This window comes from Vicia villosa, unplaced genomic scaffold (assembly GCF_029867415.1).
Source record: "Vicia villosa cultivar HV-30 ecotype Madison, WI unplaced genomic scaffold, Vvil1.0 ctg.001278F_1_1, whole genome shotgun sequence".
NCBI classification, from domain to species: Eukaryota; Viridiplantae; Streptophyta; class Magnoliopsida; order Fabales; family Fabaceae; genus Vicia; species Vicia villosa.
This window is the reverse complement of record NW_026705556.1, coordinates 198,357-270,445: the sequence shown is the minus strand read 5'-3', so window position 1 is coordinate 270,445 and position 72,089 is coordinate 198,357. Positions and strand designations below refer to the sequence as shown.

General features: G+C 33.2%; 6 protein-coding genes across 6 annotated transcripts; 4 read left to right on the top strand and 2 right to left on the bottom strand.

The window, feature by feature from the left end:
• Positions 1-12,996: 12,996 nt before the first annotated feature.
• LOC131634286 (triacylglycerol lipase 2-like) lies at positions 12,997-15,723 on the top strand. The gene is made up of 9 exons (XM_058904933.1): positions 12,997-13,170; positions 13,310-13,417; positions 13,473-13,640; positions 13,730-13,840; positions 13,922-14,065; positions 14,187-14,227; positions 14,361-14,440; positions 14,559-14,654; positions 15,407-15,723. Exons 1-9 carry the CDS (start codon positions 12,997-12,999, stop codon positions 15,721-15,723), a joined length of 1,239 nt encoding a protein of 412 aa, XP_058760916.1.
• A 2,880-nt stretch (positions 15,724-18,603) lies between these two features.
• On the bottom strand, positions 18,604-19,134 carry LOC131634285 (uncharacterized). The gene has a single exon (XM_058904932.1). It carries the CDS (start codon positions 19,132-19,134, stop codon positions 18,604-18,606), a length of 531 nt encoding a protein of 176 aa, XP_058760915.1.
• A 14,943-nt stretch (positions 19,135-34,077) lies between these two features.
• Positions 34,078-36,801, top strand: LOC131634284 (triacylglycerol lipase 2-like). Its single transcript, XM_058904930.1, has 9 exons — positions 34,078-34,251; positions 34,392-34,499; positions 34,555-34,722; positions 34,812-34,922; positions 35,004-35,147; positions 35,266-35,306; positions 35,440-35,519; positions 35,638-35,733; positions 36,488-36,801. The coding sequence occupies exons 1-9, from the start codon at positions 34,078-34,080 to the stop codon at positions 36,799-36,801; spliced, it is 1,236 nt and encodes a 411-aa protein (XP_058760913.1).
• Positions 36,802-40,723: 3,922 nt separating this feature from the next.
• Positions 40,724-43,016, bottom strand: LOC131634283 (uncharacterized). Its single transcript, XM_058904929.1, has 4 exons — positions 42,884-43,016; positions 42,255-42,488; positions 41,701-42,099; positions 40,724-40,866 (listed from the first exon to the last, which is right to left on the bottom strand). The coding sequence occupies exons 1-4, from the start codon at positions 43,014-43,016 to the stop codon at positions 40,724-40,726; spliced, it is 909 nt and encodes a 302-aa protein (XP_058760912.1).
• Positions 43,017-50,765: 7,749 nt separating this feature from the next.
• Positions 50,766-55,308, top strand: LOC131634271 (WAT1-related protein At4g08290-like). The gene is made up of 7 exons (XM_058904917.1): positions 50,766-51,014; positions 51,245-51,307; positions 53,212-53,328; positions 53,933-54,176; positions 54,280-54,444; positions 54,602-54,753; positions 54,968-55,308. The coding sequence occupies exons 1-7, from the start codon at positions 50,815-50,817 to the stop codon at positions 55,113-55,115; spliced, it is 1,089 nt and encodes a 362-aa protein (XP_058760900.1). The 5' UTR covers positions 50,766-50,814; the 3' UTR covers positions 55,116-55,308.
• Positions 55,309-61,508: 6,200 nt separating this feature from the next.
• On the top strand, positions 61,509-66,298 carry LOC131634276 (WAT1-related protein At4g08290-like). The gene is made up of 7 exons (XM_058904923.1): positions 61,509-61,774; positions 62,082-62,144; positions 63,905-64,021; positions 64,100-64,343; positions 64,450-64,614; positions 65,530-65,681; positions 65,945-66,298. Exons 1-7 carry the CDS (start codon positions 61,575-61,577, stop codon positions 66,102-66,104), a joined length of 1,101 nt encoding a protein of 366 aa, XP_058760906.1. The 5' UTR covers positions 61,509-61,574; the 3' UTR covers positions 66,105-66,298.
• The last annotated feature ends 5,791 nt before the right edge of the window (positions 66,299-72,089 follow it).

Sequence of the window (72,089 nt, the reverse complement as noted above, 5' to 3'; positions counted from 1 at the left end):
GAGAATCTCACTTAACTGCTATTAAGAGAATTCTTAGGTATCTGAAAGGTACTACTAATGTTGGTTTAGTCTATAGAAGATCTGAATAATACAACTTAGTAGGATACTGTGATGTTGATTATGCTGGAGATAGAGTTGAAAGGAAAAGTACTTCTGGAAGCTGTCAGTTTCTGGGAAGTAATTTGATCTCCTGGTACAGCAAGAAGCAAGCATCAATTGCATTATCTACCACAGAAGCAGAATACATAGCTGCTACTGGATGTAGTACACAGATGCTCTGGATGAAAAGTCATCAAGAAGACAATCAGATTTATGAGATTAACATTCCTATATTCTGTGATAATACTTCTGCTATTTGTTTATCTAAGAATCCTATTTTACATTTAAAGCTAAACATATAGAGATTAAACATCAATTTATTAGGGACTATGTTCAGAAGGGTGTTCTCTCTTAAAACTTTGTGGATACAGAACATCAGTGGGCTGATATCTTTACAAAACACCTTGCTGAAGATAGGTTTAAGTTCATTCTGAAGAACATCCGTATGGATTTATGCCCAGAATGTAGGTGTTGAAAAGATCTTATATATGGACTAGTTTGAAAATGTTGATTTATTTTCTTATCAGATGTTCTAGTTATGTATGATCATTTAGATACTCTGATTCTGTTATCTCTAACGTTTCATATGTCTAAGTATGATACAGAACTTCTATTAAAGCAAAACAGCTGTCACCAGCTATTCCAGATGATGACCACATGTTCATTCTGAAGGGACAAGCATGCGTGCAGTTGATGAGACGCCGCCCTAGGTAATTATGCACATCTTTTCAAATCTCAAGCTATCTCCACTAACGTCTATCAACATTAAATGTAAATGATTCAGTTTCTGTAACCATTGTATTCAGAATCTCATTGCATTTTGTTTTCACGTCCGTGTCTATATAAACACAAATCATATTCATTTTTACTCTTTTCACTCATTCTCCATCTATCTTTTATGCATTTCGGTCTTTTATTTTCTCTGTATAAAAACCCTAAAAGTAAGAAACTCAGAAATCTCAAGCAATCTTCAATGGCTTCTTCATCAAAATCTCTCAACCAGGTTTCATCTTCTCAGCAACATCAACAACAACAGCAACAACAATCTGTATTCTCTCCTTTGAAGACCTGTTTGATTCCTTCTGAAGACTTAGAAGTTCTCTGTGAACTTATGGTTGATTTTGAAAATCTTCAAGCACACCAGTTCGACATCAAGACAAATATGTTGGTTCAAGGATGGGCAAATTTCTTTGACCGTCTCATTGGACCGGTTTATCCTTTTTTGGTTAAGGAATTTTGGACTCATGCTACTCTAACCTCAAACACCATTATCTCCTTCGTGTTAGGGCAAGAGGTTGTTATTATTGAAAGTCTGACAAGGAAGTTATTTAATCTCCAAGATTTGGGTGGAATAACTGGTTCTCTCCCTGGAAGAACTAATTGGGAAAAAGTTTATCCAGAGATATTTACTTCTGGAAAAGGTTCACCTCACTCTAAAGATCTGAAGCCTTCTTACAGAGTTTGGGCAAAGATTATTCTGTGATCTCTCAACCACAGAAAATCAACTATTTCTGCTACCTATATCAGTTAAGATCAGCAGTTCCTTCTGTACTGCATTGGAAAGGGTATCAGAATTAACTTGCCTCAAGTTCTGTTCCATCATCTAAGGACTCACGTGAAAGAATCAAGAGAAGCAGAACGTATGAAATATCTCAAGATAAAGAAGAATACCATTCCTATGGGAAGGCTGATATCAGACATTCTGACTGAGAGTGGTCTGATTGATACTCTGGGAGCAGCTGGCTCCATTCAAGATCTGACTACTGTTTGTGGGAGTACTCTGACTGCCCACACTCTAAGGAGAATGCACTTGATTGGAAAGGTGATTTATACTCCAACAGTGATTCCTGATATTCTGACCAGAAGAAATCCAGTTGTTGATTTCCCTCTGATTTTCAAGGAAGAACTATCAGAATCTGTCCAACTCTATCTGGAGTCATGTGTACGAGATCAGTCAGAAGTTGATCCTGCTTGGATTCGTGGAAGAACTCTTCCATCTTTGAATGATTTAATCAAGAAGGATAAGAAGAAGAAAGAGAAGAAGAAGAAGAGAAAGGTTACTGATGAAGGTCCTGCTGCAAAGAAAGCTAAGAAGCAAAAGAAACCTTCAGGTATTGTTATCTCTGATTCTGTATCTATTAATAGTTCTGAACAAGTATCAACAGAATCCCCAAAATTCCAAGAACTTCTGAACAGTTTCAGAAGTTAATAGAAGACATTGATAATGTAGACACTTCTAGTTTACACTCTTCTTCTGACCTCCCCCCTCAGAAAATACCACCATCATCTGAAATTCCATCTTCTTCCACCACCACAAAAGGCAAACGCCCTCTTCATTCTGAACCTATTCTAAACCCCATACCACTAAATGTTATCTTCCCACCAATTCCATCAGAAAATATCTTCTCCACTAATCAACCAACCTTCTCTATTCCTAAACCAATCTCACCAATTGATGACCATTCATCACCATCCACATTTTCTGATCCACTTGTTGCAGTCATTGACTCCGACAAGGAAGTTGAATCCTATCTTCATCCATCCTCTTCAAACAATCATTCTTTGTTTGATAGAGTTTCTGAACCATATTTTGTTTCAAACCCCTTCAATTCAAAAACAATTCTCAGATCTAACCCTCCCAAACCTTCTGTTGATATACGTTTTGAGTTACTAAAATATAAGGTACGAACAGGGTTAGATTATCTGAAGGTTGCCCATGACTCCAAGCTGGATCATGTGGCTGCTGAAAAGCTTTGGAGAGCTTTTGTTGAAGATGTGCAGGCAGAGTTTCTGGACCTCCAGAAGGATTGTCTAGCTGCTGCTCCTGGTCCTGCTGGACTAAGCTTAGAGTACATTGCTGGCATCTACTCTCATCTAATATCTGACTGGAAGCCTCTGGAAGAAGCTTCCTTCATTGATGAAATGGAAGTGGAAAATCATTTGCCTCTGGTCGTCTGGACGCCTTACCCGTTCTCAGTTCTGACAGGGGATTTTAAGACTCTGTTTGACTGGTTCAGGGAGAACCCCCTGGAAGAGTATTCTGATTTGGTGTATCCTCAGATTGAGTATCCTCCAGAAGAAGAACCTGAAGAAGGGCAACAATCTGAACAACATCAAGCTGAAGAGATTCAAGCTCAAGAGATTCCTATTGAAGAGGAACCAATTGCTGAAAATCTGATGATTCCAGCTTCTCAGGTTCCCTCATCTTCTGCCGGTCCTTCTGCTTCAGTTTTGATGGAGACACTGAAGGAACTCCAAGTGAACCAAGCTTCAGTGTTTAGTTGCCTGGACAAGCAAGATGAGACTAATGAAGAATTCAGAACTTGGATGCATAGACAAGAAGAATCCTCCAAGAAGCAAGCTGAAGACAGTGCTGAGATTAAGAACCTTCTAGCAGCTTTAGCCTCTAAGCTTACCCAGTCATAGTCTGTGTCTTTGTGTCTTAGTTGTTTTTCTTTGTTTTTGCATCTGATTGTTTTGCATCTGCTTGTACTCCCTTCTGATTAATCAATGAAATATAGTTCCTTCTTTACTCTGTGTGTCTTTCATCTGAATCTTTTATACTTTTTGATGTTATGACAAAAAGGGGGAGAAGCGTGCTAATTGAATTGATTTATTATATCAGTTGTTGGGCTTAAGTCTCAACATTCCTAACAATTATATTGCAAGTTTTCTGTCTCTGATAGTTTTGCAGGAGTGTGATACTCTGAACAAGCTCAATATGGGGAGAAGCAAATATGAGGAGAAGTATATCTGAAGAAAATCTCTTAAAGAGTTGAAGCAATCAAGCTTAATGTTCCGATACATAAAGTTTCAAGCTCTGATACAAGATATGCTTTAAAATGCTCTGATACAGACCTTGCTCTGATACAAGAAGTTTCAAGATCAGAAAGAAGCTATGCTCTAATCCAAGAAGCTATGAAGCTCTGATTCAAGCAAGCCTTCTTAAAGCTCTGATAAAGCCAAAGTGATCTCAAAGAGAAATTCAAAGCTCTGAAGTTGTCCAATGCAAGCTCTGAAGTGAAGCTCTGAATTATCTTAAGTTTAAAGATCAACGTGAAAGTCTCAACTGAAATGGAAAAATACTCAGGGAAGTTTTTTTATTTATAAAATCTTCTAGTATTAATTTCAGGTGGAGATTGTTAATCTCAGGGGGAGACATATTCACACACTCTGATTAATATGCTATATGCTAAATTTGTGTATTGTCTTTTTCATCTGATATTCTGGATACAAATTCATATCAATTCTATATGTTTTAATTTTGTCATCATAAAAAGGGGGAGATTGTTAGAACAAGAAATGTTCTGATCAGTATTCTTAGTTTTGATGATAACATTATATATGAATTTTGTATAAGAGAATGTGGTACTCTAATTATTCATGTTTTCCATTTCAGGAAAAGTATATAAAAGAGTATGCAAAAAATTAGCTTTTAGAGGCTCTGACCCAGAAGTTCTGGAGTGCTTCATCAGAACATGGTCTGGCAGACATCAGAACATGGTCCTTTAGAAATAGAACATGATCTAGAAAGCATCAGAAGATGGCTGTCAGAAGGAAAGCTCTGAAGTTCTGATGGTATCACGCTTAAAGCACTTCCAAGTCTGAAGGCAGAAGTTGCATCAGCACCAAAGCTGAAGACTCTGATATTCAAATATCTATTCTACATTTTATGAGTTCAGAAGCAAGTACAAGATGAAAAGGCTATAACGTCAAATATCTGACTGACAAAAGGAACGTTAGAAGGTACAAAAGGCAAAGTCAGGAAAAGCAGTGAAAGCATGGCTCGAGGTAGTTGACAAAAGTGTGAAACATTAAATGTAGCAGTGTACTATTCACACAAATCATTAAATGCTCCCAACGGTCACATTTCCTCAACGCCCATATATAGAAGTTCTGATTCAGAAGCAGCAACTCTCTCTTGCGCAAAAGAAACAAAACGCTGTCAAACTCAAATCAAACAAAAGCAAAGAAGAACTTCATCTTCAACCTCACAACTTTTTAATATCTTAGTGAGAGTTAGATCTTAAACTTAAGAGAAAAATCACTTTGTGATTATAGCTTATTTAGAAGCATTCGAATCTCTTGTAAAATTTATTTTACATTGATTGTAAAAGGATTTCCTAGAGTGATCAAGGTGTGATCAAAATACTCTAGAAGACTTAGAGTGTTTCTAAGTGGAGAACCATTGTAATCAATTTGATTAGTAGATTAAATCCTCAGTTGAGGTAAATCACCTTGTCAGGGGTGGACTGAAGTAGTTTAGTTAACAACGAACCGGGATAAAAAATAATTGTGTTATTTATTTTTATCTATCATTTTTTGAGAAAGAACCCTTATTCAATCCCCCTTTTTAAGTGTTTCTCACTCCTTCACAATGAAGTATGAAATAATATAATTAGAGACTACTAGTGAAGAAGGAATTTTGTTGAGGTACTTGCTAACTGAGACTCCTTTATGGGTAAAACCTATGCCAACTGTGTTGATCAACTCGGATAGCATCGCGACCATTGAAAAATTAAGACCTGTTATTATAATGGTAAGAGATGTAAAATAAGAAGGAAACACAATGCTAATATATATTATATATCTAAATGAGTTGTAATAGAAAATTTAGCCGATCATCGGAAGAAAGAATTAGCTAAAGAGAAAGTCCGTGATACATCTAAGAAGAGCGAACTAATTCCTAAAGAGAAATAAGTTGCTCAAGATACAGGTGCGGGATTTCAGAGCAATTCTTGCAAGCAGCTGCATCGTTTATGTCGTGCAAAGTTGATAAGATCCCTTTTAATTTCTAGGGGTTAATTGTGGGAGGTAACCATAGAAGTGTAAAACGTAACTTGCTGTGGTATGATAAGGAGAACAAAAGAGGGGTTTTTTGGATTAGTTGGAATCTATTTGTAGTGAAAAGAGGCAGGAGGTTTGGGCATTAAAGATATCACATCTTTTAATAATGCCTTATTGAGTAAATGGGTCTCGCGAGTCTTAACAGAGAAAGATGCAATTTGGGAAGGGATTATTCACTTTAGATACAGATTGGAATGTAAAATGTTGTGGGGTAGGGAGGACCAAAAGGTGTGAAATGAGGACTCTTTGTGAGGGAGGGATATTGTGAAGGTTGTTGGGACTTTAGAGAAAGAAGGCATGGCTCAATGGGTAACTTTTAAACTGGGGAATGGGGAGGGAATTTCCTTCTGGCATGGGAAATGGTTGGGAGCAGTGTGTCTAGATGAACTATATCCTGAACTATTCATCGTGTGTGACCGGAAAGATGGGTTGTTGGCGAATTTCGGGCATTGGGTAAGAGGGGTCTGGACTTGGTAGGTAACTGAGACTATTGTTTCTTCTGATACTGTTGTGCATGTTCATTTGGATGAGCTTTTGTTGTTACTGGTGAAAGTGAACCTGGTTACGCATCAGGTGGATCGTGTTGTCTAGTCTATTGATCATGATTTTACGGTCGTTTCCTGTTACAAGAAATGGACAACGAGGGCAGGAAAAAGCTTGTTATATGTTGAGTGTTGTCAAGCTTTGAGTGGGAAGTGTTGGTTCCGATCAAAGTTAAGATCTTTGGATGGAGAATTTTTCAGGGTAGGTTGGCAACAAATACTCAGCTTGCTAATAGAGGTATACTTATTAACCTGGTGGAAATTGTGTGTATGTTCTGCCCTAGGTTGGATGAAGATAGTCTATATATATTGTTATGCTGTTCCGTGTTGAGGTCTGTTTAAAATAAACTTTACTCATGGATCAACGTAGAAATGTCGGTGGGTGTAGATTATTGTAGTCAATTTTTGTTGTGAAGAGAAAAGCTAAATAAATTGGTATGAAAAGAATAGGGCTAGATTGTTTTGGCTAGCAGTTTGTTGGTGTATCTGGAAGAGTCATAACAACATGATTTTCAATGGAGACTGTGGGGATGTTGAGGAAATTTTATTCAATGTTAAGGTATTTGCTGGGAAATGGTTGTCTTTAGGCTTAAAGGGGAAGGTGCTATGCAATTTATATGAATGGTGCCATAATTCCATAGATTGCATAAAGGTGTTGTGGTTGAATGACTACTTTGCATAATTTTGGATAGTGCAGCAAAACATCTTTAAAAGAGCAACCTATATGTGACTTGACCCAATAATTTCTTCAAAGACAATTTTTTAAAACCGTGAAATAACACCACATGTTGTTGGACTTGTTCACGAGAACATGTAACAAGCATATCTTGAAATGTATAACCTTCTCCTTTAGTGAAAACGTTTTAGAGAGAAGGAGCTCTCTCTCTCTCTCTCTAAGGTTTAGTGTGTCTCTCCCCCCCTTTCCCTTAGGGTTTTGTGGTGGTTTTTTCTCCAGATCATTCTAGCTTGTTCTCCCCCCTTTGTGTGGCGGTCTTTTTTTCCCATCCTCAATGTTTGAAGGCTACGGCGGAGAGTTTGTGCAGCTGACACCATGGCAATCTCCTCCCAACTCTCTCTTCCTTCAACCTCCATCAACCTCCTCACCTTGACAGATTCATCTCTGCCACTCGGTGGCCCAAGGTATCTCAGCCATGGAATGCGGCCTCCCCCAGAGCCTCCTCCACCAAAGGTTTTGGATCTCATGTGTTTATGTGTGTGTGTATTCCTGTTTTGTGTTCTTTTATTATTTTTGGTTTGTTGTGGTTGATGTGGTGTATTGTTTGGATAGTTCTTGTGTGTATTTGGTTCTTAGATTTAGGTTGCAGTAGGTTGGTGTTTGTAGCGGGGAAATTCTGAGATCAAAGCCATGGAATTGACTCGACTCAATATTTCGTTTGAAATCGCCACCGCGCTTTATTGTTTTCAAAGGAAAAGGGAAAAGAACGAAAAACCCAAAGTTTGTTTTTTTTTAAAACAAAAAGAGAACTCAGGTTAGGGTGTTGATTATACAAGGGGAAGGTTTTAAGCACCCCTTATATCTGTGGTATTCCACAGGAACCTTTTTGAAAATCTGTGTCGTGTGTGCTAGAAAAAGGGTTTGTTTTATTTTTAAAATAAGCTCGGCAAGACGTTAAGCCTTGTGCCTACATACCTCCTCGGTGCAATGGAGAAGTCAGAGCTAATGTAGTTCCGCATAAAAGGAAAACATTTTAAAAACGAATAAACACTTTATCGTTGTCGGAGAGAAGTACTCAGCCATTGATCTTGAGCATGAGAACAAACGAGTTCTTTGCATCGCAAATGAAAGAAGGGCTCCAACTCGGATAAAATCGACGAGTATGCCACTAGCTCTCTCACGCGGAAAATATCTCATTATATCAATCAATTTCAAAATCGTGGGGTATAACCACTCGTTTCGACAATTAACAGTGTCTAAACTTTGAAGAAAAAGCCCTAAGGGCAAAATATATTTTTAAAGAAAAGGTTTAAAAAGAGGTTTTACAGACATAAGAAGGTTTTTGAAAAAGGGAGAAGATTTTGAAAATTTAAGAATGGGAGGAGATGAAGAGGCTATCCTATTATGTAAAATAAAAGCTAAGGAAAGAAACGGTCTAACCGAAGAAGAAGCCAACACTTGACATTGTGAGTCAAGGTAGATTTCCCATCCTTTGGACTATTAATACCAACATATTACCACTTGGGGATCCAGATGAACTTATTATCTTAGCACCACTTTGCATTAAGCACATTAAAATTCTGACGAAAATCGGGCAGAGTAACGGCTGTTTTAGGGTAAAATCCTTATCTCAATGCCTTGGAATTAACCATCAAGGACTTTCAAGGAAATGCCTACATACACAAACAGACAACAATCCAATGCCAGACAGACAGAATAACAGCATAGTAACAACAGAATAGGGGTCCAGAGACACTAAGTCCATAAGTCCGAATCTCCAAAATGCTCGGGATAGTAACCAATAGTCCAAAAGAGAGCCTTAAGTGTTTTTTAGATTTTTGTTGTTTATTAGTGTTTTGGCATAAAAGTAAAGTATGGTCCAAGTGGACCAAAAGAAAATAGCGAAAACATAAACATAGCATCCAAATGGACAAAGAAAAAATAGCGAAATATAAACGTCCAAATGGACAAAGAGAAAATGGCGGAAACATAAACATGATGAAATGATAAAATAAAGCGATAAAGCGAGAAATATAAAGAGAAATATAATAAATTGCGGAAATTAAAGTTAGTTGTTAGATGTTAAAGATAACCATCTTGAAACTTGTCAAGTATGTTATCAAAGTTAGTAAGGAAGATCGATGGTAAGTGAAGGATGTTCTCGGATTTAAATTCAATGGACATTTATCAGAAGCTTGATAAAATCATAGCGACTACACGATAAACCTCCATAAGTCTTAAATCAACCGCATACAATTCTCTTCCATATTTGATATTTTTATCGAGTCGGGACAAATGTAGGAGGATTCTCCATGTATCAAAATCATCAATCAAAAGAAATAAGAAGAAGAAGAAGAAGAAATGATCTAGTCTTTATCAAGAACCCATAGAATTCTCAAGATGTCAAGACTTTCATCGATCAAAAGAAAATAACATGAAAATAAGAAATAAGAAGAAAAATAATGAAAAGATAACATGATCTAGTCTTCATCAAGAATCCATAGAATTCTCAAGATGTTAAGACCTTCATCGATCACAAGAAATAAAAGAGACCAATGAAAATTACACAAGCACATAATCAAGGAAGTATAGGAAGAAGAGATACCAAAACATGTTGAGAAAAAGGCAAAAAACCACATTCTACCAGCAGGAAATCGATTTCATGCAGGGGGAAATCGATTTCCATAGTGCAGTTTTCAAAAAAAAAAAACAAGTTACGTACAGCATGAAATCGATTTCAGCCTTAAGGAAATCGATTTCACCAGTGCAAATTTCAGTAAAAACATCATTTAAAGGCATGAAACTTGATTTGAACAAATATACAAACACCTTATGGTCACACATCAACTTGAGCACGAATTTTCCATCAATTCACCATCAAATATGACCAATATAGCATCAAAGATGCATTGAACACAAGCAACAAAGATCTACATCTTAGAATTTAGGAATTTACCAATTCTTGAAACAAATGTTGAAGTAACTTCAAGAACAAGCACAAAGTGTGTAGATCCTTCAAAATTGGAGATGAAAAAACAAAGAAAAGAGAGAAATGTAGAAGGTTTAGTTTAAAATTAGTAAGATTCAATGTGAATCTCACTAATTCTATGAGAATGAACTTTGGGTGAGGGTTTTAGAAAGGGTGAGAAATGAATTTGCAAGCAATTTTTTGGCTCTCCAAGCTTGAGAAATGAGAGAGTAGAGACCTCTATTTATAGGATGAGAGCAAGAGTAGTGGCAATTTGGTCATTTGCTCTTGGTTAATTAACTTGTGTTTAATTGGTATTTAAATGGTAAAAATGGTAAAATGGGGTTTAAGTGGGTTTAATGAAGGGATTAATTTTTGGTGAGGTGGAAAATTGGTAAAATGATCAAATAAAAAGGTGCCAAAATGATGTCAAGCTTCCCTCCTTATATTTTTTGAATTTTCGCCTCAGGGAAATCGATTCCTTCTTAGGTAAATCGATTTCCTTCTTCAAATTTTCAAAAATTTGCTTTCTTGCACTGTTTTGATTTTTACCCGATCTTTTACCTGTAAAATATAAACAAAAGAGACAAAACACATATTTTTTGATTTTGGGTTAGTATGAACAAATAAAAATCTAAAAATGCTTGATGATTCCCCTCAAAGACAATCACAATATCAAAGGTAGAGCTCCACAATGGTGCTCCTGATTATTGATTAATATGCAATTGATGTATGATTTTAAGGTCAAAAATTGGGGTATGACAGTGTTCAAGGTGTTTGTGGATTTGCCTCAAAGAAGCTTGGATGTTGAAGTTTTGCTTTTGAGGGGGGTTTTTACTTAGGAATGGTGCAAATCAACCTCGTCCTTTCGGTCAACAATTGACTCCGCCACAAATCGTGAGTTTGTTCAATCTTGGAAGCCCGTATAATCGATTTGCGCGTGGTAAAGTTAAAGATATGTTCCTTAATTGAAAAGATTTAAAGATTGTGGTTCCTCAACTCATTTGACTCTTGCGGAATATTTTTACTTGGCTGCTTGGATCTAAGGTTTGGATTGATACTTCTCCTTGGGTTTCTAATCTCTTTAAGGTGGTCGATATCCGTAGCTTATTTGGCTTAATCTTTTGTATTGTTGTTATCTTGTGGTTGGGGAATGTCTTAACTCTATTTCCTCATCCATGGTTGTATTCTCCCTTCTTTATCTATTGAATGAGATTTTCTTTCCAAAAAAAAAACCGTGTCTTTTATCACATTTACAAATTTTTTTGGAGCAGAACTTTACACACGTTTCCTATTAACCATTTGATCTCTACGTCTCAACTGCACGCTAGCACCATCCTCCATAGATCAAACTCTACTACTACTTCTCTCGAATTTAGGTGTGTTCACTCTAAATTTAAAACTCCTATGTCCATTTTTCTCAAGATAAACACATATCATTAATGAATCTTACTAATTTAATAAGTGGACACAAATAATATGTCTTCAAAATTTATAATTTGTATCTATCTCGAGGAATTTAGATGAGACCCATATAAAATGGGTGAAAAGTTCATATTGCCTTTCTTGCCTAATATATTAAACAATCATTTTTTTTGTATTGACTCACGTTTTTATTTATACATGTTTATGTTAATTATATTATGAAGAAATAATTTTATTGCTTCTTTGAAAAACAAAAGAATCCATAAATATGAATGATTTTGTGTGTTTTTCATATATTTATAAAAAATGTGTGGTCATGACGAGGTTTCTCTCATTTTTGTAAAAATATGTCGTATAAATTGATTTGTTTTTTTTTGCATTATTTACATAAAATGTAGTATGCATTCATTGTTTTCTTCTATATTTAAAAAAGATGTGGTATTTACATTTTGAACTTTATTATGCAGTTTTAAATTCTTATTTAATGTTTTTTTTTAGTGTAAAATTTTAGAATAATAAAATATTGAAGGATATTATTCATTTATTTAAATTTTGTAGAGATGTCAGATATACTTATAACAATGTATGTTAACATTGTATGTAGGTAGATTTCTTATCTATTTCAAATTACATAAATTATAAAGAAACAGACTAAATACATACTCCTCCAATCCAAGACCAATATTCCCGACAAATCCAAATTTAGAAAATAACTATAATTTATTTTCAATAAACTCACATTTGAAATTAACAATTATGTTTCATGAAAAATATTTCATTATTATTATTATTTTTTAAATTAATTCTCTTTACAATATAACTTTATCATTATAGTTTATTTTTGTTTATTTAATTACATCGATAACTATAAATAATAAGTATATTTTAATAAATCATATCAATTTTATAATTAAACTAATAAATTTAATCATATTCTTAAAAGTCAAACTTTCTTAAAAATTAATCGAGGGTCTTGACTAATTGATCCTAATTGCTTTTGAATGATCATGATTATGTATATTGATTGACTAAAATAGTTTAATTGATTTTGATGAGTTAAATATTATTTTATTAATTTACAATATGTTAAAAAGAACATAGCCATATGCAATTACTATAGTTATGATCATCCATAAATAATTACTATGCTCTCTGGCCCGGTAGCCTTATTTGTTTTCCTTTAACTAATTTTCTTGGGAGGTTTTTTTATTGGTTCGTATTTTTATCGGTTTTTGTTTTATTTCTTTGTTTTTTAGTTGATTGGTTGTCTTTAGTGTTTCTATTTTTTAGAATCTCTGGTGCCCCTTGTTTGATTAATGGGTTGTAGTTGTATTCAGTTTGAGTTTTCTCTACTCTTCTATGTATATATATATCTGCCATTAATGAAAAAGTTCAATATTCTCTTTTATATTTCTATATATTTATATTTACCATTCAAAATGGCCAACAATGTAGAAATTAGTCTTATCTCAATAATCTTGATTTGCATAACAGCAGCCGCACACGAAAGAAAGTCATTTTCCAATGATTTTTCAGCACTCTCCCAAGTTAATGGGGATGGCATCTGCAAGACTTTGGTAGAGACACAAGGTTACAAATGTGAAGAACATACGGTAACTAAATATTACAACTAGAAATTTTCATTCCACATGCCATTTCATTATCCACAAATTCGAAAAATGATCACTAACAATTGTTTAATTAATTAATAACACATACTTGATATCAATTTTTTTTGCGTTAATGACTTAGGTAATAACAAATGATGGTTACATCTTGAGCCTGCAAAGAATCTCGACTGGACGGTCCGGTAAGAAAGCCGACAAGCCACCTGTGCTACTACAACACGGTCTCTTATGTGTAAGTTTTATTTACCCAATAGACAGATAGATATACAATTTACAATCATGTATAGAAATTTAACTCCTATACAATATTTCAGGATGCTGTAGTATGGATGCTCAATTCTCCCGAAGAATCATTGGGATTTATTTTAGCAGACAATGGATTTGATGTGTGGCTTGTTAATGGTCGTGGCACAAAATATAGCACTGGACACACATCATTAACTCCTAATGACGCGGTTTTCACCTTATATACAATAATTTGAAATTTAGAATAATTGATCAATATAGAAATTTTAGTTTAATTCTTGAGTTAATTCATTATTAGGCTTATTGGGAATGGACATGGGATGAACTAGCTGGTTATGATCTTCCTGCATCAGTAGAATATGTGTTCAATCATACTGGTCAAAAAATGCATTATGCAGGTCATTCTCAGGTTAGTTAACCCTAATTCATTATTTATTTATAATATTTTCAATTAGTTTGTAAAAATAAATTAATGATTTAATAATTTCAGGGTACTTTAGTGGCTTTGGTTAATTTATCTCAAGGGAAACTTCTGAATATGTTGAGATCAGCTGCATTACTAAGTCCAATTGCTCATATGAATCATGTTGCTTCACAAGTAACAAAACTTGCTGCACAACTTTTTTTAGCTAATGTGAGTCACATGGAAAAAAAATAGATTAATTTTATGCAAGTATTTATTTTGAGGTATGTGTATAATAAAATCTAATCATGATCACACTTGTGAAAATAACACTTTTTTTTTTATATTACAGGATGTGTACTGGTTAGGTTTGCGTGAATTCATTCCTTATTCGTAAGAGGATAAATTACTCTTCCTTCTACTTTTACTGAATATTTGTTATAATTTTTCATTTGTGGAAAAAAAGTTAAACTAATAAAAACAACAATACAAATAATATACAATATGCTTTCTAATTAATGATCAGGAGGGAACTAACAAAACGTATGGATAGAATATGCTCCACTCTAAAGCTATCTTGCGGAGACATAATCTCATTGATCACTGGTAATTTGTTACTAATGGAATGGTGATAAAATTCCATTTTAACTATTATGTAAATATAAGGTATTATAACCATACTTAATGATATTCTTTTTGTATTACATAATTTTAAATTGTATAGGTCCGAATTGCTGCGTAAATGCTTCTAGAGTGCACTTATTTTTTCAACACGAACTACACCCAACATCGACAAAGAACATGATCCATCTATCTCAAAGTAAGTCTAATAATAAAAAAAAATTGAAATTTCTTTGTGCTTGTATTGATTATAAAGACTGGTCTGTTGAAGTTTTAAAAATAAAAATGATTTTTTGAATAAATAAATTTGTTAAGAAGTTTTCGAAATTTTATTTGGAGAAAAAATCATTCTTAGTTTTTTTATTTATTTTATAAAAAATAATTCTCAATATGGTAAACAAATATGTAATAGCTTCGATTTTTCTTGAAATCTTCTACAGTGATTTAGTACTCATTTAGTATGCAGGATATATAATAAATGAAGTAAGATAATTGTATCATATAAAAATTCAGTCATTATTTGGTGAAATTATAAGATATAATAAGTTAATATCAATATCTATCTTTAATGTTTTTTTTGTCAAGTTTGATCGAACATATATTGAGATAAATTTTTTTTTTTGTGTAAGCAAGGATTACGGTGAATTTTTTTATTATATTTTGGTCACATTAAATTTTAAAACTACTTATTTGAATCCTTTAATTGAATTTTTAAACTATTGATATGAAAATATATTTAAGTTTAATTTGTATACACAATTACTGTGCATATGTACTGCATACTATCACATTTATTTTAAATAAAGTATAATATTGTTCTCATGATATAATTGGCTTCGATATTCTACGTTTAAAAAAATGATAAATTAAAGTATATAAATTAGTCTCTATATCATTTGATTTTTATGCATCTGTAATTATGACTAACAGATTTTTGTTATGGAATTTTAGTGATCCGAACAGGACAGATAGCAAAGTATGATTACAAATTTCTAAATACACTACACTATAGACAAATGGTTCCTCCAACTTATGACATGACTAAGATCCCAAAAGACTTCCCTCTTTTTATTAGCTATGGAGGGAAAGATTATTTATCCGATGTACAAGATGTGAAAGTTTTGCTCAATGATCTCAGCATTAACCATGATGCTACCAAGCTTGTGGTATTGTATAAAGATGAATATGCACATCTTGATTTTGTTGCGGCTTTTGATGCTAAGCAAGTTGTTTATGATCCTATGATAGCTTTTTATAACAACTTATGATTTTAACACAGGGAGTATTACAACATTGTGCTCATGTATTTTCTCTTACTATCTTCAGAAATCTATCAACCACCTTAACTAAAAGTGGATTGAATGTTTATTCTGATTCCGAGGTTGAATTTAAGGATTTTGGTGCTCTCTTTTTAATGTTGTATTTTGTTCTCTTTTCTTGTTATCAGTATGACACATTATGTGTTCTTTTTAAATTATGATTGTTTTAAACCTCAATATTAATAATCAGTTTGCCATCAAAAAAAAAATAATTCTATGTTTGTAGTCTTTTCATTATTTTTTTTATAGTTAATTAGTGTTTTCATCTAGTTGAAACAAATATTGAATGTGTTATATTCTTTTCTATATTTAATCTCAAAAGTCGTGTCATGTTCTTCAAATTTAATAATAGTGTTGATTCTGGGAATAAATAACATTCTTCTTTGCAATTTTTTATTTAACAACTATTATTATGGAAAATTTTATAATTATAGTGATCATCAAGGACTCAACGGTTTAGTCTATGAAATTTCTTGCACATGATACCATCTTTATATCAATAGAATACCACTTTAATACAAAATTCTAAAATTGAATACATAGTATTTTCATTTTATTTCTTCTTCCATTTCTTATTACTCTTAACACTTGCATTGCCATTAATTAGTCAAATGAAAAATATTAATGATATCAAAATATATAACTCAAAAAATTAATGTTATTCAAAAAACATAACCATAACTTATTATCCGCAAATAACTAGTTTATTTTGTCTAAAAATCTGATATTAGCAAAGCTACTCATCATACTCTATTAAAAAAGTCTTTTTAGAGGGTCGGTGATTCTAGCAGAAGATGGGGTTATAATATTAGTGAGGATGCGAAAGACTTGACCTCAATAAGGTGTGTAATTTTTCTTTTTTTCGATTAGCTTTCTCGGAGTTTTTGTAATCGTGTAATTATCATTAATGAATCTTGCTTACAAAAAAAAAGGTTGAAAAATGTTTCAGAACAGAGCCAATTGGGCAGGACTTAATGAAGCATTAGTGCGGGAGGGAGACAATCTTGAGAAATGGTAAATAATATCTTCAGACTTAAGGAGGTGTACCATATATGCGAGAAATATTTTCTGATTTAGAGTTCTGTATTTTAGATGTCGAAATTCTTTTATTGTGATTGTTTTGGATAAAAAGGTCGGAGACATGTTTCAATTTAAGTTCTTGCTAGAATAATTCTTGCACTAATACTCTACCGTGTAGCTAAGCTTTTTGTTTATGTCTTCGTTTATTTTTTGTCTCTAGTGAACATATGTTTCAAAACTACTTTAAGCACATCTCACAGCAAAATTATTTGTGATAGAGACAGTTTTTATTGACAGAATTTTTATTTTCGTATCTAATTCCTTGGTCGCAAATATTAATGACAGATATTTTTTTATTCATTTAAATCTTTTAACCTCGTTTTATAAAAATCCAATTTATTTTGGTATTCTAAAAGGTATTTTGTAGTTCTTTTAATTTTAAATTTTTTTCTCAAATAATAATCTAGTCTATCATATGATATTTTTATTTTACTTCTTATTCGTTTAATTAAATCATTAAGTTCAATAATTCGTAATCTTTTGTTAACTATATTTATTTTCTAGGTTTTTCTTTATATAATTTTTTTTTTGTGTAAGCAAGATATTATATAAGGGAGAACAAAGGGTTCTCCAACCTGATTACACTGAGAAACGAGAAAACCCGACAAAAAGAGATTAGAAACCAATTAAAATTATGAAAGAAATAGTAAATGATCCTTGCTAAATTTTTAAAAAGAATAATCGGGTTGAGTCATTTCTCCACAAAAAGACCACTTCCACGCTAAGGTTTTAACATTCCATACCATATTGTCTAAATTCCATTCCTTATTCCGAAAACCAACCTCATTCCTTAGCATCCAAATTGTCCATGAAGTTGCGAGCCAAAATAACTACTAATTTGCTCTCTTTAATCTTTTGAACTTTACTAAACGAGTGTCAATCCATAAAATTCGACAAACACAACTCTTCCTCCTCCACCTCTGTTTTTCCTATCCAAAGAGCTATGTTCCTCCATATTTTCTTAACCACAAAGCATTTAAAAAAGGAAAGCTCCCAGTTTTCCAATTCTAAACCACAAAAAACACACTTTAAACTATCTAAAGGAAAAGAAATTCCTCTATACACAAAAAGGTCCTTAGTTGGGAGCCAATTAGCAAGAAGTCTTCAAAATGAATACGCGAACTAACCCCTTCCCCTCATCACTTCTATTAGGAGGACCAAAATGAATACGCGAACTAGCATAATGCGCATAACAAGAAGCTACCAAAAAACTTCCTCTCGGTTGAAATCCCACTCAACCAAATCTTTACTTCCGACAAACCCCCAAAAACCTCCAATCTAGCCTATAATGCTCCTAATTCGTCCAAGGTGTCTGAATTAGCTGACTTCGTCACAGATTAACCTACACCTCCAAATCTCTACTCTCCATCGATCCACCCTCCCATTCCTACCACCAAGATTCCCTTCAAACTAGAAGCCAAGTATAAATCCGGATACCCCTCCTTCAAAATATTACCCTCTAACTACTTTCCTTTTCAAAAAGGAGTGTTAAATCGGTAATGGATGGAAAATCTACTATTAAAAAAAATAAGATCATTACTAGAAATATTCCAAATCTTCAACATTTCCATCCACAAAGAAGATCGCGAAAAGGTGTCTTTCTTAGCAACTCCACCACCAAAAACTTGGATAGATAAATCTCTATAACGAGACTTTAATATACTGTACCAAAGGGAGTCGTGACCTTGAATAATCCTAACCTCCATTTGTTGAGAAGAGCTAAATTGAAAACCAAACTATTTTTAACTCCTAACCCCCCTTCTCAATAGGTAAGTTAATATCTTTATAACTAATCCAATTTATCTTCCTCTTTTCCTCCACTCCTCCCCAAAGAAAATTACTTTGAAGCCTCTTAAATTCTTTCACTGACTTCACCGGCATTTTGTAGAAAGACATAATGAAAATGGTTAATGAACTTAAAATAGACTTCAAAAGAGTTATCCTTCCTCCCAAGTTTAGAAAGTGATTTTTCCATCTGACCAAACGATTCTTCATCTTTTGCAAAAGATGCCTCCAAGTCTCTTTCTTTCTCAGATTGAACCCGATCGGAATATCGAGAAAATAGAATTTGATATCTTCCACCTTACAAGAAAGAACAATAGAAGCGGTCTCTAAGAAAGTATTGCTAGAGTTTGTACCAATCAACTTACTTTTATGATAATTAATGCCAAGACCCGAAACTAGTTCAAAAGCCCTCAAAGCCGCCTTTATTTCCGAAACATGTTTCCAAGTACCTTTTCCTACCAACAATGTATCATCCATAAATTGGAGAATATCCATACTACAATATCCTTTGATAGAAAAGCTTCCAGATTCCCTATACGAATAGACTTTATAACTAGCCCCGTTAGACCTTCTGCGACCAAAACATAAAGAAAAGGCAAGAGCGGATTACCTTGTCTCAATCCTCTTCTCCCTTCAAATTCCATGGTTGGACTCCCATTCACTATCGTCGAAATATTGCTTTTGAACACCAATAACTCCATCCACTTCATCCACTTCAACCCACATCCCATTCTCCTTAGCGCATAGCGCAAAAAATTCAAACTCACCTTCTCATAAGATTTTTCAAAATCCACTTTAAAATGTAAACAATTCCTCCCAACTTTTCTAGCATAGTATACCACTTCATTGGCCACTAACACCCCATCAAGCAATTGTCAACATGGAACGAAGTCACTTTGACAAGGAGAAATAATCAAACTCAAGTCCTGTTTCAATCTTCCCGCCAAAAGTTTAGCTACCACTTTGTACATACTCCCCATCAAACAAGTTGGTCTATAATCATCCAAGGATAAATGATTTTGAGCCTTGGGAACTAAAGCCAAAAAAGAAGAATTAATCGCCTTTAATAACACTCCTCCTTCATAGAAACACTTGAAATAAAGAACAAAATCTTCTTGAAGGAAAGCCCAACATTTCTTTATAAAGAGATCGATCACCCCCATCTATTCACCACATTTTCTGAAAGAAGAAATCGATCAATTCTACTCATAGACTTACCATTTCTGCTATACCACTAGGTTTTTTTCCTTTACAAGGTATGTCCACCAAGGATCTTTTGTTAATGAATTCCGCAAAGAGCTTCGCATTGTTATAACTCACTACCTCCGCCCTCCCCTTCCTTTCACTACTATTTTTTATAGCTTCGCTGTCCCCTCCCATTATCCATTATACATTCTCCATCCTTGAATTTCTCCTTCAATACTAACAATTTGTTCCATAATCTTTTCTTTTTTACTTAAGTCGCACGAAGAGTATATGTTAACCACGTAATAAATATTATTCTTCCACATTATTTTGATCCCTAAAAAGCCATCCCTTTAAAGCTATTCAACGCATCCATTTTACTAATCTTCCGTAGAGTTAAGAGACCTCCCGACATTCCCAAATAATTAGAATCAGAAAATCCAATATCCGAACAACTCTAAAAACTCTTGGCATAACTTTCTTGAAAGCTAGTCGATTAAGTTTCTTGAATCATAAAAATATCTGCCTTACCCTATTTAATTATGGAACTAACCATACTCCTCTTAAGCGCATTTCCACCCCCTGTTATGTTCATAGACCCGATAATCATTATGAACAATTTGAAGACTCCTTCCTACCTTACTTCCTTTTACCTCCACCATTATCCAATTTCTCGATTCTAATAACCAATTTGTTCCTTCCCTCCGAATCCACCACTCCCAACACTACAATCGGTGACCATAATTTATTACCCACATCTCTGTCCAAGAACTCCCATTGTCTTCCATTATTCCTACATGTGTCTGACTCCTCCTTTTGGTCACCATAACAAACCAATACACTCCTTCTATGTTGCCATACCAAATTAGATTGAGTAACAAAAAGATTAGAATCAACCGTCCTACCACCCTTTGAACTACATGAAGGAAAATAATTCACCTTACCCTTCAGACCTGCCTTCCCCTTTCTTTGAATGCCCATTCCATTTTGGAATGTACTTTACAGCTTGTACCTTCCATCTCCAACATGTTCCTAAACTTCACCCTTTTGGATCTTTTTCTGCCTCGAGAAGTCGTAATCGAGCAATGAACGAAAGTCTGGTTGTTCTCTGTAGAGACCAAATTATGAGAATCATCCCCATATGCTACTGCTTCTGGCTCTACACTTTTTGACCCTTGTATGTTAACTATGGTTGTTCGAATCTTGTTCCTCTATATTTATACTACAAAATGGAGAACACACCTCCTTCTCCCCTGTTACGTGCCTAACATCTTGCCCTCCGAACTACTTCTTTTTCCTTCCTGTTATCAAATCCGCTTCACCTGTTACCCCTTGAGCCGATATATCTTCAATACTATTTACCATTTCTACTATTTCATAATCTTCCTCCCCTTCGAACAAATTGTTCGACAACTCATCTTCCGATCCAGAAGACTCAGAAATAGTAATTTGAGTTTTAGAATTACTTGTGATGATTCGCATTAGACCATAAGAATCTTCCTTGAGAATAAAATCATACACCTTCTCGTCTATCAGACACAGATTTTATCTGAAATCCTGAACGATAGAGTCACCATCACCATGATTCTAGCTATGTCAAAATTAGAACCTTTTAACGTATAATCTTCCAAGCAAACAAATGAACCTAGTGAATCTTCCAGCTTCACGAAGAATTATGAATTCTAAACATGAGCCGAAACACCATACACTCTTATCCAAACAACCCTCCCCTCATCGACATGCATCTCATTCCACCTCCTGATATCCTGAAAACATTGTTTCCATCTTCAATAAACGTTGGTAGTTCACCTTCAATAAGAAGTTGGTGTTTTCTTCATCAGTTTACCTTCAGTAAAGGTTGATAACTCATGCCATCGATTATGACTTGGTGATGATTATCCTTTCCCTATGCAAGGTGTTTTCCCAGTGGAGTTTTCTTCCCCTAGTGGAATTTGTCTTTCCTAGTGGAGTCTTTTCTTTTCTCCCTAGCGGTTTTTATTTCTTTCTATTTGGTAACCATATCTAATACATTCATAAGCATCGCAAGGCATCTTAGGTCTAAAAATTGTGTATTTTGTATTTAAGTCCCTTCAATTACGTCGTGACGAAGATTTCAATCTTCATTTATCCGGATAGAAGGAACTTAAAAAGGGTCGTCTGTCATACCAAATTTTTTGACCCTAATATTCCCCAATCATTTACATCCTTACCACTGATCAAGATCACAATCTTGAGGTTCAACTTTAGCTTTGTGCCCACCTCACCTAAAGCTAGGGTTTTGAGGATTAACCCTCAATCAATTGATCATCCATGGAAGCAGTGGCGGATCCAGAATTTTTCTTTGCTGGGGGCTTAAAAAAAAGTCTATATTTTAACTATACAATTTATGAAATTTATAAAATACATAATAAAAATAAATAAATAATAGTTGAGTGAATCTACAAGTAGACACGAAATAATTAATATTAAATAAAAAATTTTAAATTTTAAATAGTAGAGAAGCAATAACAAGAAGAAGAGATCAAATAAAGGGTTGTTGATACTAAATTTGGAAGGAAAGTATGACTTAGAGTCAAAGAGAATAAAGTTAAGATTTGATTTGATAGAAAAATTAAATTGGAATAAGGAAGAGTTAAAAAGATAAAATGAAATTAATATGAAGGTGTGTGGTGAGTGGAATAAGTATAATTTGATGTCGCTAGTAAATAGATGGGGGCAAAAAAACAAAATAGAACAAAATATAACATTAATATAAAGAAAAATTTTGTTTTCTTGTGGGGGCTTGAGCCCCTTATCTGCTTCAAGTGCATCCGCCCCTGCATGGAAGCTAAATGACTTTAAACTTCGAAAGATATATTCTTATCATAAAATGTCATATTTTAAGCATCTCTCTACTTCATTTGATCAAGTTCATCTCAAGATTATGTGGCATGGTTCATCATGAAGCTCCAGAGGTTCATGTGTTTATTTCCATGCCTTCTTCAACAAGTTTCATCAAGCCACGAGCCTCACAATCAAGTGAGCTTAAGAATACCTTATTTCAAGGTCTTATGTACCTCCTCATGCTTTATCATGCAAGAAAATTTCAAGAGATTCAAAGTTTATTAATGCAAGGAGGTTTGGGCGTTAAAGATATCACATATTTTAATAATGCCTTATTGAGTAAATGGGTCTCGCGAGTCTTAACAGAGAAAGATGCAATTTGGGAAGGGATTATTCAGTTTAGATACAGGCTGGCATGTAAAAGGTTGTGGGGTAGGGAGGACCAAAAGGTGAGAAATGAGGACTCTTTCTGGGGGAGGGATATTGTGAAGGTTGTTGGGACTTTAGAGAAAGAAGGCATGGCTCAATGGGTAACTTTTAAACTGGGGAATGGGGAGGGAATTTCCTTCTGGCATGGGAAATGGTTTGGAGCAGTGTGTCTAGATGAACTATATCCTGAACTATTCATCGTGTCTGACTGGAAAGATGGGTTGGTGGCGGATTTCGGGCATTGGGTAGGAGGGGTCTGGACTTGGTAGGTAACTGAGACTATTGTTTCTTCTGATACTGTTGTGCATGTTCATTTGGATGAGCTTTTGTTGTTACTGGTGAAAGTGAACCTGGTTACGCATCAGGTGGATCGTGTTGTCTAGTCTCTTGATCATGATTTTACGGTCGGTTCCTGTTACAAGAAATGGACGACAAGGGCAGGAAAAAGCTTTTTCTCTGTTGAGTATTGTCAACCTTTGAGTGGGAAGTGTCGGTTCCGATAAAAGTTAAGATCTTTGGTTGGAGAATTTTTCAGGGTAGGTTGGCAACAAATACTCAGCTTGCTAATAGAGGTATACTTATTAACCTGGTGGAAATTGTGTGCATGTTCTGCTATAGGTTGGATGAAGATAGTCAATATATATTGTTATGCTGTTTCGTGTTGAGGTCTGTTTAGAATAAACTTTACTCATGGATCAACGTAGAAATGTCGGTGGGTGTAGATTATTGTAGTCAATTCTTGTTGTTAAGAGAAAAGCTAAATAAATTGGTATGAAAAAGAATAGGGCTAGATTGTTTTGGCTAGCAGTTTGTTGGTGTATCTGGAAGAGTCATAACAACATGATTTTCGATGGAGACTGTGGGGATATTGAGGAAATTTTATTCAATGTTAAGGTATTTGCTGGGAAGTGGTTGTCTTTAGGCTTAAAGGGGAAGGTGCTATGCAATTTATATGAATGGTGCCATAATTCCATAGATTGTATAAAATTCTAGTAATTGTCATTACTATCTTTTGTATTGAGGTTGTAGTGCCCCTAGTACTCACTATTTAATGCAATTGTTGATTATAAAAAAAGTGTGGTATTTATACCATATTCAAATAGTCATTATACCATCAGAGGGTGTATTTAAAGGTCAGTTATCTATCGCCCAAGAAGAATCGTAAGATATGGAAGTGGTTTATTTTATCATGGAGGTGTTGTGGTTGAATGACTACTTTGCATAATTTTTGATAGTGCAGCAAAACATCTTTAAAAGAGCAACCTATATGCGACTTGACCCAATAATTTCTTCAAAGACAATTTTTTAAAACCGTGAAATAACACCACATGTTGTTGGACCTGTTCACGAGAACATGTAACAAGCATATCTTGAAATGTATAACCTTTTCCTTTAGTGAAAAAGTTTTAGAGAAAAGGAGCTCTCTCTCTCTCTCTCTCTCTCTCTCTCTCTCTAAGGTTTAGCGTGTCACTCCCCCCCCCCTTTTCCCTTAGGGTTTTGTGGTGATTTTTTCTCCAGATCTTTCCGGCTGGTTCTCCCCCCCTTTGTGTGGCGATCTTTTTCTCCCATCCTCAGTGTTTGAAAGCTACAGCGGAGAGTTTGTACAGCTGACACCATGGCAATCTCCTCCCAACTCTCTCTTCCTTCAACCTCCATCAACCTCCTCACCTTGACAGATTCATATCGACCACTCGGTGGCCCAAGGTATCTCAGCCATGGAATGCGGCCTCCCCCAGAGACTCCTCCACCAAAGGTTTTGGATCTCATGTGTTTATGTGTGTGTATTCCTTTTTTGTGTTCTTTTATTATGTTTGGTTTGTTGTGGTTGCTGTGGTGTATTGTTTGGTTTGTTCTTGGGTGTATCTGGTTCTTAGATTTAGGTTGCAATAGGTTGGTGTTCAAGGTGTTTGTGGATTTGCCTCAAAGAAGCTTGGATGTTGAAGTTTTGCTTTTGAGGGGGTTTTTACTTAGGAATGGTGCAAATCAACCTCGTCCTTTCGGTCAACAATTAATTTCTCCATAAATCGTGAGTTTGTTCAATCTTGGAAGCCCGTATAATTAATTTGCGCGTGGTAAAGTTAAAGATATGTTCCTTAATTGGAAAGATTTAAAGATTGTGGTTCCGCAGCTCATTTGGCTCTTGCGGAAGATTTTTACTTGGCTGCTTGGATCTGAGGTTTGGATTGATTCTTCTCCTTGGGTTTCTAATCTCTTCAAGGTGGTCGATATCCATAGCTTATTTGGCTTAATCTTTTGTATTGTTGTTATCTTGTGTTTGGGGAATGTCTTAACTCTATTTCATCATCCATGGTTGTATTCTCCCTTCTGTATCTATTGAATGAGATTTTCTTTCCAAAAAAAAACCCTTGTCTTTTATCACATTTACAATTTTTTTTGGAGCAGAACTTTGCACACGTTTCCTCTTAACCATTTGAACTCTACGTCTCAACTGCATGCTAGCACCATCCTCCATAGATCAAACTCTACTAATACTTCTCTCGAATTTAGGTGTGTTCACTCTAAATTTAAAACTCCTATGTCCATTTTTCTCAAGATAAACACATATCATTAATGAATCTTACTAATTTAATAAGTGGACACAAATAATATGTCCTCATAATTTATAATTTGTATCTATCTCGAGGAATTTAGATGAGACCCATATAAAATGGGTGAAAAGTTCATATTGCCTTTCTTGCCTAATATATAAAACAATCATTTTTTTTTATTGACTCACGTTTTTATTTATACATGTTTATATTAATTATATTGTGAAGAAATAATTTTATTGTTTCTTTGAAAAACAAAAGAATCCATAAATATGAATAATTTTGTGTGTTTTTCATATATTTATCAAAAATGTGTGGTCATGAAGAGGTTTTTCTCATTTTTTTAAAAATATGTCGTATAAATTGATTTTTTTTTTGTTTTATTTACATAAAATGTAGTATGCATTCATTGTTTTCTTCTATATTTAAAAAAGATGTGGTATTTACATTTTGAACTTTATTATTGATAAGTGCCAAAATGTTGCTATTTTGAGTATATAATTGTGGCACTTATCGATTCTATTCATTTAGATTTTGTAATAAAATCCCCACTTTTGTGTATATATTCGCATACTTTAGTTTTCATTTGTTTTATGTATCATTTACTAGCTTTTCTTTATGTTTTTGTAGGTATTTTATATTTTGGGAAGCTTGGAATGAAGCGGGCAAGTTTGGAACACTTTGAAGCAATTTTGGAGCCATTTTGGAGAAGTTTTGTTCAGCAAGTTCCGCTGAGCGCCCGTCCAGCGCGCTTTCCAGTGGCGAACCAATTTTCCTGGCCGCTAAGCAGAGGCTCTGGCCGCTAAGCGGAGACCTGTTTACTGTTCTAGATATTTTTGTAATACGTGTAGTCCGCTCAGCGAGGTTTGGCCGCTAAGCGGCCGTAGCAGAAATTATGTTTATATTTCTTCAATTGTAACATTTCTAGGGTATGATTTTGGAGAGTTTTTGGTTCCAACTCCATCATTTTCATTCTTAGATCAAGATTAGTTTAGAAAACAACACCGGGTCATGCACTTGGAATATCGGAGGTGGATTTCTCATCAACCGGAGCTGACAACACGCGAGATGTTTGGTTTATCTCTTCTATTCTTTGTGTATTTCTCTTTGGTTGGGTTTTGTTTGTATATTTACTTGAATCTTATGTATATTTACCGATTATAATGTTATGTTTAACTTACTTTACGAATCTGTGTTGATGTTATCCTGGATTTTTGCTCTATGCTGGGGATTTGGGGTGCTTTAGAGATAAACTTCTTGAGTCCTTATCTAGGATGATAATCTGTTGGTTTTGAACTCTAAAGATACATTTAGAGCTAGCATTCACTGTTTGTATCTGTTCTTTATGCTTTCGTGTTTGAGCGGCGCGTGAGAGATCGTCGACGCGAGAATACGGATGTTCTCGCGACTTCGTGTTAGAGATAACCTTAGTTGTGAGATGATCTCGTTTGTGCTCCAGAGATGGACGCTTATGTGAGAGATACGTGATAACATAGATGAGTATTGTAGATTGAGTATAACGGGTTGGTAAGTGTATGTTTGTGAAGAGTGAATATATTTACATTCCTGATAAGTTATTTCTCTTCTAAGAATGTGTTTATTCTTTTCTTGTCTATATCTTTGTTTACTTTTTGCTTGTAACACCCTTCTAAACCCCGCGGCAATTTTAATAATTAATCAGAGTAAAAACATATGCACAAGGGTGCCACAATTATTTAAAACAATTAAATCAACTAAGGTCAAAGTCATGCTTTATTAGGAAACGATTCACCAAAACACAATCATGTTTAACACAGCGGAATACGAAACATCATCAAATACAACCAAAATGGGATCATAATCCAACACCAAATAAATTAGATAATTTCATAAAAACTCTATAACTATCGTTCCCCAGTGTTACAGATCAGAGCATGACCGACACGACCCAACATAAACGGATAAACTCTATGAGTCATCCTCACCGAGCACTAATGCCGCTACTCTTCAATCTGAAAATGACAACATGTAAGGGTGAGTCTCATTCTCAATTAGTCAATGTTATGCATTCATAAGCAATAAAACATCATAATATATCATTCACCCAATTTGTCATATATTCAGATATTCAATGATCATTCATCAATCACAACAAATACAACAATTACAACAAATACGACACCAAACATAACACTGAAATTCAATTCAATCATGTTATGGCAAAGATGCATATGACCAACTGACACTATGCATGTGGTACCAATAAACCGTGGAATCAATCCACCTAACCGATCTACGCCTCATCGAGATACGGCCCACCGACACAATTTCCGCACAATGGGAAATATGTCCACCAACGATCCAAACATCACCGGGATCCATCATCAAATGCATATGAATGAATGTACACATATACCATACTTAAAACACACCGATCCGATGCACCGCATCGTCTCATCATAACTCACCACTTTCATCACCGAATAAGTATGTACACGCTGCACAATCATTCAATTATTCACATATATTTACATCAAATATATCATTCAATCATCACCATCATATTATCACAACAATCATGATAATGGTCACAACAAATCTATCACCACATCAACACATTGTCACATTCAAAAACATATGCACACAATGTTACATTCAATCATACATGTCCACATATAACATATAATCATCACATTAATAATAATAACGGTTCATTCCATCATCCCACGAAAACATTGTCATGTTTACACAATTCCACATACACACAATGTATATCACCGAAGCAATTAAATAATCTTTTAAACATAATTCGGGTCACCGCCCATCTCACCAATTCATCATATAAAATATTTAATTTGCTTCACAACGTCCCAAACGGCACCAAGAAAGGATACATGGATCAAAAGATACGTTATTTTAAAGTTTTAGAAAAATTTAACACAACAAAGTTCGCTCAGCGAAGCCCGACAGAAACGAATCCTTCAGACCTCCGCTCAGCGGACCTCTAGCGACGTCCAACAGAAGCGAACTACGTTGGGACCTCCGCTCAGCGGACCCCCTCCGCTCAGCGGACCTGCGATTTCACCAATTCCCAGGTCTGCGACAAACCTGCGATTTCATACCCTTTTCACCCAAAAACAATTCCAGACATCATATACAAGCATACAAACATCGGATTTCTCACCACACATCATTATACATCAAAACAAACATCAATAACCAACAATCTATACAAATTCATCAATTATCCCAAATCATAACATACCTAACAATATCAAATCCCAATATACCCAATCGAATCGAATCATACGTTAATCCATCCTATTACCCATAATCACATAATAGAAATTAACCGGAAGAGTCCCCCCTTACCTTACCCAAGAATCTGGACTTTTCTCCTTCTTCTCCATCAAACCCGCATGCCTCTTTTCATCACTTTCAGCAAGAATCTCCAATCTTCAAACCCGCTTATCTCCCTCACCGAGAACTTCCCTGACACAAATTAATATATCAAATCGAAGGAAATTTCGTGTAGAATCCGAATCTTCAAGAATTACCTGATTTGGAGATACGAGCAGAAAGTTATGACATGATTTGTGAAGGCTACCAAAGGGTTGCGAAAATAGCTTTTGCCCATGAGTTCTTCTTCTCTCCCTCTTAGGTTTTCTTCCTCTATTTCTCAATTTCCTCTTATTTTCTTGTTTTATTAAAACATGGCATAATTTAGTAATGGGCTCAACATTTAACACCCCCTCATTACTAAATACCTCACTTGGCCCAAAGACCCATACTCCATAATTCTTCCAATTAGTTCAACGAAAATACCAAATAAATTCCAAATAATAATTTAATTTCCGATTTAAATTAAAATTAGAAAATATGGGGTGTTACATTGCTCATTCAAACCCAAGCTCGAAACCATAGAAACTGTTGAATGGCATCTCTCCATCTCTGAGGACGATAATTCCCGGATCAATATTTCCAAATCTTTTTTGTTGCTTGCCCTATACTGCATTCAACAAAATGGCGCCGTTGCCGGGGATGGTTGTGAATTGCATCGCAATAGTTTTCGTGTTTTGAGCTTTGTATATATCGTATATATTGTATAGTTTCACTTGTATATATATTTACTTGTACATGTTTACTTGTTTATGTTCACCATATAGTTACTTGTATATGTTTGCATACAAGTATACTTTGTTGGTGAATGTTGGTGAAACACGTTGAGATCGGACCAGTTTGTTATTCAAAATCTTCACTTTTCAACTTGTGAATCCAACATTCACCAATTTTCTCTTTTTGTATGATAATAATTGTATTTGTTCCATACTTGTATATATGTGTTTGTTTGTGTATATATTTGTATACTTTAGTTTTTATGTTCGTATAATTGTTGTATATATTTTTGTACCCGTAACGTTTGAAGAGTGGTTGGTTAGGACACTTTCTTTAGGTTTGCGCGGTGAGACGTCACCATGGCATGACGAGAGGAGGCTACTTTCCAAACACCGAAACAATAAAGGCGTCGAGCTAACGACGTAAAACAAGCGCTTGTTGAGAGGCACCCCAACGGTTGTAAAGTTTTGGTTATTTTTATGTTTATGAGGTATTTAGGTGAAGTGGAGAGAGCTGGAACAACTGTTTCTGTTCTGATTTTTCTGGTTTTTCTGTCATCCGCTAAGCGAGCCTAGCTCCGCTAAGCGATGACAGTAAAATTTTGTTTTCCTGCTTTGTACCAGTGGGGCTCCCATTCCACTTCGTTCACTCATTTTTCCCACTTTCACCAAGGCTAATTAGTAGTAGATAATAGTTTTGTTTTTCTAATTATTTTGTTGGTTGTTTGTACTCAAATTTTGTTCGGTGATTCGAAGATTTTTGAGGTGATTTTCCAAAGCTTGAGTGTTTCAACTTGCGGATGTATGGTAGGATATTGTTTTTGAAGTTGTATCATTCAAGGTACTCATTTATCGCTTTCTATAACATAACATGTTTAGGAAACTTTTCATTTGTACAATTACCATACCATTCATTCTTTTGCATTACTTGCTTGTTGATTGAATCACTTTAGTTCCCAAACCATAAATGTGAGGAAGCTTTCCATTGTTCATATATGCTGGAGGCCACAATCTTTGTTTTAACTGGATTTTATTATGCTTAATCTTTTGTTTATGTTGATTTTATGAAATCATGAAAAGGATCAAGGCATTTTGTTTCATTTTGAGCACAACCACCAAAACCAAATAGTCAATTCACCTTGTGAGTGTGTGATCATTTGTTAACCCTTTTGAGCCTTTTTGTCAATATCCAAGTTGTTTTTGCTAAACGATTATCTTTGAGTGTTTAGTTCTCATTTTTGCATGGATGATTGATTCTTTGTTTTCTTGAACCCTCAACCATGATTTTTGGTATGAATTTTTACCTTGCCTTAGAAGTAGGGAGTATTCACATGATGATGTGGTTGAATTCAAGTTGGGGAGAAAATGTTTGCTACTTATGTGGTTGTTGCTATGAGGTTGAAAAGAAAGAAAAAGAAAAAAAAGTGAAAAGAAAAGAAAAAGAAAAAAAAGGAGAAAAAGTTTTGAAAAACAAAAAGAAAAGAGAAGCGAATAATTATGCTAATAAATTTTGTGATTGGTTTGAGAAACTTGTGGTTAAGGAAGAAGTTTAATCGAGATTTTGTTGCTTAGAACTTTGTGGATTGATCACTCCCTTAGGCTTAGGCAAGTTTTTGTTTCGATTAGCCTTAGGACTTATCCCTTGATTGTTAACCAAGCCACATTACAACCTTGAAAAGTCCTTTTGATTCTTGCTTTTGTAATTTCAATGTGATTTTTGGATGAATGCATAATTTAATCTTTTGTTTGCAAGATTGTTGGATGAGTGTTAAAAGTCCTTCACCTTTGTGTGTTCTTCATCCATTGATGAATTTTTGCTAGGTGTGATTCCTGATGTGAGCATGTATTGTGTTAGAATGTTTTGTATGATTTTTGTACTTAGGATTCGTTTCGTTTGCATGTTGTCGTTGTAGGATAGTGGTAAGTATTTACTTTGTTTATACGTTTTTGTATTGAGCCATACATTTGTTTTTGGTTTTTCTAAACTTGTTGATTCACAATTCTTTGGTTTATTACTTTCAATTCTTTGATTTAATTGACAATGTTTGAGGACAAACAAAGTTTCAAGTTGGGGAGAGTTTGATAAGTGCTAAAATGTTGCTATTTTGAGTATATAATTGTGGCACTTATCGATTCTATTCATTCTGATTTTGTAATAAAATCCCCACTTTTGTGTATATATTCGCATACTTTAGTTTTCATTTGTTTTATGTATCATTTACTAGCTTTTCTTTATGTTTTTGTAGGTATTTTATATTTTGGGAAGCTTGGAATGAAGCGGGCAAGTTTGGAACACTTTGGAGCAATTTTTGTGCCATTTTTGAGAAGTTTTGTTCAGCAAGCTCCGCTGAGCGCCCGTCCAGCGCGCTTTCCAGTGGCGAACCAATTTTCCTGGCCGCTAAGTGGAGGCTCTGGCCGCTAAGCGGAGACCTGTTTACTGTTCTAGATATTTTTGTAATATGTGTAGTCCGCTCAGCGAGGTTTGGCCGCTAAGCGGCTGTAGCAGAAATTGTGTTTATATTTCTTCAATTGTAACATTTCTAGGGTATGGTTTTGGAGATTTTTGGTTCCAACTCCATCATTTTCATTCTTAGATCAAGATTAGCTTAGAAAACAACACCGGGTCATGCACTTGGAAGATCGGAGGTGGATTTCTCATCAACCGGAGCTGACAACCCGCGAGATGTTTGGTTTATCTCTTCTATTCTTTGTGTATTTCTCTTTGGTTGGGTTTTGTTTGTATATTTACTTGAATCTTATGTATATTTACCGATTATAATGTTATGTTTAACTTGCTTTACGAATTTATGTTGATGTTATCCTGAATTTTTGCTCTATGCTGGGGATTTGGGGTGCTTTAGAGATAAACTTCTTGAGTCCTTATCTAGGATGATAATCTGTTGGTTCTGAACTCTAGAGATAGATTTAGAGCTAGCATTCACTGTTTGTATCTGTTCTTAATGCTTTCGTGGTTGAGCGGCGCGTGAGAGATCGCCGACGCGAGAATACGGATGTTCTCGCGACTTCGCGTTAGAGATAACCTTAGCTGTGAGATGATCTCGTTTGTGCTCCAGAGATGGACGCTTATGTGAGAGATACGTGATAACATAGATGAGTATCGTAGGTTGAGTATAACGGGTTGGTAAGTGTATGTTTGTGAAGAGTGAATATATTTACATTCCTGATAAGTTATTTCTCTTCTAAGAATGTGTTTATTCTTTTCTTGTCTATATCTTTGTTTACTTTTTCCTCATTCAAACCCAAGCTCGAAACCATAGAAACTGTTGAATGGCATCTCTCCATCTCTGAGGACGATAATTCCCGGATCAATATTTCCAAATCTTTTTTGTTGCTTGCCCTATACTGCATTCAACAATTATGCAGTTTTAAATTCTTATTTAATGTTTTTTTAAAGTGTAGAATTTTAGAATAATAAAATATTGAAGGATATTATTCATTTATTTAAATTTTGTAGAGATGTCAGATATACTTATAACAATGTATGTTAACATTGTATGTAGGTAGATTTCTTATCTATTTCAAATTACATAAATTATAAAGAAACCGACTAAATACATACTCCTCCAATCCAAGACCAATATTCCCGACAAATCCAAATTTATAAAATTAATAACTATAATTTATTTTCAATAAACTCAAATTTGAAATTAACAATTTTGTTTCATGAAAAATATTTCATTATTATTATGTTTTTAAAATTAATTCTCTTTACAATATAACTTTATCATTATTAGTTTACTTTTGTTTATTTAATTACATCGATAACTATAAATAATAAGTATATTTTAATAAACCATATCAATTTTATAATTAAACTAATAAATTTAATCATATTCTTAAAAATCAAATTTTCTTAAAAATTAAACGAGGGTCTTAACTAATTGATCCTAATTGCTTTTGAACGATCATGATTATGTATATTGATTGACTAAAATAGTTTAATTGATTTTGATGAGTTAAATATTATTTTATTAATTTACAATATGTTAAAAAGAACATAGCCATATGAAATTACTATAGTTATGATCATCCATAAATAATTACTATGCTCTCTGGCCCGATAGCCTTATGTGTTTTCCTTTAACTAATTTTCTTGGGAGGTTTTCTGATTGGTTCGTATTTTTATCGGTTTTTGTTTTATTTCTTTGTTTTTTAGTTGATTGGCTGTCTTTAGTGTTTCTGTTTTTTAGAATCTCTGGTGCTCCTTGTTTGATTAATGGGTTGTAGTTGTATTCAGTTTGAGTTTTTTCTACTCTTCTATGTATATATATCTGCCATTAATGAAAAAGTTCAATATTCTCTTTTATATTTCTATATATTTATATTTACCATTCAAAATGGCCAACAATGTAGAAATTAGTCTTATCTCAATACTCTTGATTTGCATAACAGCAGCCGCACACGAAAGAAAGTCATTTTCCAATGGTTTTTCAGCACTCTCCCAAGTTAATGGGGATGGTATCTGCAAGACTTTGGTAGAGACACAAGGTTACAAATGTGAAGAACATACGGTAAATAAATATTACAACTAGAAATTTTCATTCCACATGCCATTTCATTATCAACAAATTCGTAAAATGATCGCTAACAATTGTTTAATTAATTAATAATACATACTTGATATCATTTTTTTTTTGCGTTAATGACTAAGGTAATAACAAATGATGGTTACATCTTGAGCCTGCAAAGAATCCCGACTGGACGGTCCGGTAAGAAAGCCGACAAGCCACCTGTGCTACTACAACACGGTCTCTTATGTGTAAGTTTTATTTACCCAATAGACAGATAGATATACAATTTACAATCATGTATAGAAATTTAACTCCTATACAATATTTCAGGATGCTGTAGTATGGATGCTCAATTCTCCCGAAGAATCATTGGGATTTATTTTAGCAGACAATGGATTTGATGTGTGGCTTGTTAATGGACGTGGCACAAAATATAGCACCGGACACACATCATTAACTCCTAATGACGCGGTTTTCACCTTATATACAATAATTTCAAATTTAGAATAATTGATCAATATAGAAATTTTAGTTTAATTCTTGAGTTAATTCATTATTAGGCTTATTGGGAATGGACATGGGATGAACTAGCTGGTTATGATCTTCCTGCATCAGTAGAATATGTGTTCAATCATACTGGTCAAAAATTGCATTATGCAGGTCATTCTCAGGTTAGTTAACCCTAATTCATTATTTATTTATAATATTTTCAATTAGTTTGTAAAAATAAATTAATGATTTAATAATTTCAGGGTACTTTAGTGGCTTTGGTTAATTTATCTCAAGGGAAACTTCTGAATATGTTGAGATCAGCTGCATTACTAAGTCCAATTGCTCATATGAATCATGTTGCTTCACAAATAACAAAACTTGCTGCCCAACTTTTTTTAGCTAATGTGAGTCACATGGAAAAAAAATAGATTAATTTTATGCAAGTATTTATTTTGAGGTATGTGTATAATAAAATCTAATCATGATCACACTTGTGAAAATAACACTTTTTTTATATTACAGGATGTGTACTGGTTAGGTTTGCGTGAATTCATTCCTTATTCGTAAGAGGATAAATTACTCTTCCCTGTACTTTTACTGAATATTTGTTATAATTTTTCTTTAGTGGAAAAAAAGTTAAACTAATAAAAACAACAATACATATAATATACAATATGCTTTCTAATTAATGATCAGGAGGGAACTAACAAAACGTGTGGATGGAATATGCTCCACTCTAAAGCTATCTTGCGGAGACATAATCTCATTGATCACTGGTAATTTGTTACTAATGGAATGGTGATAAAATTCCATTTTAACTATTATGTAAATATAAGTTATTATAACCATACTTAATGATATTCTTTTTGTATTACATAATTTTAAATTGTATAGGTCCGAATTGTTGCGTAAATGCTTCTAGAGTGCACTTATTTTTTCAACACGAACTACACCCAACATCGACAAAGAACATGATCCATCTATCTCAAAGTAAGTCTAATAATAATAAAAAATTGAAATTTCTTTGTGCTTGTATTGACTATAAAGACTGGTCTGTTGAAGTTTTAAAAATAAAAATGATTTTTTGAATAAATAAATTTGTTAAGAAGTTTTCGAAAGTTTATTTGGAGAAAAAATCATTCTTAGTTTTTTTATTTATTTTATAAAAAATAATTCTTAATATGGTAAACAAATATGTAATAGCTTCGATTTTTCTTGAAATCTTCTACAGTGATTTAGTACTCATTTAGTATGCAGGATATATAATAAATGAAGTAAGATAATTGTATCATATAAAAATTCAGTCATTATTTGGTGAAATTACAAGATATAATAAGTTAATATCAATATCTATCTTCAATGTTTTTTTTGTCAAGTTGGATCGAAAATATAATGAGATAAATATATATTTTTTTTTGTGTAAGCAAGGATTACGGTGAATTTTTTTATTATATTTTGATCACATTAAATTTTAAAACTACTTATATAAATCATTTAATTGAATTTTTAAACTATTAATAAGAAAATATATTTAAGTTTAATTTGTATACACAATTACTATGCATATGTACTGCATACAATCACATTTTTTAAATAAAGTATAATATTGTTCTCATGATATAATTGGCTTCGATATTCTAATTTTAAAAAAATGATAAATTAGAGTATATAAGTTAGTCTCTATATCATTTGATTTTTATGCATCTGTAATTAGGACTAATAAATTTTTATTATGGAATTTTAGTGATCCGAACAGGACAGATAGCAAAGTATGATTACAGATTTCTAAATACACTACACTATAGACAAATGGTTCCTCCAACTTATGACATGACTAAGATCCCAAAAGACTTCCCTCTTTTTATCAGCTATGGAGGGAAAGATTATCTATCTGATGTACAAGATGTGAAAGTTTTGCTCAATGATCTCAGCAATCATGATGCTACCAATCTTGTGGTATTGTATAAAGATGAATATGCACATCTTGATTTTGTTGCGGCTTTAGATGCTAAGCAAGTTGTTTATGATCCTATGATAGCTTTTTATAACAACTTATGATTTTAACACAAGGAGTATTACAACATTGTGCTCATGTATTTTCTCTTACTATCTTCAGAAATCTATCAACCACCTTAACTAAAAGTGGATTGAATGTTTATTCTAATTCCGAGGTTGAATTTAGGATGAGGATTTTGGTGCTCTCTTTTTAATGTTGTATTTTGTTCTCTTTTCTTGTTATCAGTATGACACATTATGTGTTCTTTTTAAATTATGATTGTTTTAAACCTCAATATTAATAATCAGTTTGCCATCAAAAAAAATAATTCTATGTTTGTAGTCTTTTCATTATTTTTTTTATAGTTAATTAGTGTTTTCATCTAGTTGAAACAAATATTGAATGTGTTATATTCTTTTCTATATTTAATCTCAAAAGTCGTGTCATGTTCTTCAAATTTAATAATAGTGTTGATTCTGGGAATAAATAACATTCTTCTTTGCAATTTTTTATTTAACAACTATTATTATGGAAAATTTTATAATTATAGTGATCATCAAGGACTCAACGGTTTAGTCTATGAAATTTCTTGCACATGATACCATCTTTATATCAATAGAATACCACTTTAATACAAAATTCTTAAACTGAACACAAAGTATTTTCATTTTATTTCTTCTTCCATTTCTTATTACTCTTAACACTTGCATTGCCATTAATTAATCAAATGAAAAATATTAATGATATCAAAATATATAACTCAAAAAATTAATGTTATTCAAAAAACATAACCATAACTTATTATCTGCAAATAACTAGTTTATTTTGTCTAAAAATCTGATATTAGCAAAGCTACTCATCATACTCTATTAAAAAGTCTTTTTAGAGGGTCGGTGATTCTAGCAGAAGATGGGGTTATAATATTAGTGAGGATCGAAAGACTTGACCTCAATAAGGTGTGTAATTTTTCTTTTTTTTTTCGATTAGCTTTCTCGGGGTTTTTGTAACCGTGTAATTATCATTAATGAATCTTGCTTACAAAAAAAAGGTTGAAAAATGTTTCAGAACAGAGCCAATTGGGCAGGACTTGGTGAAGCATTAGTGCGGGAGGGAGACAATCTTGAGAAATGATAAATAATATCTTCAGACTTAAGGAGGTGTACCATATATGCGAGAAATATTTTCTGATTTAGAGTTCTATATTTTAGATGTCAAAATTCTTTTATTGTGATTGTTTTGGATAAAAAGGTCAGAGACATGTTTCAATTTAAGTTCTTGCTAGAATAATTCCTGCACTAATACTCTACTGTGTAGCTAAGCTTTTTGTTTATGCCTTCCTTTATTTTTTGTCTCTAGTGAACATATGTTTTAAAACTACTTTAAGCGCATCTCGCAGCAAAATTATTTGTGATAGAGGCAGTTTTTATTGACAAAATTTTTATTTTCGTATCTAATTCCTTGGTCGCAAATATTAATGACATATATTTTTTTATTCATTTAAATATTTTAACCTCTTTTTATAAAAATCCAATTTATTTTGGTATTCTAAAAGGTATTTTGTAGTTCTTTTAATTTTAAATTTTTTTCTCAAATAATAATCTAGTCTATCATATGATATTTTTATTTTACTTCTTATTCGTTTAATTAAATCATTAAGTTCAATAATTCGTAATCTTTTGTTAACTATATTTATTTTCTAGGTTTTTCTTTATATATTTTTTTTTTGTGTAAGCAAGATATTATATAAGGGAGAACAAAGGGTTCTCCAACCTGATTACACTGAGAAACGAGAAAACCCGACAAAAAGAGGTTAGAAACCAATTAAAATTATGAAAGAAATAGTAAATGATCCTTGCTAAATTTTTAAAAAGAATAATCGGGTTGAGTCATTTCTCCACAAAAAGACCACTTCCACGCTAAGGTTTTAACATTCCATACCATATTGTCTAAATTCCATTCCTTATTCCGAAAACCAACCTCATTCCTTAGCATCCAAATTGTCCATGAAGTTGCGAGCCAAAATAACTACTAATTTGCTCTCTTTAATCTTTTGAACTTTACTAAACGAGTGTCAATCCATAAAACTCGACAAACACAACTCTTCCTCCTCCACCTCTGATTTTCCTATCCAAAGAGCTATCTCCCTCCATATTTTCTTAACCACAAAGCATTTAAAAAAGGAAAGCTCCCAGTTTTCCAATTCTATACCACAAAAAACACACTTTAAACTATCTAAAGGAAAAGAAATTCCTCTATACACAAAAAGGTCCTTAGTTGGGAGCCAATTAGCAAGAAGTCTTCAAAATGAATACGCGAACTAACCCCTTCCCCTCATCACTTCTATTAGGAGGACCAAAATGAATACACGAACTAGCATAATGCGCATAACAAGAAGCTACCAAAAAACTTCCTCTCGGTTGAAATTCCACTCAACCAAATCTTTACTTCCGACAAACCCCCAAAAACCTCTAATCTAGCCTATAATGCACCTAATTCGTCCAAGGTGTCTGAATTAGCTGACTTCGTCATAGATTAACCTACACCTCCCAATCTCTACTCTCCATCGATCCACCCTCCCATTCCCACCACCAAGATTCCCTTCAAACTAGAAGCCAAGTATAAATCCGGATACCCCTCCTTCAAAATATTACCCTCTAACTATTTTCCTTTGACTGATTCGTTGACGTGGCTATTGGTGCTAACTAATATCATTAATCATTTATATTGTTATTAATTAGGATATTACAATTAGTTATTTAATATTTCATTTTATTATTAATGATTATTATTAAGAAAAATATATTATTATTAATGATTATTAATTTTTATATCCCTGTTCACTTTCTTCAACCTTGCTGCGGCGGCCACCACCATCACCAACTCAAACCCTAATTTCATTTCAGGCCCAGATCCAACAAAATCAAACGCAAATCAGGAAAACATTCTACAACTGAATCAACAATCTATTACATTCAATATCCAAAACAAACCTACAACAAATCGAATCAAAAAATTTAACTCTAAAAATCAAATCAAATCCTAAAATTAAAACTAAATCAAAGGAGTGGAAGGGGGATTGAAGTCTTTTGCGATCTTCACGGTGACCCTAAATCGAAGCTTCAACACCATCGCTCGAAGCATTTCGCAACACCAAAACCTTCAAACAGAGAAAGGAAGAGGGATTAGGGGAAGATTCAAAGACATCAGAACTGAGATACAGAGATTCACAGTAAAGAGGTAAGCGCGAATAACACTTAGCCTTTGGATTGATATCTGGTTCTTGATTATTGACTGAATTAGGGATTTATTTGGGGAAATTAGGGTTTGTCTGGGTTTGAATGCATGATTTCTTCTGGATTTGTGTTATGATTTTTGGTGGTTTTGGGAGAAAGATGAAAGGCCGATGGAGATGAGAGAGATAGTTGGTAAAGATGAGAGAGGGAGAGTACGATCGAGAAGGGGAGGGGCTGGGGTTGAGGTTTCAACTATTCCTCTTTGTTTCTTTTAAAAAATGTATAATAATAATAATAAAGAAATGATATAATAATTGTAATATCTTAATTAATAACAATATAAATGATTAATGATATTAGTTAGCAACAATAGCCAAGTCAGCGAATCAGTCAAAGCCCAGTCAGCATTAGTAGTAAAAGGGTGTGGTGAAACTGGCTATACACTTTTATAAGGGTGTCTTCTTATAAAAAAAAATTCAGGGGGGCAAATCTGAAACACGCCCTAATGGCAGGGGGTGAATTGCATTTAACCCTTAAATTTATGAAAGAAATAGTAAATGATCCTTGCTAAATTTTTAAAAAGAATAATCAGGTTGAGTCATTTCTCCACAAAAAGACCACTTCCACGCTAAGGTTTTAACATTCCATTCCTTATTCCGAAAACCAACCTCATTCCTTAGCATCCAAATTGTCCATGAAGTTGCGAGCCAAAATAACTCCTAATTTGCTCTCTTTAATCTTTTGAACTTTACTAAACGAGTGTCAATCCATAAAAACTCGACAAACACAACTCTTCCTCCTCCACCTCTGATTTTCCTATACAAAGAGCTATCTCCCTCCATATTTTCTTAACCACAGAGCATTTAAAAAAGGAAAGCTCCCAGTTTTCCAATTCTATACCACAAAAAACACACTTTAAACTATCTAAAGGAAAAGAAATTCCTCTATACACAAAAAGGTCCTTAGTTGGGAGCCAATTAGCAAGAAGACTTCAAAATGAATACGCGAACTAACCCCTTCCCCTCATCACTTCTATTAGGAGGACCAAAATGAATAAGCGAACTGGCATAATGCGCATAACAAGAAGCTAACAAAAAACCTTCCTCCCGGTTGAAATTCCACTCATCCAAATCTTTACTTCCGACAAACCCCCAAAAACCTCCAATCTAGCCTATAATGCACCTAATTCGTCCAAGGTGTCCGAGTTAGTTGACTTTGTCACAAAATAACCTACACCTCCCCATCTCTACTTTCCATCGATCCACCCTCCCATTCCCGCCACCAAGATTCCCTTTAAACTAGAAGCCAAGTATAAATCTGGATACCCCTCCTTCAAAATATTACACTCTAACTACTTTCCTTTTCAAAAAGGAGTGTTAAATTGGTAATGGATGGAAAATCTACTATTAAAAAAAATATGATCATTATTAGAAATATTCCAAATCTTCAACATGTCCATCCACCAAGAAGACCGCGAAAAGGCGTCTTTCTTAGCAACTCCAACACCAAAAACTTGGATAGATAAATCTCTAAACGAGACTTTAATATATTGTACCAAAAGGAGTCGTGACATTGAAGAATCCTAACCTCCATTTGTTGAGAAGAGGTAAATTGAAAACTGAACTATTTTTAACTCCTAACCCCCCTTCTCAATAGGTAAGTTAATATCTTTATAACTAATCCAATGTATCTTCCTCTTTTCCTCCACTCCTCCCCAAAGAAAATTACTTTGAAGCCTCGTAAATTCCTTCACTGACTTCACCGGCATTTTGTAGAAAGACATAGTGAAAATGGTTAATGAACTTAAAATAGACTTCAAAAGAGTTATCCTTCCTCCCAAGTTTAGAAAGTGATTTTTCCATCTGACCAAACGATTCTTCATCTTTTGCAAAAGATGCCTCCAAGTCTCTTTCTTTCTCAGATTGAACCCGATCGGAATACCGAGAAAATATAATTTGCTATCTACCACCTTACAAGAAAGAACAATAGAAGCGGTCTCCAAGAAAGTATTGCTAGAGTTTATACCAATCAACTTACTTTTATGATAATTAATGCCAAGACCTGAAACTAGTTCAAAAGCCCTCAAAACCACCTTTATTTCCGAAACATGTTTCCATGTCCCTTCTCCTACCAACAATGTATCATCCATAAATTGGAGAATATCCATAATACAATATCCTTTGATAGAAAAGCTTCCAAATTCCCTATACGAATAGACTTTATAACTAGCTCCGTTAGACCTTCTGCGACCAAAACATAAAGAAAAGGCAAGAGCAGATTACCTTGTCTCAATCCTCTCCTCACTTCAAATTCCATGGTTGGACTCCCATTCACTATTGCCGAAATATTGCTTTTGAACACCAATAACTCCATCCAATTCAGCCCACATCCCATTCTCCTTAGCGCATAACGCAAAAAATTCCAACTCACCTTCTCATAAGATTTCTCAAAATCCACTTTAAAATGTAAGTAATTCCTCCCAACTTTTCTAGCATAGTATACCACTTCATTGGCCACTAACACCCCATCAAGCAATTGTCAACATGGAACGAAGTCACTTTGACAAGGAGAAATAATCAAACTCAAGTCCTGTTTCAATCTTCCCGCCAAAAGTTTAGCTACCACTTTGTACATACTCCCCATCAAACAAGTTGGTCTATAATCATCCAAGGATAAATGATTTTGAGCCTTGGGAACTAAAGCCAAAAAAGAAGAAGTAATCGCCTTTAATAACACTCCTCCTTCATAGAACTACTTGAAATAACGAACAAAATCTTCTTTAAGGAAAGCCCAACATTTCTTTATAAAGAGATCGATCACCCCCATCTATTCACCATATTTTCCGGAAAAAGAAATCGATCAACTCTACTTAAAGACTTACCATTTCCGCTATACCACTAGATTTTTTTACCTTTACAAGGTATGTCCACCAAGGAGCTTTTGTTAATGAATTCCGCAAAGAGCTTCGCTTTGTTATAACTCACTACCTCCGCCCTGCCCTTCCTTTCACTACTATTTTTGATAGCTTCAATGTCCCCTCCCATTATCCATTATACATTCTCCATCCTTGAATTTCTCCTTCAATACTATCAATTTGTTCCACAATCTTTTCTTTTTTACTTAAGTCGCACGAAGAGTATATGTTCACCACGTAATAAATATTATTATTCCACATTATTTTGATCCCTAAAAAGCCATCCCCTTTAAAGCTATTCAACATATCCATTTTAATAATCATCCGTAGAGTTGAGAGACCTCCCAACATTCCCAAATAATTAGAATCAGAAAATCCAATATCCGAACAACTCCAAAAACTCTTAGCATAACTTTCTTGAAAGTTAGTCGATTAAGTTTCTTGAATTATAAAAATATCTGCCTTACCCTTTTTAATTATGGAACTAACCATTCTCCTCTTAAGCGCATTCCCACCCCCTGTTATGTTCATAGACCCGATAATCATTATGAACAATTTGAAGACTCCTTCCTACCTTACTTCCTTTTATCTCCACCATTATCCAATTTCTCGATCCTAATAACCAATTTGTTCCTTCCCTCCGAATCCACCACTCCCAACACTACAATCACTGACCATAATTTATTACCCACATCTCTGTCCAAGAACTCCCATTGTCTTCCATTATTCCTACATATGTCTGACTCCTCCTTTTGGTCACCATAACAAACCAATACACTCCTTCTATGTTGCCTTACCAAATTCGATTGAGTAACAAGAAGATTAGAATCAACCGTCCTACCACCCTTTGAACTACATGAAGGAAAATAATTCACCTTACCCTTCGGACCTGCCTTCCCCTTTCTTCGAATGCAAATTCCATTTTGGAATGTTCTTTACAGCTTGTACCTCCCATCTCCAACATGTTCCTAAACTTCACCCTTTTGGATCTTTTTCTGCCTCGAGAAGTCGTAATCGAGCAATGAATGAATGTCTGGTTGTTCTCTACAGAGACCAAATTATGAGAATCTGCCCCATATGCTACTGCTTCTGGCTCTACACTTTTTGACCCTTGTATGTTAACTATGATTGTTCAAATCTTGTTCCTCTATATCTATACTACGAAATGGAGAAAACACCTCCTTCTCCCCTGTTACGTGCCTAACATCTTGCCCTCTGAACTACTTCTTCTTCCTCCCTGTTATGAAATCCGCTTCACCTATTACCCCTTGAGCCGATATATCTTCAATACTATTTACCATTTCTACTATTTCATAATCTTCCTCCCCTTCGAACAAATTGTTCGACAACTCATCTTCCGATTCAGAAGACTCAGAAATAGTAATTTGAGTTTTAGAATTACTTGTGATGATTCGCATTGGACCATAAGAATCTTCCTTGAGAATAATATCATACACCTTCTCGTCTATCTGTACACAGATTTTGTCTGAAATCCTGAACGATAGAGTCACCCTCACCATGATTCTAGCTATGTCAAAATTCTAACCTTTTGACGTATAATCGTCCAAGAAAACAAATGAACCTAGTGAATCTTCCAGCTTCACGAAGAATTATGAATTGTAAACGTGCGTCGAAACACCATACACTCTTATTCAAACAACCCTCCCCTCGTCGACATGCATCTCGTTCCACCTCTTGATATCCTGAAAACATTGTTTCCACCTTCAATAAATGTTGGTAGTTCACCTTCAATAAGAAGTTGGTGTTTTCTTCATCAGTTTACCTTCAGTAAAGGTTGATAACTCATGCCATCAATTATGACTTGGTGATGATTATCCTTTCCCTATGCAAGGTGTTTTCCCAGTGGAGTTTTCTTCCCCTAGTGGAATTTTTCTTCCTTAGTGGAGTCTTTTCTTTTCTCCCCAGCGATTTTTGTTTCTTTCTATTTGGTAACTATATCTAATACATTCATAAGCATCGCAAGGCATCTTAGGTCTAAAAATTGTGTATTTTGTATTTAAGTCCCTTCAATCACGTCGTGACGAAGATTTAAATCTTCATTTATCCTGATAGAAGGAACTTAAAAAGGAGCGTCTGTCATACCAAAATTTTTGACCCTAATATTCCCCAATCATTTACATCCTTACCACTGATCATGATCACAATCTTGAGGTTCAACTTTAGCTTTGTGCCCACCTCACCTAAAGCTAGGGTTTTGAGGATTGACCCTCAATCAATTGATCATCCATGGAAGCTAAATGACTTAAAACTTAGAAAGATATATATTCTTATCATCAAATGTCATATTTTAAACATCTCTTTACTTCATTTGATCAAGTTCATCTCAAGATTATGTGGCATGGTTCATCATGAAGCTCCATAGGTTCATGTGTTTATTTCCATGCCTTCTTCAACAAGTTTCATCAAGCCATGATCCTCATAATCAAGTGAGCTTAGGAAAACCTTATTTCAAGGTCTTATGTACCTCATCATGCTTTATCATTCAAGAAAATTTCAAGAGATTCAAAGTTTATTAAAGAGGTTTGACCTAATTTGATAAGTTCTTGATTCTATGATCACAAGGGCATAACTCCCTTAATTTTCAACATTTTTTAGTGCTTTGTTTCGAAAATGATTCTCCTTGACACCATCAACAATTTCTCTTTACAAGTTAAGAGGAAATTTTGTGAAGAAAGTCATCAAAAGTGAGAAGACATTATAGGTCATCCTTTGAAAGTTCAAAGAATTGTGTGTCCACTTCAAAGGATCATAGCTTGCTCATTTTTTTATCATTTTGAGCCTATTATTTTTGCATAATAATCTTGAACGATTCTACTTCAAGTCATGTTTGAAAGTCAAGAACCAATTTTGAGGAGAAAGTCATCAAAGGATGGAAAACATTATAGGTCATCTTATGGATTTCGTGAATTTTCAAGTTTGGTATGTTTATCTTCAAAATTGCATCACTATCTTATTTTATACAAATTTTGGTTGGTTCTTTTTTCCAAATGTTCATCTTGAATATAAGAACATTTCATTTTCAAAGTTCCAAGTCAAATTCATGCTATAAGGCACTCAAAAATTGCAAGCTCTTTGTGCATAAAACTTGGGCATAAACTGTTTGAGGCAAGGCATAGCCCAAGATTTCAGGTTTTTATGTCAAATCCTTAAGGTCAGATCTTCCTCCTCAAGCATCAAATTGATTCCATTATTTTTGCATTGTGTTTTCATGATAAGGATAATATTTGTCTCAAAGAAAATCATGAAACACACGAGCCAATTTCAAATGGCCTTGGATCGAACATGGTGTCTCAACTCTGGATTTTGGTGCATTTTCATTATCACTCTAATCGAAATTACAAGTCAAATTGGTGCGTGTTTTGATTCTAAACATGATTAGAAAGCTTCCAGAAGATGATTAGTGCATTGAAATGCATGCTTTGGGTGTGTTTTGAAGGATTGTAAGTCACACTTCTCATGCCCTCAACCTTCACACGAATTTAAGGGATTTTTCATCATTTCACTCCTATGAACACTTCATGAGCTCAGCTAAAAATAGAGGATCATATTCCATTTATTTCCCAAGCTTTTGAGAGCCAAAATACCCCTACTAAGATCCCATTCGAACTCTTAAGCTTGTAATTCGTTTTTCATTTCCAGACCTTAAACACTCAAATCCTTCACTCAGTTAGCTTCCTTGATCTTCATTAAAGTTAATCGGATTATTAGCAATTAAAATCGTGCCTCCATTGTAGCTAGTCACTTTAGTTTTCAAAAGCTTTTTGGTGAAATTAATTTTGGTAGAAATCTCCACCAAATCAACTCAAACTTATGGCTAACATAAAGCTCATTACTCACTAAAACTCACTGCATAGTTAATTTTAAGTTTTGATTTGATTTAATGCATTTGTTCTTGAGATTTTCAGATTTTTACTTGATTGGTTTTTTTCAAATCGACTGAGCTATGGTTTGAATAAATGTTTTGCGAGGATATGATTGAGATCGTCTTGATGTGATGAGTCAAATGATACCAATATGAGCACATTGATTTTATAGTTTGAAAGATTCACGTTTTTCTGCAAATTCTTTTTGATTTTTGAAGCTTGAGATTGAAGATGACGAGGTGTCATCATCCAAACAGTGAGAGTATTCCAAACATTTTAATTTCATTGGCTTGGTTTTTATGCGCTTGGTGTGTTGCTTCAGTGAGGGTTCATGTGCTTCAGTGCTATCCAGGTCCATTGGATTAGCCACATCATTAAATGAAACGAGATCCAACGCACCACATGTTTTCTGATTTAATTTCTTATCTCGTATTTTTCTTTTATTTTTTTTCTTCAAAAATTCATATCTCTTTTGTTTTTAATCCAAAAATTATGAAAATAATACCAAAAATACTTTGAAATATTTCTGATTTTATGACTATTTTTTCTCTCATTTTGATTGAGTTTTAATTGGTTTTAAAATATTTTTTAGCATTATTAAATTTTGGAAAAATTTATAAATGATCCTATGATGGTCCTTGACTTATGGTTATCTTTGGTTTGAATTTATTTGATGTTTAGATGTTTGATTTGATTTTTACTTCTTATTTTCTATTTTAAAAAATCCTTTAAAATTTTGTTTAATTTTTCTTTTATTATTTTGTGACTTAATCTCTCCCTCCATCTATTTTCTTTTGATTTGTGGGTGTAAGTCTTGATGAATCCATTGTATAGAGGTTATGATTTTATCATTCTTCTAATGGATCATTAAGACGAAATCCCATGATGATCAAAAGAATTCATCTAGACACTTAGTTTTTAATTTCAATCCATTTCATCTCAATTCCTTTCTTGTTTTTGTTTGTTATTTTACATGTGTCGCAAGTTTTTGGAGAATGATCTTCTATCTCATTTCTCTAACTTGTTCATAAACACATAAATTGTTATTGAGCAGCCTCGTTGTCGGGTGGCTTCTATATAAGCTACTTGACGATTCCTTAACATAGCGCTAAATTTGTCCTATATCAGAAAATGATCATTCGTGGCCTAAACCTATATTTATAAGTCCAAGGATGGTTGATTATTTGACAATTGGCTCATACCTTGGAAAACTTGTTGTTATAGGAGCTTTTGGTCTTATCAATCCTCCAATGAGTTTTCATCAATTTGTACCTAAGTTCATTATTCAACCATTATTGATCATTAACTTTGAGAATAAACTTCTAACCAGTATATAACTAACTTCTAACATTACTTTATGCTTCTTTTACAATTTTATGCTTTATTTTATCATGCCTCACTCATCATCATCGTTATGTTTATGCTCATTTTTCCTTTTGTCAGCTTGGACATATGTTTATGCCTATGCACTTTTTCCTTTGTCTATTTGGACCTCTTATTTTCCCTTAAAACATTAATAAAGACTTGAACCATAAAATTTTTAATGAGTACTCGGACTTTGGTTACTACATCCTAAGTTTGGAAGATGGACTATTGGACTAAGACTTTGATACATTTGCTTTATTATGTTGATATTCTGGAGTCCTTGGTGTTTACTCCAAGGCATTGATTTGGTTTTCTTTGTGTGCATATTATTTTGAGTTCCATACTTTGTCTAAAGTCATTGGAGTCTATTCCAAGGCATTGTGATTGGAAATTATTTTGTATGCAGCTGTTACTCTGGCCAATTTTTGTCTTAAGTTCTTATGGTGCATTTTCAAGGTTGTGACTGTAAGCTACTCATATAAAGATGTTATATTAATTGAATACTTTGCTTGATCTATGATTCACCTGAGGCTTATTTCATCTGGTTCTTGTTATTGTACTTGCTTAGTTGTGTTAATCCAAAGGATAGGAAATCTACATTGACTTCTTTATGTCAAGTGTTGGCTTCTTATTAGTTAGACTGTTCTTTTCCTTAGCTTTTATTTTATGCATTAGGATAGTCCCTTCATATCCTCCCATCTTCTTAACTTTTCAAAATCTTCTCCCATTTTCAAAATCTTCTTATGTTTGCAAACACTTTTAAACTCTTTTGATAAGATATTCTTTCAAAAGCTTCTGCCTTTTATGGCATTTCTTCTTAAAATCCCACTTCTCAAGTTTAGGCATGATTAATCATCATGGTGGAGATGTAATCCCCTAATCCCTTGATATTGATTGATATGATTAATTTTTTCCCACTTGAAAGAACTAGTGGCATACTTGTTGACTTATCCAAGTTGGAGCCCTTCTTTCATTTATGACACAAAGGATCCATCTATTCTCATGCTCAAGCATGGTTTGATGAGTTTTCTCTCATATGATGATAAACTTTCTATCCTATTTTAAAATAAAACTCTTGTTTCTCTTTAAAGTGGAACTACAGTTGCTCTGAATTCTCCATTGTACTCAAGAGGTATGTAGGCACAAGATGTAACGTCTTGCTAAACATAATTTTAAAACCAAATACAATCTCTCTTTTACACACAATCTTTTTATTACTGATTTACAAAAAGGTTCATGTGGAGTATCACAGCTATAAGGGGTGCTAACGCCTTCCCCTTGCATAATCAACCGTTGTACCTAAGATCTCTGTTTTTTATTAGTTTTGATGTTAAAAACTTCTTTGGATTTTATTTCGCTCTTTTCCCTTTTCCTTTAGAAACAATAAAGCGCGGTAGCGACTTTCAATAAAATAATGAGTAAAGTCAATTCAATGGCTTTGGTCTCAATTTTTCCCCGCTACAGTACCCAAAGAAGAAAATCAACTATTAAGATGAGATCTCGATCTCGCAAAGACATTCGAGTGCTCTAAAGTATCCTAAGTGCATGAATCCATGTGGAAGCATCCCTCGAAGCATTGGCCCTGTGACGTGATATGCAATTAACGCACGTGTTCCCAATGCAATGAACTCCCACTTAACTTCTCAATAGAACTCTTTCTCTCCTTGAAGTATTCTTTCAACAAAACTTCACTCCCTCTCCATGTGGAGGCCTTTCACATTAGCAATCCTCGTTTCGTGAGTTATAGAAAAGACTTGAGGGAAGATCAAAGGTCCTATAAGATCGGTCCAATACAAAAGCTCAATCCGATCACAAGTCTAAATTTAGCTAGTGAACAAGTAAACACTCAAACAACAATGAGACAATGAATCAAGGCAATGAAGCAAGGCATCGTCATCATCTCAACTGTTAATATTCATCTAACGACCTTATATTAATCATTGATAGTTTTAACTGACACCCCTATATATATAAGCATGACTTTGAGTCACGTTGAGATATTACTTATTCACACAGTTGGAAGCTCAGACAATCTCATTTATTGACTTGATTGTTGGAGTGTTAACTTTGTAAGTATCCTCTCTCTAATCACCAAAGATATCTACCAACGTACCGAGAGACCTTTCAAAGTAATTTTCTTCAACCTACTATCATTTTTGTTCCGCTTCAAAATATGAAGTAAAATGTAAAGTAAAATTTAACCATGGAAATATACTGTAATATATTAGATTTATTCGTGAAAAGATAACTCATAATAATGAATACAAAATAAGTATCAAACATAATTTTATCCTTAATACTTAAAAGGAATAAAGTTATTATAGTGGGTTATGAAAAATCCTGCAGCTATTGCCATAGTGTATTCTGACACAAGGAAACAAATTAATTAATTAGAGAGGGAATCATCTCAATCAAGCAAAGCTAGTTGCATATACTCCCACTAAATAATTTAACTTTCATATCCAATTGAGAAACTCCCACTAAATAATTCAACTTTCATATCTGACTGAGAAAAAGCAAAAAACTTTATAACCAAGTCTCTTCAAGATATACTCAACATCTTGCTGTGTTGAATGGATTACGTCTTAATCACAATTCTTAGTATTTATAGGGAAGGCCGCTTCATAGATTTGAAACCATCTCTAAACAATATTAGTATTTTTTGTTGAATAGGAAGAAATGGATAAAATAGGTTTTGCTAGATTTAGCAGTAAGGCAAAGCCTTATGTGTTAACAGTGGCAGTTCAATTTGGGTTTGCAGGAGCTTACATCTTTTCCATGGCCAGTTTCAATATTGGAATGAGTCGTTTTGTGTTCATTGTTTATCGTAATATCATTGCTGCAGTTACACTTGCTCCTTTTGCATGGTTTTTTGAAAGGTTATAGTGCCTAATTATTCTCTTTTATTTGTAGAATTAACTACTATAATTTAGTATATAAATTATCATTGTCTTTATTTCTTAATAGTGTTTTCTTTTCTAAACCAAATGTATTCAGCTTTTCCTTTAAAGAGTAATGCTTAATCTTAATGAAAGTTGAATTAACTTTTTCTTTATCTTGAATTTTTGTTTTCTTTGCTCTAATTACCACATTTTATACAATTTTGCAGGAAAGTTAGGCCAAAGATGACTATCTCTGTCTTTTTGCACATAATGGCGCTCGCATTTTTGGAGTAATGATATAAAATATATAGAGCTACATTTCAATACTCTTAATAATCTTATAAATATTTTAAGGATACATATTTTAAAAGATGATATTTAAAAATAGAAATATTATCATGAGGTATTTCATTTTAAAAATTATTGTCTTATATTTAATTTATTAACAAGTGTTCTTAAAACACCATCACCAAAGTTAGCAAGAAATCATAAATTTTTATTAAAATAGTTAAATAATTTATTTTCCAATACCGCAATTTTCAAAAAAGTAGTTCTATTTTAAATTATTAAATAATTAATATATGGTACTAATTATTATTTTCATGATTTTTTTACCAGTTTTATGATATGTATATAGAAATATAAAGAAAACCTCTATAAATTAATATTTTAAGAATAAGCCAATGAAAATATATATAGTTTTATGATCTAATTCATATGCACTAGCTTAGTAAATTCTTTAAATAATGAGATGAATCTCATGATATAGTTTTAGCTTAGCAAATTCTTTACATTATCAATTATTCATAAGAGATGAATCTCTAAAGTTTGAATTTTATCACATTTAATTTAAATCTTATACAATTTCATTTTCTTATCATTCTTATAAACGGATGTTGAAATGTCAGTTGATAGATATGTAGAACCATTAAAAATGAAAAACTTAAAAAACCAATACTATTTCCAAAGAGAAAAAACCAACCTAACCACTAATTTAGTATTAAAAATATTTTTAAGTAGTATAAGTATTGAGGTAGTTATATTTTTTTGTCAAAGTAGCATCGAATTTTAAGTAAGATGTCGTATTCGAACATCTACTCTTACCTCTAAAATTTCTATATAACTATCAAATAAACCCACTAAATGGGACAAATGTAAATTCTTTTTAACACCTAAATCCACTAGATTTGACATTTAATTATTAGATATGACTTAATGTGAGTAATATGTATCAACAACTCGCACAAAATAAATCAATTAACAAAATACCAATTAAACTATCTCGTTCACTCTGTAGTATGAAATAGTAGAATAAATTTAAATTTTAGGGAAGAAATTTCTTTATATATATATATATATATATATATATATATATATATATATATATATATATATATATATATATATATATATATATATATATATATATATATATATATATAGGATTGTTCGTTTCAAGTTTTTTGTTAAAATGATTTTTATAGTGTAATATATTTTTGTTAAAAATTGTTTTTTTAAAAAAATCTATTTATTTAAAGATAAAACAAATTGATCCTTTATCTTTTTCTTTATCATTTTTTCAAGAAAATGTTTGTGTTTTTTTTAAGAAGAAATTGTTTAAGTTTATTCTTCTTTAATATGTGAGGAATGCTATCAATACTTTTGTTGTTACATTTTTATCAACACTTATTCTTTTATTAAATAAAATATATATTTATTAAATAAAACACATATGCATCCTATTCTATTATTTTATGTGAAATCTATTTTTAAAAGAATTTAATTGGTACGCACCGACAATGTAAAACAGTTTTACACCGTCAGTAAATCGTAACCGTTAAATATTTATTGAAATTTAATTTTAATTTTATTTATTAATAAAATAATATTTGTGAATAGTTGTGATGTAGTGACTGTGTAAAGAATTTAACACTGACGGTGCATAATAATTAGTCTCTTTTTAAAATAAGAGATTCACATTTATTTTATTAAGAAGATATTAATAATGGTGTTAAAAAGAAAGTGTTTTGTTTTTTAAATTTATTAATCAAACATGTATACACAAAAAACAAAGTGAGTAAACAGCGTGTAACATGTTGTTTCACTTACGTAGACCACATGGAAAATTTGTTTTAATTAGAATTATTATTTTTAATAATATTAATGTATGGTATACCATTTGGTACTATTGTAGGCCAGTGATTGATCAAGGATTCACTTTCTTGGGAATGCAATATACATCAGCTTCATTTGCATCTGTTTTGTCGAATACTGTGCCATCTATAACCTTTTTCTTAGCCATAATTTTCAGGTAACTCTTAATACAAGATGATTATTAAGATTAAATAGTTTTTTTTCCGTTTCTATATTTTTTTATTGGAAATAATCTCTTAATATTAAAAAAATTTAGGTTTAGTTCTAAAGATAAAATTTGTAGAAAAATCTGCAAATTTTCCTGTAGATTTTATTTAAAAAACGAAAATCAAAAGAAATCCAACATTTAAAGACTTTATTTTTTATGGACGAAAAATAAAAACTTACAAATTTATCAGAAGCAAAAGACTATTTAATCTGATTATTACTATGATAAATATAAAAAAAGGGATAAATAACTGTTATCTCCTGCCATTAGGGCGAGTTTTGGTTTTCACCCTATTAATTATTTTTTTTGGATTACCCCCTTAAAATATGAAAAGTTCTATGATTTACCCCCTAGGAACCCATGTAAACTTGTTTTTTTGATTTACCCCCTGGGTTCACTGTTTTTTACACGCTTAGGAGATACCCTAAAAATACAGGTGGCTAATCCAAAAAAAATAATTAATAGGGGGGAAAATCAAAACTCGCCCTAATGACAGAGGTAAATGTCAATTATCCCTATAAAAAAATACTAATCTTATAGTACCATTTATCAGGATTGAACAAATAAATATTAAGCAGATACGAAGCATAGCAAAGGTGGTTGGAACATTGGTAACATTTGGAGGTGCATTATTGATGACAGTTTACAAAGGACCACAAATCCACCTTTTTTATTCTCCAAATAATGCTCATCATCATGCTGGAAGTCACGACACTCAAACTCTAAAACATTGGGTCTCAGGAACACTTTTTATATTATGTGGTTGTTTCGCTTGGTCATCTTTCTTCATAATACAGGTAACTATATCTTATTCTTTTTTGTTTTGGTTGTTATTCAATTTTAATACGTATCATCCATCATGTTGTATAACACAATTTGAATATGAATTGTGAATTGCAGTCGATAACTTTGAAAAAGTATCCGGCAGAAATGTCATTGTCTACCTTAATTTGCTTAGTTGGTTCTCTGATGAGTACCGCGGTGGCGTTGGTGGCTGAGCGTCACTCTGGTGCGGGGACTTGGGCTCTTGGTTGGAACTTTAGACTCTATGGTCCTCTCTACACGGTACCTTTCTCTATTATTTGTTAGATTAATTATTTAATTAATATATAATTAAATATTAATAAATTATTAGCACTTAATATGTTTTTATTAAATTTATGGTCGTTTCTATTTCATAGTTAACTAACCAAATTAATTTCAATGAACATAAAAATTACAGGGAATAGTAAACTCAGGAATAACATATTATGTGCAAGGGTTGGTAATGCAAAGCAGAGGCCCAGTATTTTTCGCAGCATTTAATCCTCTTTGTATGATCATCACTTGTGCTCTGGGCTCATTTCTTTTCGGAGAACAACTCCACTTGGGCAGGTATATCTTACTAATCTTTCTTATTATCACAAGTTTAATTAACATGTAATTATACACAATGTATCTATGAATTTTTTTTTAATCTTATTCAACTACAAATTTTGGATCTTGCACGTCCCGATAGACGGCTCTATTTTATTACATCTCTTTGTTAATTTGGTAAATAATATTGGTTTTTTTTATTGGTGAATAATACTTTTTTTTCTATGGATAGTATCATTGGAGCTGTGATTATTGCAATGGGTCTTTATTCTGTGGTGTGGGGTAAAGCCAAAGACACTACTACAACGCCACCATCACCAGTTACAATGAAGCAAATTGAGACACAACAACTCCCAATTACTTCATCTGATCATGTCTAACCTACACGGATTAATTATGAATTTATAGTGTTTGCTGCTGCTGCCTTAACTAAGAATATGCAATGGCTATCTATACTATTTCATGTTTGTGTTTCGGTTTACAAATTCTAAAGGAATATTACCATATGGCTACAACAGTCTGTATGTACTTTTTTTAAAAATGTTTTGTGTGGATTATGATTTTGCTTCATCATTTTTTTTTTTAAAGTGGCAAAATAGAGAGCTACTTGATTATATTTTATTTTTTCTATTGAAAACAGTGAAAATTTGAAGTTGTTGAATTATCTCTTTCTTGTGGTCTTTTAACCGTTCAACAATGACCAAATTAATCATTTTTATTAATTAATGATAAACTTAGCAAACAATTTATAAGTTTTTCTATTGCTTATTAAATGAAAAGGATTAACATAATACTTTTTGAAGAATTGAAAAATTAATATGATATTTTTTTAGTTAAGAGCCAAAATAAATTCTGAAGATAAAATAAAAAATAAAAAAATATTAAATTTAAATTAAATAATAAGAGAGCATTTCTACAAATGGTGGTATTTCAAATATTAACACACAAAATTTAAAATTACTCACAAGAATTATCAAAATAATCTTTTTTTGATGAGAACAATTATATTGAATAGAAATACAGGGATACTTAATTTTATTATAACAGAAACAGAAATAGCTGAATCCAACATTATATCGAAGAACATACATCCAACTTTTATAAAAGGTTGCAAATGGCTCACACGATCACGTGCTTGAAAACCATAATAGAATATATTCCAAATGATTGAATGGCCAAAATCTCATGCACAATTAAACAAATCCAACAAAACCAATTAAATATCTATTACACCTAATAATACCAATTTGCGGATTGCTTTTGCCTCCCTAATCATTGCTTCTCTACCTCTAATGAAAAATTGAAACTACATAAAATTCAGAAATGTATCTCCGAGCACACTTCATTGACACACAATCTATTTGATATTGAGTCACGCCACAACTAAAAATATAACCTGAAATGCATCACTATATATTTTACAGAAGTGTATTAATTTTTTTTTAAATAGGTAATGGAATTAAACGGGAGCAAAAGGGATGCTCCGACCCGATACAAAAAAGAGAACAACTACCTCTCAAAACAAAGAAGAGGTAGAGTATTCCAAAGATAAAAATTACAAAGATTAACTCTCTTATGAAAATCACATAACCACCTCCAAGAAATTAAAACTATATCCGACATACATTCGGTAAAGCTAAAGTCTTCCTTCTTAAAGATCACCGCATTACGCTTTAACCAAATCATCCAAACCGCAGAAGTGTATTAATGGAATCCAATGAAATATGAATAAATGCATAAATGAAAACAGATGCCGAAACAGAGAGAAATTAACATCAATAATTGTTATGACATTACATTAAAAATTGTTGCACCGTGTCTTCATTATTCTTTAGTCTCACATTGTTAGGTGAGATGTCTTAGCTAGCTCACTTCATTATATAAGTAAATTTCATATTTCATTCCCAAACACACCAAAAACTTATTTTGAGTTTTTTCTTCCCCACTCTCATAACTTTGCGTCTTTCAAATTTTCAAAGCGCCAACTTCTCCATCTTCTTTCTACCCGTTTAATTTTTTTAGTATTTTCTTGAATTCTCTTTAGAGAATTATGTTAATTTCTCCTCGTTTGAGTTGAGAAATTAAAAGTATTAATATTTAGATTCTCTTTGGAGATTTATTTGAATTTCTCTTATGTTGAGAAATCATTTTGAATGGTCAAATGACCATTATTGAATTCTCTTTAGAGAAATTATTACGACTGATTTTTATACCAAATATTATGAGTGGTATTTATGCGATTTCTTAATGGTATTTGTACGATTTGAGGGTAGTGTTTTAGATCAATTATCTACCATGTAAATAGTAATTGTACTGTATAGAACATGGTTGTTTTATTCTAGAGGCAGCGCGGTAGTTCGACAGCTTTGCATAATTTTGGACAGTGTCGTGAAACGTCTTAAAGAGAGCGAACTCTTCCACGACTCATCTCGGTAATTCTTATGTGGCTATTTTCGAAAATCCAAAAATAACAATTTTAAGACGCTCTAAAAACTACCATGACTCACGAAGAAGTTATTGGTAATTTTGCGGTTGTTGTCTCTGACAAACCATTTAAGTTTGAGGGTTCTTACTTCAAACGTTGACAAGCTAAAATGAAAATTTTCTTAACCTTAAATAAAGTTGCCCAAGTTTTGACTAAGGACATTCCTGCTGTTCCTTTTGAATAAACCGAGCAAACTAATGGTAACAAAACTAAGAATTCATATGAAACTGTTAACTTGTATGAATTAGACCGGGCTGCAAAAGTTAAAGCAAAATTGAAATATCCATTTGGAAAGATTATGATTATCTTTACAAAAACCTCATTCTGAATAGTCTCGCGGACTATCTATATGATTACTATAGTAACTACGAGACTACTAAACAGGAATGAGAAGCTCTGAAAAAGAAATATGATATTGAAGAAGTTGGAATAAGAAGTATGTCGTTAATCGCTACCTAAAGTATCAAATGTGTAATACCTCGTACATATACGTCTAGAATAATATATAGTGATGCTAAAAATTGGTACAAGAAACATACTTAAGCGGAAAAGACAAGGAAATACAATCGTATACAAATCAAATCTCAGTATAAAATGTATACAATACACCTGTCCATAATACTGGCACAGCGGAAAGACATCGTCTAATGAGGTCATCATGCCATCTGCTTGTCCACCGTCTTCAATGCAAACCATCTGGCAATTCTTCTACTTCTAACCTGTTCCTGAAAAATATAATAGGATTGGGGATGAGATTATTAAATCTCAGTGAGTTCCCCTATCTTATGGGATTACTCGGTTCTACAAGGTACATGCAACCAAAACGGATCCGTTGTGGATTCGTGGTTTTCCTTACGGCTGGGTACAAACACACAACAAAAGGTACAATCCACATATGAAGTCCCTTGATTATCCAATTAAGATCAACAACAAACATGAGTACCAGTTACCTCCAGAATTGGTCTTCTGGGTTAACCTGCCCACCTTCTCTCGGGAGCTACCCTCAAGGTCGGGTCTTTTGGGGTTACATGCCTTTCTACTATCGGAAACTGTCCTTAAGTCATATAAACAAGTATGCAGACCCGTACCCGTGTACGAGGAATCCAAAAGCACGTTAATGACCCTGCATAGGCCACATAACCACACCCTCAGTGAGTAACCAAGTGCATCGCGTCAAGAGACTTTCTCGGGTCAGAGCACAATGAGTCAGATGAGTCCTACATAAAATTTCATCTGTGACGAGTTACCAAAGTGACCTTGCCTATGTGGCGTCATGACCCCATCATCATCTAAACGCATGTGTTTACGCCCTTGCAAAACACGCCATTGTTGACAGCACAAGCCCACCAGGCGAAAGCCTAGTGATATTTCCTACGTGACATCAATAGAGGTGAGTAAATCCGAAGTGATGTAGCCTACATGGCATCACAACCTCACCATACCATGCACGTCGATGCTTTAAATAACCACGCCAGCGCGAAATGCCCTTTCGGACCCTCTTTCGTACATCGCAATGGTAGCTCAGGTGTGGGCAATATACCAAGAACACCGATGCTTTAGATAATCACGCCAGCGAAAAACGCCCTTTCAATGGTATAAGCCCGTTGATCACACATCCAGGGAAGACCCATTGATCACACAGCCAGGGTCATAGATGATTTACACATAGTAGCTAGGCCGGCTTCGATTCAAGCATACATCAATCATATCATCTAGTCGTACGGGGAAACAACTTCTGAATGTTCAACCGGAACAACGGAAACAAGTGATCAACATCACATACACAACAAGCCATAATCAAGAAACACACATCCAAACGTTTAACCAAAACGAACGGGAATACATACATGGCATCGGTCACATCATAACATTTCTCAACATAATGCATTTCCAATGTAACATATAAGTTAAGCATACATATCCTCAATTTAGCATATGACTGATCATAATAATAGCATTGAGTAAATCATAATAATAGTCACACAGACATCAGAGGCATTCGATTCCTGCAACGGAACGAAACTACTCTCGGGGGATCAGACATGAAAAGGGCCACAAATGTCTTGCACAGTGTTGATGATGACAAGGCGGGAGTGTACCTGCAAGGTACTCCGACGATGAAGTCAATAGGAGCATAGATACGATTGAGTGTTTAGGGTTATGAAATTGTGTTAACTGACTCTCTCGAGGGAGAGAGTTAAATATTACCCCTAGAGCGTGGCTAACAGACTTTGTTTTGGGTTGGATCGTGGATTAAGGCCCAAAATGCGTGACTGTTTGGATTTTAAGAGTAAACCTACGAACGGGAGACTGCTCAAAACTAGTTGTTCGGCGAGCAGAAGAGTGTTCTTGGTTGATATGGGGCGAGATCCGGGGAGCCTGATAATCGACCAGGGGTACTGGAGTTGATCTGGTCGTCTAGTTCTTGGATAGCTCGGAGACGGGCAGAAGAGATAATTCTCTTTCTTCCCATAAGTGATTGGGCCTAGGTCGTTGGACTGTCCTAGAGCTGATGTGGATTGGGACGTCCCCATTTGTCGGGCCAGTCCATAACATATTTCCTTTATTTCTTTTCTTTTCTACTTGAGATTTGGAGACAACTAGCTAGAAATGATTAGTTTCATTTTTAGAAAAAAACTTCTTTAATAGAATCTTCCTTAAAATCTACCATGTTAGCCCAAAAGTCTTTGAGAAATATGAATTCGTATCCTTAGAAACAATGGTTGTATCTTCAATATTGATGAGTTTAGTAGCATCACCAAACTCTGAGTTTTCAGAGCTTAAGTCACTCTAACATCTCTCAAATTGCCATTATCCAAAGGAGAGTCCATGTCAGATTTGGTCCCTTCCGAAATAATTATAGCAGTGTCATTATGCTTTTCGCCTAAGTCTTTATTCACTCCACTGGATTTTGCCCTAGAAGTCTGTTTTTGTTTTCCTCTATGCCAGATCTCTTCTTCAAAATAATTCTCTTTCTCTTTTTTCTGTAATCAACTTCAGATTTCAATTGAACAATACTTCTACCATTCTCTCTACTCACCTTTTGAGATTTCCTTCTATAGTTGACCTCAAAGTGACCTAAGGCTTTACAGTAATGACACAGGTCTGGAATTTTTTTTGTATTCTTGGTCAATGAAGAAGGCATATCGTACTCTATTGACAAGAATTTTGTCACTCAGATCATTCACCGGTTCAATATCTACTATGATGCGAACATAATGGCCAAAAGATCCCTTCAGCAGAGGTCTATTAGAGGTCGAATCAATACAAATTGGGGTTCCTAAACTATTTGCGATTGAAAAAATGATTTGGGGGCGCCAATACTCTTGAGAGAGGTCGTGAATTCTAACTCAAACCTTGGCTGAGGTGTGGTAACATTGTTGGGAATGAAATCCCTCGTCCAAGGGAACAACTTTAGAATAACTAGGCTAATATTCCAAGAGGGCATAGAACGGACACGCCTAACATCTTCCAGGTTAGAGATAGTGAATTCAAAAAAACCCTTACCTAGACAGGCAATGCTCCATTTTAAAATCGAGCTCCACGGCGCTTCTAAATTGGTGCATAGCTGAACCACCGTTAAGGGGGAAGAACCTTTTGGCCACATAATTCTTGCGTGAAGGTTATGTTTACAAGATTCAAGACAAGTGATGTATTCTTCGTCTGTATAAGAAGGTAGTATGTGTTTGTTTTCGTGGGCGGAGTATCCCTTATACTCCCTTATATTAAATTTGCCTATTGAAAAAAAAACTGATATGTGCAGACATTTCATAGGGCTTCTACAAACAACTTGTTGGGCTTGCTTGGAATTTCCGGAATATTGATAATAGGAGATGTGAATGTTTCAGGAAAAAAAAGTGTATTTGGGATCCATGGCGGAAAGTTTAGGTCAACAATATATTTCTCTCATAGTGTATTTCTCTCATATTAATATCTCTTCCAATCCTTATCTAGACTGTACCTCAGTTAGCTAGTTAGTTAAACTGAGTTAGTTAACCGATATAAATTTTCTTTAGGAAATAAAATATTTGTTGTAATATGCATGGTTTTGATTGCTTTACTCTAAAGTGTAATCTGACTAAAAAGTAGTTAATTAATTAGTGAGGGAGTCATCTCAATCAAGGAAAGTTTGCTGCATATACTCCCACTAAATAATTTAACTTTCATATTTGATTGAGAAAAAGCAAAAAAAAAAACTTTTTTACCTTGGACTCTTCAATGGATTACTTATCATTTTTCTATATCTAATGGATTAGGTCTTATCACAATTATTAGTATTTATAAGGAAGGCTACTTCATACATTTGAAACCATCTCTCTAAACAATATCAATATTTTTTGTTGAATAGAAAGAAATGGATAAGATAGGTTTTGCTAGTTTTGGCAGTAAGGCAAAGCCTTATGTCTTAACAGTTGCAGTTCAATTTGGGTTTGCAGGAGCAGTGCTATTCTCCATGGCCAGTTTCAACATTGGAATGAGTCGTTTTGTGTTCATTGTTTATCGTAATATCATCGCTGCAGTTACACTTGCTCCTTTTGCATGGTTTTTTGAAAGGTGATAGTGCCTAATTATTCTCTTTTATTTTTTTATAGAATAAACTACAATTTAGCCTATAAATTATCATATTCTTTATTTCTTAAAATATATAAATATAATAACTACTTTAATTTCTTACGTATATAAAATTCTCACGATTCAATAATCTCTCAATAACTTTAACTTTTCAAAAGCAAATGTAGTAGGCTTTTCCTTTCAAAGGACTAGCGTATAACCTTAATAAAAGTGGAATTAACTTTTTTTTTCCTTGTCTTGAATAACTTTTTTCCTATTTACTATAACCACTTTTCTTACAATTTTGCAGGAAAGTTAGGCCAAAGATGACTATCTCAGTCTTTTTGCAGATAATGGCGTTAGCATTTTTGGAGTAATGATCTAAAGTCTATCTATGAAGCTACATATATACAGTATACTCTAAACAATCTAACAAATATTTTAAGGATACATATTTTAAAAGATTGTATTTTAAAATAGAAATATTATCATGAGGTATTTCAATTAAAAATTTATACTTTTTAAAATATTTTTAATATTTTATTATCAACATGAGTTCTTAAAAAATCATAACCAAAATTGTACATAAGGTTGAGTGTTATTAGAATATTATTTAATCAATTTTTTATTTAAAAAATTAAGTAATTTAATTTCCAATACCATAATTTCATTGGAAAAACAGTTAGATAGACACAAACATAACACTTGATTTTACAAACAACCAATTATACTTTTTTATTGATTAAAAAATAAAAATAAAAATTTATTTCTCCTTTATTATCACAACCACTCCATGATTCCAATTAAAAATGGCATTAAATTCAAATAATTTTAAAATTTTTTATCTTCTTATTGATTATTTTTAAGAATATTGATATATCTGCATTTACATGTAAGTATTTAGTTTTTCATAAAAAAAAGTTAATTTTAATTTTTCAATAATTTATTTATGGCACTCACTGTTATTTTCACAATTTCATTTTACCAATTTTATGATGTGTATAGAAATAAAAAGAAAACCTTTATAAATTTATATTTTAATTACAAGTTATTCAAAATATAAAATAAACTTATCATTTAATTCAAATGCACTAACTTAGTGATAATTCTTTACCTCACCACCTCTATTTTTTATTATAATTATAAATAATTGAATGGAAAATTTTTACTTTTAAGAAAATATTATTCTGTTTACACAACTTTTGAAGAAAAACTCCCTTGAAATTAGCTTGTCACTAATTACAACTTTTCTTATAATGTATGTTACATCTATCTAGGATGAGAATAGGATGGAGCGAGATAGGTTTTTTAGAGCGTGCAATGTTAAAAAAATTTAAAGTTTAAATTTGACTTGTAATTTATTATAAATTTATTTTTAGTCTTGAATCTGATCTTTATCAAATGGCTGATTGATCTATTAGTTTACTTAAAAGTTTATTTCGTTTAAACATTTGTAAGTTAACAATTTAACTAATTTTTAAATAGAATAACAAATTAAAAGATCAATGGAAGTAAATAGTTGTTTGCATTGATTTCTTCGAATTTATCTATTAGCATTAGTTTTGTGATACTATTTATTTGATACACTTTATGAAAACAACTTATGACATTGTTTATAAGGGTTTTCAGCTTAATTTCATAAGTTTTTTAAGATAATTAATCTTTATTTGTGTTTAAATTTAATTTAGAAAATATAAGATAAAATAGTAATAAATTTATTTAAATAGACTGATCTAATAGACCTAAAAAACTTTTTTTATGGCTTTTGTTTAAACTTTTTTAACTAAATAAACTTATTAAAAAATTCCACGTCTTTTCTATTTAAAAAAATATATATTACCTGAGATTGTGTAGGCTATGCTATAGATATCTGTTAGTTGGACGGGCTTTTCGGACCCTACCTTTTCCTCATTTATGCTTTAGTTTGAGATATAGAATGAATATAAATTTTGAGTATAAATTTATGTTTATTCTTTAATATGTTTCTTAAATTTATTAATCAATCATAGGTGCATGTATAACAAAACACCAAGTGAGTAAACAGTGTGTAATATGTTGTATCAGTTACGTGCACGACGTAGAAAATTTGTTTGATAATAATAATGTATGGTATACCATTTGGTACTATTGTAGGCCAGTGATTGATCAAGGATTCACTTTCTTGGGAATGCAGTATACATCAGCTTCATTTACATCTATTTTGTTGAATACTGTGCCTTCTATAACCTTTTTCCTAGCCGTAATTTTCAGGTAACTCCTAATACAAGATGATTATTACTATATTAAATTTATCAAAATAAATACTAATCTTATAGTACCAATTATCAGGATTGAACAAGTAAATATTAAGCAGATACGAAGCATAGCAAAGGTGATTGGGACAATAGTAACATTTGCAGGTGCATTATTGATGACAATTTACAAAGGCCCACAAATCCACCTTTTTTATTCTCCAAACACATCTCATCATCATGCTGGAAGTCACGATACTCAAACTGTTAAACATTGGGTCTCAGGAACACTCTTTATATTATTGGGTTGTTCGGCTTGGTCATCTTTCTTCATATTACAGGCAACTATATATTAGTACTATTTTTATTTTTGGTTGTTATTCAAATTTGATTCGTATCATCCATCATATTGTATAACGCAATATGAATGTGACTTTTGAATTGCAGTCAATAACGTTGAAAAAGTATCCGGCTGAAATGTCATTGTCTACGTTAATTTGTTTCGTTGGTGCTTTGCAAAGTAGTGCGGTGGCCTTGGTGGCGGAGCACCACTCAGGTGCGGGGGTTTGGGCTCTTGGTTGGGACTTAAGACTCTATGGCCCTCTCTACACGGTGCTTTCTCTATTACTTACAATGAATTTATTTGTCAACTCTTTTAATAACTCTATGGTCCTTTCTATTTTCAGCGTTGCTACTTAAACATCAAATTTGACACTAAATACTTATAAGTTATACCAAAGCGTACTGCATTGTTTTTTTTAATTTTTTTCTAAAATAAAAATATTATTTATAAAAAAAGTATATTTTTATTATTTTGTAACACAAATATAATGTTGTCTTATTAACTACTTTTATTATTATATTAACCATAAAAATATATGATAATAACCACTGATTTTATTTATCATTCATTACTCATAAGTCATAATCAGATTATAAACAATGTTACTCAACTCATTTCCCACAAATAACCAACTTTACTTTTTTTACTTAAAATTATTTTAATGTTCAAATATATATTAATTAAACTATAAATAGTACTCCCTTCCAAGATAAGTGTCATAGTTGACACTTTCACATAGATATTAAAAAAATATAATAAATGCATGAGAGAGAATGACAATTTTACCAAATTATCCTTATTTATTATTGGTGTATTCTTATCATTGTTAATGTTATGTCAGAGAAATAGTTAATGAAAAGTATTAATTAGAGGGTACAATTGGAAGATAAAAATTAAAATTATATTGGAAACTAAAAGTGACACTTATTTTATGACAAATAAATTTTACAAATGTGACATTTATTTTAGAACAGAGGAAGTAGTAACTAAATTTTAACAGCATTAACCAACTTTGTTTGAGAGAAAAAAAATTGTAAAAATAAATCAAAATTATTAATATTACTATTCACCATATATTTGTGAATACAATGTAAGTGTAGAAATTTAATATCAAAATAAATATTTTATTTTATTAAATACAGTTACCTCAAAAAATTATTTTGAATGAAACTTAAAAATTACAGGGAATAGTTACATCAGGAATAACATATTATGTGCAAGGGTTGGTATTGCAAAGCAGAGGCCCTGTATTTTTCACAGCATTTAATCCTCTTTGTATGATCATCACTTGTGCTTTGGGCTCCTTTCTTTTCGGAGAACAACTCCACTTGGGCAGGTATATCTTACTAATCTTTCTTATTGTCACAATTAAAAGTTTACTTAACCATGTAATTATTACCAATATTAGTTTTTGAATTTGTGACAAAACAAATAGTGATTTTATGTGACTTCTTATAATTTTTTGTAGCTCTGAATACGCTAGTTATAATTTAACTCTGTTATCTAATTTTAAATCTTGCACGCTCTCAAACACGGCAATGGTTTATTATACATGTTTGTTAATTTGGCGAATAATGTACTCTTTTTTATGAATGATAGTATCATTGGAGCTGTGATTATTGCAATGGGTCTTTATTCTGTGGTGTGGGGTAAAGCCAAAGACAATTCATCAGCCACAGCTACTATGCCACCATCATCAGTTAAAATGAAACAAATTGAGACACAACAACTTCCAATTTCTTCATCTGATCATGTCTAATCGCACCAACTAATTATGTATGAATTTAAAGTGTGCTGCTGCTGCCTTAACTAAGAATATGCAGTAGCTATCTATAGTATTTCATGTTTGTGTTTTGGTTTACACATTCTAAAGGAATATTACCATATGCCTACTACACTCAGTATGTACTGTTGTTAATGATGTTTTCTTGTATGGATTATAATTTTGCTTCATCATCGTTTTTTTTCTTCTTGAAAGTGACAAAATAAAAAGCTACTGGATTATATTTTCATTTTCTTCATTGGACACAACTGAAAATTTGATGTTGTTAAATTATCTCTCTCTTGTAGAACTGGAACAATAAAATTACTGAATATAGTTGATACACACTACTAGAAAAAGTTGAAATAGCCACCGAAATTTAAAATAATGTTTTTTTTCAATAGGCGATGGAATTAAACATAGGAGTATAAAGGATACTCCACCCGAAAACAAAACGGAAAGCTCATTCACCTCGAAACAAATGAGAGACAAAATATTCCAAGTATGATAATCACAAAGATTCCCCTAACTTGTATAAGGATAAAAGCCAATTCCAAGAAAAAAGGATTATATCCGACATACACTCAGAAAAACTAAATGACTCATTCTTGAATATAATCGCATTACGCTTCAACCAAATGCACCAAGTTGTGGGTAACCAAATCACCTCCACAATGGTTCTCTTGGATAAACTCTTCACTTTATCACAAAAAAAAAAAAGAACCTGACAAACTCCATAAAAGACACCTCCGGAATTTGACTAATCCAATAAAAAACCCTCCTCCAAATACCTGACGTTATCTCACAATCTTCAAATAAATGCGACAAAGATTTCTCATCCTTCGAACAAAAGACACAAAGTAACTCATTGCGATCCACTAAATTGCCCATCTTAAACAATTGATCTTTTGTTGCAATTATATTGTGAATGGACCTCCAACCAAAAAAAAAGAATTTTAGCGGGAGCTTTAATCTTCCACAAGAAACTAACAGCCTTAACCACACTATCATTAAGAGGAGGCCCCGAAAGATTGTCCTTATTATCTGAAGAGATTGATGTGATGTATAAAGATTTAAATGATATAATGAATGAAATAAATAAAAATATTATATTATTAATAGAAAATGCCAATAAAATTGCAGATTATACATTTAATAAAATAAAAAATGGTCTTAATGAAATAAATAATATACATGAAACCCTTTATGAAATTAATAGAGATAAAGAAATTGATGAAGATATAAATATTTAAAAAATTAGGAAAATTCTTTATCAATTAGAAACTTTGTTAAAACATGAAGAAAGTAATAGAAGTATAACAATAAAAGATTTAGAAGAAATATTAGTTAGAACAAAAGAAGTAAACCAACTTATGAATGGAAAGTAGTGTGGAAGAGAGAAAGATAGTGAAATTTCTCATACATTGATTAGAGCTATAGTATGGTATATATATACAAGGTGAAGTCTGCATACTAAGCTAATGTGGAAAAGTTGTATAGTAGCATAACTACTTATAACTGAATAACAGAAACAGTTATTACAGTTAAGAGCCCTGCTCAATTTGATACTTGATATATGTTAATCAAGTTCAAATTGAACATGAGAAAATTGAAAGGCTCCCGTATTGTTACCTCCCAATAGAAATAAGTGTATGAAGTTGTACATAGCTGCGTCTGATTCGACAATAGGAAGTATGTTAGCCCAAGAGGACGAAAATGGTGTCGAAAGAGTCATCTATTACCTCAGTCGAATCTTAGTGGACGCAGAAACTAGAAATAGTGATATTGAAAAACTATGTTTATGTTTATATTACTCTTGTACAAAGTTAAAGCAATATATAAAGCCTGATGATGTGTATGTTTCCTCGCATTATGATACTATAAAACACATGCTGTCCAAACCAATTTTGCATAGCTGAAATGGAAAATGGGCTCTAGCGTTGCATGAGTATTCTCTAACATATGTTACCCTAAAAGCGATGAAAGGGCAGATTGTTGCTTATTTTATAGTCGATCATGCAATAGTCGAGGCATCAAAATGTTTAGCCGAGATAGGACCTTGGAGACTTTATTTTGACAAATCCAGCCATAAAAATGGCACTGGGATTGGGGTCTTAATTATCTCTCCTGAAGGAATTCCAACTAAGTTTAGATATAAAATAAATTGTCTTTGTTCTAACAACGAAGCTGAGTATGAAGCTTTAATTGTTGGTCTAAGAGCTTTGATAGATTTGGGGGCAGCTCGAGTCGAAATACGTGGTGACTCTGAATTAGTCATAAAGCAAGTTACAAAAGAATATAAATGCATTAAATAAAATCTGATTATGTATTATGCTTTAGTGACTAGGCTTTTAGAGAGCTTCGAATTTGTTGACATCTCCCACATTCACAAAATGGAGAATCAAGTGGCGAACGAGCTAGCCCAAATCACGTCTGGATATAAAGTGTCAAAAGACAAGTTAACTGATTTAGTCGAGATAAAAGAGAAAGCATAACTCGTTCCTTGGTTTTCTTATTGTTTGTCTATAGAAAAAACTTGGGGGAGGGGGAAGGCAAGGTAAGCAAGGTTGTAGAATTTGACAAAGCAGAAGTTAGTGAAGTTTTTTCCATAGACAATGTGTCTGAATCGGATTGGCGAAAACCATTGCTTCGATACTTAGAAAATCCAGTAGGAGCAACTGATTGAAAGATCAAATATAAAGCATTGAGTTATGTGATATTAGCAAACGAACTTTTTAAAAAGACTTTTGATGGTGTGTTGTTAAAATGTCTTGGCAAAAGTGAAGCGTATTTAGTAATTTCAGAAGTCCACAGTGGTTCTTGTGTGGCTCATCAATCAGGATATAAGATGAAATGGTTGTTGTTTCGACAAGGAGCATAATGGCCCACCATGCTGAAAGATTGTATTGAGTTTGCCAAAGGTTACCAAGAATGTCAAACACATTCAGGCATTCAACATGTCCCAGCTAGTGAATTACATGTCATAGTCAAACCTTTGCCCTTTCGAGGATGGGATTTAGATTTAATTGGAGAAATCAAACCTTCTCCGTCCAAACAACAAAGATATATCCTGGTTGAAATTGATTATTTCACGAAATGGATAGAAGCAATCCCTTTGGTTAATGTCGATCAAGAAGCTGTAATTAGGTTTATACAAAAGCATATCATCTATAGATATGGAATACCTGAAACTATCACCACTGATCAGGGATCAGTATTTATTGAATGAAAGATGCAAGATTTTGCAGCTGAGATAGGGTTTAAGTTGGTTACTTCGACACCATATTACGTTCAAGCTATTGGTCAAGTCGAAGCGGTTAATAAAGTAATCATAAATCTAATAAAGAAACATGTGGGAAAAAATCCAAAAAAAATGGCATCAAACACTTGATCAGGTTTTATGGGCATGTAGAACATCCCCATAAGAAGTTACAAATGCTACACCTTTTCGCCTAACTTTTGGGAACGACGCCGTTTTGCTTGTAGAAATTTATTTGCAGTCGACCAGAATTCAGAGACAGTTGAAAACTCCATCAGAATATTATTGGAACATGATGGTAGACGAATTAGTAGATTTAGACGAAGAAATATTAATAGCTTTAGATATGTTAATTAGACAAAAGTAAATAGTGTCGAAAGCATACAATAAAAAGGTAATAGCAAAAGCATTTGCAACTAATGATTACGTTCGGAAGGTAATTTTGCCTATTGATCAAAAATGGTCATTAGGTAAATGGTCACCTAATTGGGAAGGGCCATTTCAAATAATACGAGTATTTAAAAATAATGCTTACAAGATTTAAGAAATGTCCTCAGATCGTCAAATCAGAGAGTAAATGGAAAATACTTGAAAAGGTATAAACTTATACTTCAGGAGGTTTAGATAACATAAATGTAAAGCCGAAGTATATTAAAATATGGCCAAAAGTGGCCAGGTTTGATACAAGGATCCGTCACAAAAGTTCATTACATGAGAAATTGTTAAAAAAAATTAAACAGAGCCTAAAGTAGGAAACCTATCCTTGACATGTGTCATTCTAGTTTTCTCAAGGGTAAGTTTGGAATCAAGACGAAACAACCTTAGTTTCAGTGTCTTGATGTTTTCCTTGAGTTTAAGGGCCTTTTTGCCATGATCGACACCCTTATGAGCTTCTTGGTCAACGATTTACTTGGTAGGAAAGTTTTCATCTTGATTAAGCATAGAATTCGCTTTCTCAAGTGCAGCAATAATTTTGTTAAGCTTGACAATTTAGGATTGATAATCAAAAATCTTGGTGTCGATTGCCTGGCGCTTGTCATAGCTCTTTTGATTTTTTTCTTGAAGTTGTTCGACTTTTTTGGCTGAAAGAGCTCTAAAGTCCCATTCCTTTTGCATTTCAAGAACTTTGTTATTAACTTGGAGATCAGTTCTTTTTCTGAGAATCATGCCTCGCCAGATATTATCGAAATAAGCCTCAAAGTCAAAGAAATAGCGAGCAGCAGAGTCAAGAAGATTTTCTTTAACAATTTCAGTGAGCATTTTTCATATTTCTCCACCAAGGTTTTCTGACTCTTCGAGGACTAGCAGGAAATCAGGTTCAAAAATATGCTCCCTATGTTGAAAGATAAAAGCAAGTATGTGAGCCTCAATGTCGGGTTCAGGGATGTCGGCATAGTCAGGAATAGTCACAGTAATGGACGATTCTCGAAGTTTCTGTAGCCGCAATAGAGCTTCGGAGGGGTTAGTTTTCTTCAAGGCTAGAATCTCCTCTTGATTAAGGGAGCTATTTGAGTTATCATCTTCTAGAGTGATTCCTTCATTTGACTTAGTATGTGCTTGAGAAGTCCCAAATTTTGGCGAAGTAGGTTTTTCGATAGTTGGTTGAAGTGTGGTTTTATTAGTAGATGAGGGAGGAATGATTTGTTCACCAGCCAAAGAACTAGGCTAAATAGTCTCAGATGTCTTGTTTGTTGGTTGAGGAATCACAGTGGTTTCTTTAGCATGTGCAGGAGGAGTTGTGGTGGTCGAATCTGCGGCACTTCCAAAGGCATCAATTTTTTGAGGACTGCGAACACTAGTGTCTTCTGAATCAACCTTAGGAGGCGTGTTAGCATCTTTGGGTTCCTGTATAGATTACATCAAGCTTAGGCAAGGAAAAAGAAATGAGTTACAAATAAAACAAAATCAATTTTCTTTACCTCGACTAGAGTTTTTGGAGAAGGTGGTTTGGTTGGACCATTTGCAGAGGATTGTTTGACAGGAGGAGGTTTCATAGTGATTTTCTTCTTTTTCTTGGCCGGAGTCGGAGCAGGAGGTCGAGAGAAAATCTCACATTCGTCATTGTTTGGTGAATTAGTTTCTTCAGAATCATCACTTATAATTAGCTGAGTGACAATGTAAATGCATTATGAAATTAGGTTGATTCAATAGAAATAAATAGAAAAGTAGAAGAACTTACCTTTCTGACAGTGGTTGTCTTGGGTTTTTTAATAATGGTGGTGCTGCTTGAGACACTATGGCGTTTTTTACCCTAAGAAGAAAGTCGAAATAGGAAAATGTAGTGCGGAAAAAGTTATGATGAGTCAAAATAAAATACCTATTTGATTGGTTTTTGCTTAGCTTCGACGACCTGGTCATCATCAGCAAGACCTGCGAAAATGAAAATTAAAAGTACATTCTTAGCAAAAGGGAAAGGAAGGTTGAAGTCGAGAAGGCTTACTTATGTTCAGTCTATCCTCCAAGACAGTGAAGGAAGTGTTCAAATTATCAACAAAAGTGGTAGCATTCAACTGTTGGTAGTAATGCCACCACCAGTGTTTGAATTCTTCAATATTCGGGTAAGACGTTTGAAATGTGAATTTTAAGAGTTCCAAAAATTGTTTTTTATGGAATTTTAAACAATCCACATGATGGCAAGAAGTAAAGGTTCTTCCCGACCAGTAAATGTCATTTGCACAAGTGTAGAGACTCTTTGGTAGCATTTGGCTGAAGCCAAATTATCG

Coding starts and splice junctions, on each gene's coding strand:
- LOC131634286 (XM_058904933.1), top strand. CDS start 12,997: ATGGCCAACAATGTAGAAATTAGTCTTATCTCAATAATCTTGATTTGC. Junction 13,641..13,729: donor CATTAACTCCTAATGACGCG/GTTTTCACCTTA, acceptor ATTCATTATTAG/GCTTATTGGGAATGGACATG. Junction 14,228..14,360: donor CGTGAATTCATTCCTTATTC/GTAAGAGGATAA, acceptor ATTAATGATCAG/GAGGGAACTAACAAAACGTA.
- LOC131634285 (XM_058904932.1), bottom strand. CDS start 19,134: ATGGATATTCTCCAATTTATGGATGATACATTGTTGGTAGGAAAAGGT.
- LOC131634284 (XM_058904930.1), top strand. CDS start 34,078: ATGGCCAACAATGTAGAAATTAGTCTTATCTCAATACTCTTGATTTGC. Junction 34,723..34,811: donor CATTAACTCCTAATGACGCG/GTTTTCACCTTA, acceptor ATTCATTATTAG/GCTTATTGGGAATGGACATG. Junction 34,923..35,003: donor ATTATGCAGGTCATTCTCAG/GTTAGTTAACCC, acceptor TAATAATTTCAG/GGTACTTTAGTGGCTTTGGT.
- LOC131634283 (XM_058904929.1), bottom strand. CDS start 43,016: ATGGGAGGGGACATTGAAGCTATCAAAAATAGTAGTGAAAGGAAGGGC. Junction 42,489..42,883: donor GGTGGACATACCTTGTAAAG/GTAAAAAAATCT, acceptor ATGGGGTGTTAG/TGGCCAATGAAGTGGTATAC. Junction 42,100..42,254: donor GAGGAGAGGATTGAGACAAG/GTAATCTGCTCT, acceptor CATTGTTGGTAG/GAGAAGGGACATGGAAACAT.
- LOC131634271 (XM_058904917.1), top strand. CDS start 50,815: ATGGATAAAATAGGTTTTGCTAGATTTAGCAGTAAGGCAAAGCCTTAT. Junction 54,177..54,279: donor CATCTTTCTTCATAATACAG/GTAACTATATCT, acceptor TGTGAATTGCAG/TCGATAACTTTGAAAAAGTA. Junction 54,445..54,601: donor TCTATGGTCCTCTCTACACG/GTACCTTTCTCT, acceptor TAAAAATTACAG/GGAATAGTAAACTCAGGAAT.
- LOC131634276 (XM_058904923.1), top strand. CDS start 61,575: ATGGATAAGATAGGTTTTGCTAGTTTTGGCAGTAAGGCAAAGCCTTAT. Junction 64,615..65,529: donor TCTATGGCCCTCTCTACACG/GTGCTTTCTCTA, acceptor TAAAAATTACAG/GGAATAGTTACATCAGGAAT. Junction 65,682..65,944: donor GAACAACTCCACTTGGGCAG/GTATATCTTACT, acceptor TATGAATGATAG/TATCATTGGAGCTGTGATTA.